At 40.2% G+C, this 72,089-nt stretch overlaps 3 protein-coding genes and 1 non-coding gene across 13 annotated transcripts in view; 2 read left to right on the top strand and 2 right to left on the bottom strand.

Moving 5' to 3' along the window:
• The window catches only part of LOC131316137 (serine/threonine-protein phosphatase 7 long form homolog), a 5,347-nt gene extending 4,349 nt beyond the window's left edge, over window positions 1–998 (bottom strand). Inside the window, exon 1 of the mRNA XM_058345413.1 lies at window positions 887–998. The gene's annotated coding sequence lies outside the window, so the exon portion shown is untranslated. The remainder of the gene's footprint in view (window positions 1–886) is intronic.
• A 23,796-nt stretch (window positions 999–24,794) lies between these two features.
• On the top strand, window positions 24,795–53,994 carry LOC131314469 (carboxyl-terminal-processing peptidase 1, chloroplastic). 10 transcript variants are annotated; one of them, XM_058343118.1, is made up of 13 exons: window positions 24,798–25,256; window positions 31,282–31,401; window positions 32,674–32,811; window positions 35,254–35,358; window positions 35,454–35,622; window positions 36,677–36,753; window positions 42,248–42,292; window positions 50,305–50,388; window positions 51,569–51,607; window positions 51,692–51,754; window positions 52,462–52,591; window positions 52,663–52,728; window positions 53,679–53,994. In XM_058343118.1, the coding sequence occupies exons 1-12, from the start codon at window positions 24,867–24,869 to the stop codon at window positions 52,716–52,718; spliced, it is 1,416 nt and encodes a 471-aa protein (XP_058199101.1). In that variant the 5' UTR covers window positions 24,798–24,866; the 3' UTR covers window positions 52,719–52,728; window positions 53,679–53,994. The 10 variants fall into 10 exon arrangements, 8 of the variants coding, with proteins under 8 accessions (XP_058199141.1, XP_058199109.1, XP_058199120.1 ...); XM_058343111.1 differs by having other exon boundaries at window positions 53,670–53,994; XM_058343158.1 differs by lacking the exon at window positions 32,674–32,811 and having other exon boundaries at window positions 24,797–25,256; window positions 53,670–53,994.
• On the bottom strand, window positions 43,262–43,369 carry LOC131318232 (small nucleolar RNA snoR100). Its single transcript, XR_009197566.1, has one exon. It is a non-coding gene; the product is annotated as a small nucleolar RNA snoR100 (small nucleolar RNA).
• A 3,043-nt stretch (window positions 53,995–57,037) lies between the features above and the next one.
• On the top strand, window positions 57,038–58,069 carry LOC131316045 (pathogenesis-related genes transcriptional activator PTI5-like). Its single transcript, XM_058345313.1, has one exon. It carries the CDS (start codon window positions 57,175–57,177, stop codon window positions 57,760–57,762), a length of 588 nt encoding a protein of 195 aa, XP_058201296.1. The 5' UTR covers window positions 57,038–57,174; the 3' UTR covers window positions 57,763–58,069.
• The last annotated feature ends 14,020 nt before the right edge of the window (window positions 58,070–72,089 follow it).

Raw genomic sequence — 72,089 nt, 5'->3', positions numbered from 1 at the left:
AAGGTGAATGTTTTGGAAACCGCAATGTGGCCAGACGTGGTAGCCCATTGTATGGTGTGTGTTTTGTGTGCCAATGGGAACCCGGAGTGGAGGAACCATTGTGAGGATACTCAGGAGACCGAAACAGTGGAACGAAGGCTGGGTGTGTGGCTTGGTTATCTGCGGAGAGGAGCCCATGCAAAGTGTGCCAATGGGAACCTGGTGCGGCGAAACCATTGTGAGGATACTCGAGAGACCGGAATGGCGGAACCGAGGTTGGGTGTGTTAAAAATGATTTTGAAAATGTTGATATGGTTATGAATGTGGAAAATGGTAACACGGTCTACGAGGAGTCGCGTAGGAGAAACTCAAAAAATCATGGACACCAACGTTAGTTGAATAGTAAATGCGGATGTGTCATTGTTAATTATTTTGCCGAATATGTATGCACTATGTGGAAATCATGGAATTTATGATCATTTGTTCGTAAGTTAAGGGTTAGTGGGTATGGGTTACTCTATTGAGCTTTTGTAGCTCACGATGTTACCTTTGGTGACCCTGACATATTATATTGGTGGCGACGCTGGTATAATGTGTCAGATTTTATAGATGAACAGAGTGAACTCTTCACCTTGGAAGCCGAGGAGCCGAGGAGCTGGCCAGGATGGAGGAACAGCCGGAGCAGTAAATAGGAACCCTAGTTCCCTCCCTTATTTGAATAAAAGTACTTTTGTAAGGTTTATGATGTAATATTGAGCCAGACTCTATTTAGTTTTCAATGAAAAATTGTTTATTTAACGTTCCCAAAATTCGGGGCATTACAAAAATAAATTGGTAATTCATAGGTTAGATTGACAAATTTACACTAAAGTTTATGAAATACGTACATTATCCAAATGTCACTTACATCAGCTTCCCAAACTTCTCGAGAGCGGTGCTACTATTGTAAACGTAGAATTAACCCATCTCTGGGCCCCGGGTCAGGACTACGAAGCTCATTAAGGTTGAGGTCCATAGTATGACCTATATTTTAGATTAATTGTCAATTTCGACATATTATTACTAAACAATATATAGGCAAATTTACAAAGACTTGAACAAGGGATTTTGCGCCTACTCAATTTAAGGTGCAAAAAACTTTTCTCAACCATTCATAAAAGGGAAAAGAGAAATGAAAACCGAAAAAGAATAACTTAGGATTGGAACATAAGAAAAAGATATGTAAATCAGCACACAGTAACAAACAAAGTTGTTTGAAAACAAATCCACTTTACGTGCAAAGAACTTGACGATAACGATTTAGGACGGAGCACGATTCAAAAAAGGAATTTTATTGCCGTGGATCCAAGTAGAGTTCTACTGTTGTTGACTGGACCTAAGTTTATTATTCAAATTGGAATTGGTTTGACTGTGTTAAAAAACAAAACCCTCCGTAGCTTTCACCAATCTATAGCACGTATTTTTTCATTTCACCAAAGCCTCACCGGCATTTTCTCCCTCCTCTTGCTCCTCCTCACTGCAGACTCCACTCTCCTACCATGTAAAAAAGCCACAAACCCACTTCACAGAAAGTCAGAAAATTGATTTACTATCCTTTATGTGAACAATTTGGGTGTATAAAGTGCTAAATTGCTATGGGCCTAATTTCAAAATTTAGATATATACAACCACGAACCCACTTCACAAATTCTCATCTTTATAGAAATTGGGTATCAAAAGTGCTCAAGTATTATGGGTCTGATTTCATAATTTGGTTGGTACCAGGTAAACAACCACAATCCCAGTTCAGAAGAATCTCCAATTATGTGGTGTCAGTCCAGAACTTGTGTCGGCTCCGGCTTTAATTGGGTTTACTAGAGGACGGTGGAATTGGTTTCCAAGAATTGTTCGAGGCGTTCATAAACTAGCTTGGAAACCTGAGTTATGGACAAACAAATACTTGCCATATTGTTGTGGGTGTGAGGCTCCGTTCCAGAACTAAAGAAAAACCCTTATTTTTTAAGAAGGCAATTTCAAGCTAAAAAAATTATGGACTTATTGAAATCTAAAAATATGCAATATGGATCTTGTTTGGAAGATCTCGATGAGATCTTTTATATGACGCAAAAAAAATTAAAAAATTATTTTTCATTTTCTTTATTTTTGAGTTTGAAAATGTGAAATAAGCTGCTTATTTTTTAAGAAGGTTTCTGGAACGGGGCCTGAGTTGCATTGCAACATTTGGGTAGTTTAGGCAGCAACATGAGAGAAATGAACCCTATGCGGGGGTGAAAATAGATAAACGACCACAAACCCATTTCAGAAAGTCACTAGATACACATACATTCATAATCTTTTGGTGCATAATGTGCATGAGGAGAGTTATGGTTTCGATTTCATGACAAGGTTCATACCAGGAAAATAGCCCCAAACCCATTTCAGATAATTCCCTAAAATCTAGAGATGTGCTTATAAAGTGGTGTATGAATTGCTAAACTTTTATGGGTTTGATATGTAGAATTTGCAGAATTAAGCAACAACGGAAGAGGGATGAACCCTATGTGGGTGTAAACCTAGGCATTGATGTGTCGAATTTCCTCTCTCCTATCGATTTGGTCGCTTTTTTACAACTGCAGAAGATCACCCATCTCACGTGTGGACTGGGGATTAATGCCCTAGGATTTTCTTCCTTACTCCTCTCCATAAATGCTTGTAAGCAAAATAGTAGAGGGTAGAGTATGCAAAGAAAGCACAGAGAGAGCCGAAGAGAGAGAGATACATACGGTGAACGGCCAGCAAGTCAGAGACGGATTGTTGTCGGTGTTTGACGGCGTTTGTTGAACTATCTCGGCTAACGCGAGGGGGGGGGGGACCTAAGAGATCGTAGAGAGGGAGGAGAGCAGAGTAGAGGAGAGAGGGAGAAGAAGCGCCATTGGAATTAGCAGTATACAAGCCTATGGGATACCCGCCCGGATTTGAAAAATTGAAAGAGTCGCCACCCGGATTTATGGTCCGCCATCCGAGAAATAATTGTTGAAATTGAAAACCAAAGATTGTTTTGGGTTCGGAAGTCATGTTACGAGAAGGGAAGGGTTTTACGGCACCCCCCTCGCCCGACACGAAGTCGATCCCTACTCAATGTCTGTGGGATTTTAACAAAAGCATTTTGTTTCATTAAACAATTAGCAGGTATCCATAGGTATACCAAGTAGAAGGTGTATGCATGTGTTAGGATACAGTGTATATTGATGAAATGATACAAGATGTAAAATGACTTAAAAATGAAGATATGTCACTAAGAACACTTCCGAGCACTCGGGATCATACTCCTGAGCGCTCAGGAGTTCTGCTACCTCATCTTGCAAATTTTGGTTAGACAAGTATATTCTGAAGCTAAAAACAGAAACATAAAGCTATTAATGCACACCAGTGCTCAGCAAAGTGTTTAAACAGTTAAGAACTTGTCTTAACCATCCAAACATTGCTTCCTTGCAACTGAAAATAAACCTAATTGGGCTCTGAAAAGACTAGTGCACACCCAGAATTTATTGAAATACAGGAAAAGCAATGTTTGGTGACAAAACATAATTTTGGTGGTAGCAGCACTCCTGAGCGCTTAGGAATTGTCCCGAGTGCTCGGGAGTGAACACAGTGCCCAGAAATGTTTTGTTTTTTTTTGCTCTTCTTGCTCATGTAGTTAAACTAAGATCAAATGAGCTCACAACCAGTATGAGGAACTGGCATGAGCCCTTGATCCCCCTCAGAAGTTTGAAAACAGTGGATTATGAAGGCGTTTATACCTTTGCTTGACTTGAACTTGGCTTCTTGGACTGATTTTGGTACTTGAGAATAGTTAGAAAACAGTTTGAAAAGAGGGGATTTAGGCCTCCATTTCTCTTAGAGATTTTCCTTGAGAATTGGTGATTTTTCTTAAAAAATGGAGGTTGTTTTAAAAGAGTTTGAGAGGCTGATTTTTGGCTGCAAAAGGGCGAGGGAGAGACTGATTTTCCGTGCCTCTTGCAAGGTAGAACATGAGGGTATTTATAGGCAAGCCAAAATTAGGTTTTTAACTTGAAAATAAAATCAAAAATGAAAAGAAAATAGTTTTGGGGGGAAAAATGGCATCATTATTCTTCTGCACTATCCGAATACTCAGGCAGGACCAAGTTGAACGTTGAATGGACTGAAAAAGGTCTGAAAAAGCCATGGTCAATGGTCAAGCTCATCACATGCTGTGATAGAGCTCCCGAGCGCTCAGAAGTGGTCCTGAGCCCTCAAGAGTGGTCCCAAGCACTCAAGAGTGGTCCCGATTGCTCAAGAGTGTCTGCCCAACTTCAGAAGGGCGCCACAGACACTCCCAAACTCGGATTTGGGTGTTTTTCAAAGTGTTGGAAAGCTCGTTAAGTCCTCTTTCTAACCTAGTTGGTTTCATTCAAGGAAATTTTATACACTGAAATGTGTGCCCATTTTATTCTCAAGGTGATGGAAAAAAATGTGTTTTAGTTTAGAAAAAGACCAAGAAGCATCGTTCAAGCTCGTCCAAGGCATGCTTTGATTCAATTTCATCATCAAGGAGCCTCGAGGGCACAAATTAAGGATAATTAATAGGTCTAAATTAGGGTGTCTACAGTTGCCCTTCTTTGGACGGTGCTCGGCATCATGTCTAGATGCGAGTGACGTCCAAAGATTAAGACAGCCCAATTCGAGCACTACTAAAACCTTAATTCAAAATCAAATGCAAGTAAAGATGTACAAGCATTCGAAACATGAGGTCGTGCTCTTCTGAGCTGCCTACGTACCCTGTTTGTAGGGATCAAACCAGCATAGTTCTTTGGGGCAAATGCAAACATGCATGCTGTAAAATGCATAAAAAATATGCAAGCAAATAATTGACAAGATAGATTGATTGTGGAGCACCCATTGATTGCTTTGTCTCAGTGGGTGAAAATGTTGTAATTGACGCCATGCTCTGGAAGAGAAAGATGTAAATCGACGAGACAAGCTAGTTTGTCTCGAAGGAATTTAAATGCGATTAAACCTCGAGGGGTGCCATCCAACGAGACAAGTTAGTTTGTCTTGAAGGGATAAAATGCGATTGAACTTCGAGACAGGTTAATTTGTCTTGAAGGGATAAGATATGATTGGAATAATTTGAATCATGCCCCATTTGGTTGAGTTCAGACACTTGACAATGATGACAATAATATTTTATTTTTATTTTTTGAAAAACAAGGGACACGCCTTGGTATCTTTTTTGCTTTACTGTCTTTGGCCAGTGGACTAGTATTTTCAGGACCTTGTGATTCAGGCTGGAGTTTGTCTTTGGATGGAAACTAGGTTTGAGCTGGAGCTAGGGCTTGAGCTAGAGTTGGTTTGAGTTTGACTTTGGTCAGGGCTTGAGTTTTGAGTATTCATGCCCCAGTCTGTATGTTTGTTACGACTAATGACATTGGTATGATGTGCCCCAGTGAGTGATGGACCTCAAATCTGATCTTCTTCCTTGATTCCACTAATAGTTTCGGTAACCAGTTTTATCATGAGCACAAGCGCGGGTTCTTCCATGTATTGGAATTTCTCTCACGAGTTAGAGCCTCAAAATATGACTTGACTAGACGAATGATCTTGTGTGAATTTGGACAAGGCCTAGATGACTTGAAAGACAAGAAAAACTCTTCAACGCTAATCTTGATTGGACGAGGAGCTTAACCACTTGAGGGTTCGAAAAAAAATGACAAGCATGCCCCACAATCAAGTTGCGATGATGCTCATTAGGATTTTCACGAGGATTTTGACCATGAACCGTGCCCCAGGGTACTGATGACAACCCATTGATTTTGAAAATACCCCAGTTTGAATTTTGCAAACCTTTTGTGTGACTGAACCTCCGGAAGAGGCTGCCTACGTATCCCTTTTGCGAAGGAATCATGTCATAACGTAGTTCAGGACTACGAAACTGACTTTCTTTTTGGTTTTTTTTCTTCTTCTTTTGACTTACAAACTTGAATTTGAAAACATACAGACACGAATGAATAAAAGACTCGAGGTACAAACTGATTCGAAATTGACTTGAGGAAGACTCGACTTGAAATCTAAAAACTTTCCGGACTCGTGAGAAATTCCATTCATGGATTGACTTTACTGCACTCAAAATTCTCCTCACGAGATGTTTCCGTTGCCGCTTAGGTCTTGGACCCTGTGACGGAGTCAGTGACAGCTTTTTTGAGAATGCCCAATTGAACAGCTTCTTCGACAGCCAGGCCTATTTCGAAGAATGTCTTGAAGTCGGAAAAGGCTTGAGCTAGGGTCATGTGCTTGGCAAGTGCGGGTTGGAGATTTCGGACAATCGTCTGAATTTGATCTTTCTCAGAGGGTTTTTCCTTCATCTGAACAGTCTTTACTCTCCAGCTTCGGACAAAGTCCACGAAAGATTCCTTCGGTTCCATTTTCATTGATTCCAATTCTCGGGAGGTGACCTCAAATTGGATGTTATAATCAAACTGGGCCACAAAAGCCTCACAGATGTCCTCCCAAGACTTCTTTTTCATGGTTATTTTCGAGGGGAGTTTCTGGGTTTTGTGGAGGTGGAAGTTGTCTGGCAACCCTGGTTATGATGAGCATCAACTGGGCCAACTGATTGTCAATCCGTTCTTCCATTTGTCGGATAGAGGTTCGGATTTGATCCCACTCATTCGGATTCTCTGCTGGCTATTGTTCCATATCTTCCCACAAATTCTGAGCTTCCATGCTTGATTCGGATTGAGATGGTTGCGCCTATGTCCAAGTCGAGTCTATGAGGGTATGGTTTTCTATTTCGGCCCAAATGCTCTTGGGCTGGCAGCAAAGCAAGAAGTTGTACTCAGATGTGTTTTCTTTTTCTTTTTTACGAAAATGTGCATAATAAAAGAACTGCACCGTTGCCAAAGTTATCGTCTATCTCGAACTAACGATTATAGCCTCTCGAAGGTTGTCTTGATCCTCTAAGTTTCTTTTAAGATCTATCCTTTATTTAGAACAACAGATTCTAAGAGATATCAAAATAAACTAAGTATTTGACTCATCCTTATTCGAAGTTTCAATTTTGAACTTGGAATAGCTTAGTATAAATGACGTGATACTATAACCAGAGTGGCGCAGTGGCATGGCGCCATTAGCCGAAGTGGTGTATGTGATGTGGCACTATAACCTGGATGGTGTTGGTGTCACGACATCTTAGTCAAGGACTTAGTAAGTTTTGATTTCCCAAAATCTCATTGTTCTAAAGACTCACGGGGTCGCGGATTTCTTTTTAACGGTGTATCCCTTGTTAAGAACTAAATAGTCGGCTTATGCTTTATCGAAACCTTAACCTTAATTTGGAATAACTTGGAGTGGACGGCGTAACACTATAACCGAAGTGGCGTCAGTGGCATGGCGCCAATAGCCGAAATGGTGTAAGTGATGTGACACTATAACCTGGATGGTGTTGGTGTCACAACGTCTGTCTCTTCGTCATTCCTCCTTTTAGTTAAGACTTTGATTAAACGTTAGTCAAAGACTTTAGTAAGATTTTAATTTCTCCGACTTTCATAGCTCAAAGGACTTATATAAGCAAAGTAACATGTAATAAGGTACGTGACTCTTCATTGGGTCTCAGCAACCTTTTATGGACTGCACGAGCGAGCCTAAGAAGACATGGCTTTAAATGAGCAGCACAACAACATGACATAGACGATATGCAAGATGCGATGCAAAAAGCAGTAACATGTAAGCAGGATATATCACATAATCCTACCCTATGGGCTCCTGTCCTAATATGGGATGTTCTATTGCTTTCTACACACGTATGAAGGCCGATTTTGGTTTAAACGGGTTCCCCGGACTAGAGTCAAAGTATGCCTCCCGATTATCGAGCGTACACCCGATAACGGTACAAACGACGGGTATGACTCATCATGGTCAAGGGTTGACGAGTATTCTGGGATTCCCTATCACCGGCAAGCCGGACAAGATTGCAAGAACACAACAGCGACGTCGAACAAGATATATATACACAAAGACAAACAATGAAACAAAATATTTTGAAAATCCCACAAACATTTTTCAAGCTTGGCTCGCCAGTTTAATTAATACTTGAAGAAAAAGACACACAAGCGAATAGTCGGAAAGCCCCAGGTCGGAACGACCGGATAGAAATCCAGTTAGAATCGCCATTTCCTTGCTTCGACGAGCATAAAGCAACGTCGTTTTTGACAGACTTTTCAAGGACAATTCACCGATGTATCAAGTTCTTTAAGCATTAATTAAACAGCTACCCGCCCGGATTTGAAAAATCGAAAGAGTCGCCACCCGGATTTATGGTCCGCCCTCCGAGAAATAATTTTTGAAATTGAAAACTAGACATTGTTTTGGGTTGGGAAGCCATGTTACGAGAGGGGAAGGGTTTTACGGCACCCCCTCACCCGACACGAAGTCGGTCCCTACTAAATGTTTGTGGGATTTTAACAAAAGCATTTTGTTTCATTAAACAATTAGCAGGTATCCACAGGTATACCAAGTAGCAGGTGTATGCATGTGTTAGTGTATAGTGTATATTGATGAAATGATACAAGATGTAAAATGACATAAAAATGAAGATCTGTCACTAAGAACACTTCCGAGCGCTCAGGATCGTACTCCTGAGCGCTCAGGAGTTCTGCTACCTCTTCCTGCAAATTTTGGTTAGACAAGTATATTCTAAAGCTAAAAACAAAAAACATAAAGCTATTAATGCACACCAGTGCTCAGCAAAGTGTTTAAACAGTTAAGAATTGGTCTTAACCATCCAAACATTGCTTCCTTGCAACTGAAAATAAACCTAATTGGGCTCTGAAAAGACTAGTGCACACCCAGAATTTATTGAAATACAGGAAAAGCAATGTTTGGTGACAAACAGAATTTTGGTGGTAGCAGCACTCCTGAGCGCTCAGGAATGGTCTCGAGTGCTCGAGAGTGAACACAGTGCCCAAAAAATGTTTTGTTTTTTTGTGCTCTTCTTGCTCTTGTAGTTAAACTAAGATTAAATGAGCTCACAACCAGTATGAGGAACTGGCATGAGCCCTTGATCCCTCTCTGAAGTTTGAAAACAGTGGATTATGAAGGCGTTTATACATTTGCTTGACTTGAACTTGGCATCTTGGACTGATTTTAGTGCTTGAGAATAGTTAGAAAACAGCTTGAAAAGAGGGGATTTAGGGCTCCATTTCTCTTAGAGATTTTCCTTGAGAATTGGTGATTTTTCTTAGAAAATGGAGGTTGTTTTGAAAGAGTTTGAGAGAGAGTTTTAGAGGCTGATTTTTGGCAACAAAAAGGGGAGGGAAAGACTGATTTTTCGTGCCTCTTGCAAGGTAGAACATGGGGGTATTTATAGGCAAGCCAAAATTAGGATTTAAACTTGAAAATCAAATAAAAAATGAAAAGAAAATAGTTTTTGGGGGAAAAATGGCATCATTATTCTTCTGCGCCATCTAAATACTCAGGCAGGACCAAGTTGAACGTTGAATGGACTAAAAAAGGTCTGAAAAGGCCATGGTCAATGGTCAAGCTCATCACATGCTGTGACAGAGCTCTCAGAAGTGGTCCTAAGCGCTCAAGAGTGGTCCCGAGCGCTTAAGAGTGTCTGCCCAACTTCAGAAGGGCACCACAGACACTCCTAAACTCGGATTTGGGTGTTTTTCGAAGCGTGGAAAGCTCGTTAAGTCCTCTTTCTAACCTAGTTGGTTTCATTCAAGGAAATTTATACACTGAAATGTGTGCCCATTATATTCTCAAGGTGTTTGGAAAAAAAACGCGTTTTAGTTTAGAAAAAGACCAAGAAGCATCGTTCAAGCTCGTCCAAGGCATGCTTTGATTCAATTTCATCATCGGGGAGCCTCGAGGGCACAAATTAAGGATAATTAATAGGTCCAAATTGGGGGGTCTACAAAGCCCTAGCCCTATTTGGGAAAACATTGTTCTAAAGCGCTAGAGCCGAATAAAAAAAATAAAATTGGCTAGAGCCAGTTCGGGTGGCTCTACTTGATAGAGTAGAGCTATTTCAAATGGCATTAGTCCACATCATACAGCCGCGTGGCACAGGGGTGTAATTCCAAACTGCCAATCGGAATAGCGCTACTTAGGTAGCGCTTGTTGAAGTGGCTCTACCGATTAGTTTTAAAAATAGTTTGAAAATGAAAGTATTCCGGCCAATAGTTCTAAAAAAAGATTAGTTTGATAAAAATCTCTCATTCTAACCAATAAAAAGGAAGATTGAAATAATATAGGTCTCACTTGCAATATATTTTTTTATAAGTTTGATATGATATCATTTTATGGTGGGATCTATACCATATCAACCAATAAAAAAGAAGCTAATGTTCACCCTCAAAAATTAAATTCATAATAGTAGTACAGAAACATATGTTCACTTCTGATCCTTCTAGAATTATGGATAAATAATTCAATTTGGAATATAAATGAAAATAGAGTTTTGATTTTGGCGCTCCACCTTAGTAACTTTATGTTAAAAGTGGAGCGCCTATGTACAAAAATGGAGCACCAAAATCAATTCTCATAAAAATATTTTGTTAAAAAAAAATAGGTTTCTTGAATATGTTATGTAGTATATTTTAGACAAAACTTATCACGAAAGATACTAGCTCTTTAAGAATCTACAAAAAAATTACAAGATCACCAGGTACATATGAGTTTGTTCGTTTTGGTAGTTGGGATTTTGAATTCTCTCTCAGCGCACGGTCCTCGATAAATTTTCATTCAATCATTACTCTCATTTTTCTCTTTATCTCTTTCCATTCATTATCCAAAATCCACTCATTTCTCTCTAAGGTCTTAAAAATGGAATTATTAGTCACATTGTTGTATTTGTTAATTTGTTTAATGCGTAGTGAATATTTTGATGAAAATCACATCACATTAGGTAGTATGACGCACCATATATTTTGAAAATTACAATATGTTTAAAATATATCCTAGATATCTAATTAGGTGAGTGTTGTGTCGAACATTTAACTTATAAAGTGAAAATATACTGACAATAACTTTTTCTCTCTCTAAACTCAGCGTAGAAAGGAAGCTAAGTTTTTTGGTCTCGATTATTGGGGGGAGGCCTCCCGTGACACCCTACCATCTCTCGGTAAAACCTCATTGTTGTTGCCACTGTACGCATGGTCTTGCCGTCACTATGTACCCAGTCGATCTTCCAGTTGCGATCGTTCTCGCATGCACAGCTTTGGGAACGATCGAACCTGGTGAGATTATGGCTCGAATCATGCTGAATTTGCAGTTTTAAGGTTCGAATTCCGTTAGGCTTTACTCAAGCTGGTCAGAAATGGTTGTTGTGATTCGTTTAGGGTTGAATACATATGCCTACGGTTTGGAATGGGTCGCTTTTAGCTGGAATAGGGCTTGCACTGGTTCGTTGGCGGGCTTCTTGATCTCATGGAGTTCGACCTGGTGCTCTTCAGGGTTCAAAACGACAGGGTCGATTTTTGGGGATCTGATTAATATTGTCATTACTTTCCATTCTTGCTGCCAGTCGTTGCCACTTCGTTGATCGATCTTTTACTCGAATCGTTACCTTGATGTTAATTTTGTCTTTTGCATGCGTTTCTTCGATTGCATGTTTGTTTGCCTGTGTGTGTGGTTCCACATGTGTCTTTAGGCTCTTCAGTATCTGGTGTAGATTTTTGCTTGTGTGTTTGATTGAGTTTGTGGTTCTTTGGGGGTGTCCGTGCACACATGTACCTATTGGTATTATGGCTACTCCTTGTTGTGTATTTTTATCTTGGTTGAGGGTTTTGACTGCCTTATCTAGAGTCGGCCGTCATTATTATGGGCGCGATCCGGCCAGCAACATAGTCACTGTACGCGCACACACATACATTTTTCACACACATGCATTGGTTGTTGATTGATTGTTCGGAGTCGACCGTTGTTATTATGGGCGCGATCCGGTCAGCGATTTATTCGCCAGGTTTATGTTCTCTAGGTAACATCTTTGGTCTTCTGGGTTTGGCGGCTTTAGGTGGTATGCAGATTGTTTGAGTTCAACAGTTCGAAATGATTAGCATATGGTTTGTTTGACGAGTTAATACCCCCGGGGGTAAGGGTTGTAAAGCATAGTTTGATGGTTTATGCTTGCGAGGCAGTGTGGACTCAATTTCTAGTGATGTTCGGCTGATAAGCACCCAACAATGCATATTCTTGGTGCTTAAGTCCTTAGTTTTATCGCTTTATGTTTAGTTAAATTAGCATTTTATTTGATATTGCACATAGGGTATGTTATTCCATTTTGTAGGAAAACCACTTAATAAAGAGGGTTTTTAAAGCTTAAAGCGAGCCGGAGGCGTCCAAGACTCAAGATGATCAAGAATGGAGCCACCTGGTGCCCAAGAATGAAGAGTTGAAGACCCGTTGAGTGGCCAAGACCTTTGGAAGCCAAGCCAGAGGCCGGAAGCTGAAAAACCTGAAATAACAAGGGCGGGATCGATACAGCGTTCTGCTGTATCGATACCCATTTGTAAGTAGAACCCAGAGGGCCAATTACTATTGGGTATCGATACAAGGTTTTCTTGTATCAATACCGAGTTGTTTTGGCGGCCAAATGGATTCTACTCAAAGATGTTCAGTATCGATACAAAAAACCCTTGTATCGACATCAAAGGCCTTCGCAGCAGGTTTTTAGGGCATTTTGTAAGATTTCGTGTGCGAAAATGGGTGAGTAAATATTCCCCATTATGTCACATTATTTAAGGTCTCATTTGATAACAGTGATAGATGGATGAGATTCGTAAGGAGATTGAATTAGGATTGAGATTGGTAATGAGAAGGGATTGGTAATGAGATTAGATTGAAAATGATTATGTTTGTTTGGGATGAGATTGTTAATATCATGTTTGTTGAACATAGGATAGAATTGGATTGATAGTATACATTTCCATTTTTGCCCTTATGCAAAATTAAAGAATAACATATGATTAAAAAATTAAGTGCTCAAATTTTCAATTTATTTGAATCAGTGCGAAGATATTGTTATTCTGATCATATTATTCTAAAGGGTCAAAATTAAATTGTCTCTAGGGCTCTCATAATTAAGTTTGTGCTCTTTATTTAGAACCCTATAACAACCTCGATTTTTAGTAAATAAAAAATCTCGATTTAATATTTGAAAATTTCTTATTCTTAAATTGCTTTATAGTTTTCCTTTTAGCTCTAATAATCCGCCATAACTAGATTTAAGACTTATAAAATTGAATCCCTTCGCACCGGGCAATCTAGTCCTTTTCCAAAGACAAGTATGCTCGTAGAAGCACTTGTATATTTTCCTAGCTAGTTAAATAAAAAATTTAAATTATATTTCTTGGCTAGAAATCCTACTTGGTAAGTAGAATTAGTTTCCAACCGATTAGTTAGAGAAACCTAAGTACCCATTCAACCTAGTTACATCCTCCTAACCCTAGATGAACCTTATGAACATTTTCAACCCTACTTGAACTTTTTGGACCAAAGGAAGTCATCATTATGCTACCAAAAGTAGTAATCATTATGCTTGCCATGCATGCAAACCTAAGGATTATAGCCTTAAACCTAATTACCCACCAAAGTTGTTTTCCTAGATCTTTCCCTTGGTATATATATGTATATATACCTCATAACCTATTATAAGCATGCCTATATATACATAGATATACCCATTGGACAATGCTTTGCACTTGAAATCTTAACTTTAATCATTACCTTTCCTTACACTTAATAAGACTACTTAGCATATATATATATATATATATATATATATATATATATATATATAAGTACATAGTCCTAGGAAGAGAGAGAGAGATAGAGATGGGCCGAGAGAGAGAGGGAGAGAGGTGTGTGTGCATGTGCATATTTTCTCCTAGAAAGCTATGCTTCCTTACACATTCTTTAGCCCTTAAACCTAATTACCACATGACAACCCATTCCTAGACTACTTCAAGCACATAATCTAGCCTTTAATCATCCTAGAACCTAGCCCTTAATTACCCTAGATTTTGACTACAACCTAGACCTAGGATGGACTAAACATGGAAGGCTAACCTCTTAGACTTGTAAGACTTGCCAACCTAGGATATAATCACCTAGGATTGCCTTAAAGCCGTAGAAAATCTCCATGATTACCTAGTCTTGCACCTAAATTGGATTGACATGGCTTGGCATGCTTGTAAGACTTGATTGGACAAGACAATAGAACAAAAAAATGAGAGAAAGAGCGGGGGGGGGGGGGGGGGGGGGGGGGGGCAGGAGAGGGAGGGGGGGGCAAGAGAGGGGAGAGGGAGTCCAAAATTTTGCTAATAATGGCACACCACTCTTACCATTCAACTCACACCTTCAAACCTTCCAACTCCTCTCTCTCGAATTCTTGTGTTTGTCTTTGTTCTTGCTTTGTTCTTGAAGTTCTTCCTTTGTTCTTGAGTTCTTCAAGAAGCTCATCCTAGGCCGCCACTAAACCACCACTCGACCACCCTTTCAATCCAAAAAGCTTAGTAGTTAGGTCAAGAACTAGTTTCGAGAGAAAGAAAGTCTTATCTTTCCTCTTTCGAAGCCACCGTAAGCTTCCCGTAGGAGGCCACCCGTTCGATAGCCGACTTACTTTTTCGTAGCCGTCCCTACCGCCAAGAAGAACGGTAGATTTTCCGTACTCACTATCTCTAAGTATAAATAAAAATGTGTATATTATTTGTATTGTTTGAAATGCATGAGAACTTGAAAGGTATTTTACTAAAGGCTTGAAAAGAAATATGACTATATTGAATAACTCGACTTATTTTTCAGAAAAATATATGTTGTTTTGAACTTCCCAAAAAGAAAGAGAGAACGGATTTTGAAACATAAACTTGAATGAAAGTATTTGTATTTTGATCTTAAGGATAGTTATGAGCATGTATATGTGATTACTTGGATTACTTGTTTGATATGTGATAAAGCATAAGTGGTTTCCACTCCAAAGGTGTCCGTCTATGTGACACTATGCTTTAAGTTGTGTGCTAAATGTTTGAGCATGATTGCGTGAACTTAGGGATAACAGGAACATGATAAGTAATATAGAGTTGGATGATATTGCTAGTTTAGTTTCAAGATTACAATGAATGATTTATGATTACTTACTTGAAAAGTCCTGCCGCGGAATCATTGCATGAAAATAAGACACAAAAATTGAGAAAGTTAGAAACATGACACCAAGGGCGTGTTTAATGAAAATAAGTGTTTTGAAACCATAATGTGGCCGGACGTGGTAGCCCATTGTGTGGTGTGTGTTGCCAATGGGACCGGACTTGGTATCTCATTAGAGGTGTGACTTGGTTTTCCACGGAGAGGAGCCAAGAAAGAAAAATATTTTGAAACCACAATGTGCCCGGACGTGGTAGCCCATTGTGTGTATGGTTTTCGAAACCGCAATGTGATCGGACTTGGTAGCCCATTGTGTGTGTTGCCAATGGTGCTGGACGTGGTAGTCTCATTGGTAACATGGCATGTTCAAAAAGTATTTTGGAAATGTTGATTTGGTGAATGAAAATGAGACACGGTCTACGATGAGTTGCGTACGAGAAACACCGATATCACAGACACCGATGTTAGTTAAATAGCGAATATGGATGTTTCATTGTTATGTGCTTCAAGGATTATGCATGTGATATTTGATATTTCTTAGTGGCATATATTTCTATGATTTATTGTTTATAATTTACGAGTTAGCGGTTATGGGGTTATTCTGCTGAGCTCCTGAAGCTCATGGTGTTACCTTTGGTGACCCTGATATATTATACCGGGGGCGACGTTGGTATGTTGGTATAATGTGTCAGACCTTGTAGATAATCAGGGTGAGCTGTACACCTTGGAGGCTTTCGGAGCCGAGGAGCTGGCTAGTGTCACGCCCTCGATTTTCAACATAAATATAAGAGATTTTCATAAATAAAACCTCATAAATATCCGTACCATAACCCAAAAGGATTTAACAAGTCAATTTCCATAAATTACACTTCAACGTCCCAATGTTTACAAAAGAAATACATCATCGGCTCAACGGCCCCGAAATTAACAAAAGTGCCAAGTATTCAAAAATTAAGGTTTACAATATCCTCATACCAAAGTAATATCAAAAGAAGTTACAATTACATCTTCCAAAAAGTGATTTACAAAGATGAATATATAACTTCTTCAAGTTAGCTTTCAAAAGAGTGTCCACGCCCAAGCACTCCAAGCATGCAACTACTGCCCAAGGTTAGTACCTGAAATATAATGTAAGGTTTGAGCTACACTAGCCCAGTAGAAAGCTCTAATGTAACAATGTATGCAGATAAAATGCAAGAACGGTCACAGGATGAAAGATGGCAACCAAAACCAACGAAAAGGGCAACAATAGTAATCTGTGTAGACACCCTATTTTGGACTGTCCAGACTAGCTTATTTACGGTCTTTTGATTCCCCAATGATGATTACGGTCAAGAACAACTCGAGGCTAATGGTGTGTTTGAGCTTTGAGCGTCCTGAACCTCACTCAAAACCTTTGTCAAGCCTTGTCCAGACCCTTCAAGCCAGAACTAAAAGGCCTCAGCAAAACCATACTTGCTTACGCCAGTACTTCCCTGGCATGTGTCGGTCAACCGCCACGTGTCAGTCATCGACCGTTGACTCAGTTCTCACCGGCGCACGCAGGTACAGTTTCGGCGTACGCCAGTCAAACCCGGTCAAATCATCACTATTCAACCACGTGCTCAAGACTTTTGTGGCCACCCTGACGTAGGCTACACACCCCTGATGATTATAATCGCGCAGCCGGCTCCCCCTCTCTTCTACACCACCTTTCAAGCCAAGTCCCTTGCATTTAATGCATGGAGACTCCTTCTCTTAACCTAACCAGCCCTTAACCCCAGCTAATCAACCTTTCTTCAGTCCATTCCTAGGCTATAAATACCCCTCTTGCATTTATATGCAAGGGGTTCACAAGGTTAAGACTCTTAAAGAGCATTCAAGTCTTCTCTCTCCCTCTTCTTGCTGTCTTTCTTCTCCCATCAGTTGAAAGAGAGAACCAACCCTCTCCCATACACTCATCACACCCCCATACCCATCATCCATCCTTTAAACTACAAGTTCAAAGCTCAAACCTTCCATCAAAGGCCAATAAAAAGGTATACCACCTTTTGTTCTGTGCCCTGTTCTGACCCCTGAGGGGTGCTAACAGGGTCAAGGCTGGTAATCAATAGCAGTCTTGGCCTTAAAACTTGCAAAGATTCAATGATCGTGTGTGATGATAAGTGCCGCGCTAGTAATTACAAGCCGTACGCCAGTTATGGTTGTGTGTGCACCACTGGCGTGGGGACCACCGATCATCCATTTTCCTGCTTTCATTTTATTTTATCACCTTTTAAGCATAATAAGAACTAGTTTATTACTTTCTGTATCTTAGAATTGTGTAGCTCCTTATCTGTATTTATATTTTAAGGCCTCTGGGATCCTTCTGGTCATGTTCCATAGCCCAGATCATGCAAAGCCAAGCACTGACCAAGTAGTGTAACTGGCGTACGGGGTCTATAGACTGGCGTACGACAAATTCAATGGATCCAGTGGCTGGCCCTTGCGTGACAGTCAAGCCTAGGCCATTGTTTATACTCCCCACACTGTTTATGGGGTGCTCTATTCACTTCATTGCTCCAAAAGTCATCTCTGCTACCTACAACTGTATTTATTCTACCATATTAACTGCGTGGTTTGTCCTGGGTGTGCACTGGTCCTTCCAGAGCCCAGAGGCTTGAGAAACAGGAGCTGTGAGTTTAGATTTACCGACCCACGCCAGTATACAGGTGGCGCACGCAAGTCGTCTCTTCATGCAGTGGCCTGGCCAGTGCATACAGCCTCTTCTTGTGTGCCTCATTCTGGGGCAGTGTATTCCAGTTTATTTAAAACGCTCACAGGTGCTTGTTCTCAATCTATTATACTTGTTTAGATCAATCATATGCCACACATTATCTCGTAAATGCAACTTGTTATAGTCTTAATTCCCCCTTAACTGCTCCCCCGCCCTAATTGGCTAAAGAAAATGATTAAAGAGAGAAAAATGCAACGTTTTATAAAATGCCCGAGTAGAGACCGATCTTCGGATTGGGCGAGAGGGGTGCCATAAAACCCTTTCCCTCTCGTAACCTGGCTCCCGAACCTTAGATATCGAAGGTGACGACGGACCAGTCTACGCCTTTTCAAAATCAAATTACGTAGCAAAACGTTTCAAGTTCGGTTCCTTGGGTATTTCACCGCTAAAATCCGAGTGGCGGCTTTAAATCGAAGCGTTTCGTAGCGCTTTTCCAAAAGGGGTGCACCCGATTTTCAAAATACAAACTCAAAATTTTCAGGGCGTGTGCCTACAATCCGATTCCAACCTTTCATTTTCAAAACCAATCATGTGTCTTACTGAACAAACTTTGAAAACACCATATGTCAAAACGTGTCTCGTACATGTGTCATGAGACGAAGCTCTTATTGGGCCAGTTAAAGGACCCCAATGTCCTCTGCCAGGCTCTTTACCCATTCGGGATGTCTAAAGTATCAAATACGAGCATATAGCTCAAACCGGGCCAATTAAAGGACCCCGATGTCCTCTGCCAGGCTCTTTACCCATTCGGGATGTCCTGAAGTGTTCTCGTCGTGTCCGTAATCTTTTTTTTTCAACACGTTCACATCTTTCAAATTCAACATTGATTTATAAAATGATTTTCGTGAAATCAAGTTCAAATGAGCATTAAGATTATGGGTACATTCAACGAAATCATTAGGTACGAGTAATTGAGTTCAGGGATCATTCGGGAAGTGTTTGGATAGGTTGGGAGTGATTAGAAATCAAAACGGTGAAAAATGAAGCAAAACAGTGAAAGTTGGAGATAAGCAACAGGTATCGATACCTAGCACAAAGGTATCGATACCATTTGGTCAAAATTGTTTCCAGATGCAAGGGTGTCGATAACATTGTCGAATGGTATTGATAGCGATTAATTTTTGGGCTTGGTAACGTAAAGGTATCGATAACAAAGACCAAGGGTATCGATAACGATTAATTTTCTGGGCCTTGGAACATAGAGGTATCGATAACGATTTCAATGGTATGGATAACAATTCACTTCGAAAACAGATTTTCTGCAGATTTCCACGGGTTCAACAACAACAACAACCACAACAACATCAACAACGATCAATGGTGAGAATCAAGCTACAAGAAACAAGTCATAAATATATATTGAAAGTTAGAACTCCCTACCTCAAGATTGAAGAATGAAAATCCAAGGATTCTCCAAGCCCTAGCCCCAAATCTTGCAATCGAATGGGATACGCCTCCACCGAGCTCTAATAGATGAGGAACAAGCTCAAAATCACAAGTAGAATGAAGAATGGTGGTTGATTGGTGTGGGTTTGAAGTGATTTTGGGTGGAATTTGTATATGAGTGGGAGAGAGAGTAAGAGCCGAGAGAGAGATGAGATGGACGGGAGAGTGAGAGAAGAGGAGATGGGGAATTTTATTCCCTACTCACGCACACATATAACACGTATATACACTAAGCACACATCACACTTTCACCCATCAAATGCAATACTTTATCACATTAACCCCAATTCTCGATGTTTGAATCAATTTCCTCCTTTTTATTCCTTATAAAACATTTAAATACATTTTATGAATTTACGGGTCTTTATAGCTAGGATGGAGGAACAAGCAGAGTTGTAGATGGACACCCTAGTTTTCCCTCTCTTTGTGTAATAAATGTACTCTTATGGGGTTTATGATGTAATAATGAGCCAGACTCTATTTAGATTTTCAATAAAAATTGTCTATTTAACGTTCCAAAAATTTGGGGCGTTATAAACCCTATGGAGCAGAAACGTAATTTTGAGAGTCCTAGAGACAAAATTTAATTGTGACCCTTTCAAATAATATGATTAGAATAATAATATCTTCGCATTGGTTCAAACGAATTGAAAATTAGAGCACTAACAATAAAAATCAAAACTTTGGCTAGATAGAACCAAAAAATTAAAAACTTTTGAAAAGGCTAAAATAACTAATGCACTATGCTAGTAATAGTTATAATAAGGATTATTTTTTATTCTAAGAAAAAACGAAATGTAGTAAAGAAAAATTTGTTGGCACAAAAATTGTTTGTTAACTGGGATATTTAGTTTGGGTATTACGTTTGAACTGAGCAAATTGGTTTTCTTGCTTCACTTCACTTGGGATTGACTTACCAATACCATGTCCATGGGGGTATTACCAATCCCCCCTATTGGCCGGATTACTAATACCTTCGGACTCGTAATCCATACTCATTTTAGGTAATCAAACAAGGTATCAGGGATCCCTTGGGATTGGTAGTCCAATCCCAAGGTCTTAGAGGGTTAACAAATGGGGCCTGAGGGAACACTTTTTCAGATCTAGAATAAGATTTCATTTCTTGTTGCTTATTTTTGCTTTGTTTTTCATTATTCTTAGTTAATTTTACAATTTTCTTCCTTAGTTAGTTGTTGTTTGTTATTTTACTCTTCATTAAAATTGTAGCTGCACTCTTGATCTATATAAATCTCTAGTTTATTTTGAGTTCCATCATGTTTTCAATATTTAGCTTTGTTGATTCAATTCCTAGCATGAGTGAGTAGTTAATTAGGCTTGGTCATGGGGTGATTAACACTCCATGGCTTGAATTCTCAATAAATCTTCATGTTTAGTTGGGAAATTAAGATAGTTCGTGTTTGTCTATCAAAACTTGGTGGTGTTAACCTCTTTTATCTTGCCTAGGCAAGAGTGAGCCTACTTGCTACGCATGATGCTTGGAGCTATGTCATCCATTGCGTTTGCTAGATGAATACTAGAACTAGCTTGGTGTTTCAACCTATTTTCTAGTAAAATGGTCTTAATGATAAATCTTCCGGGTTGGGAGATCATTGACGCATATCTCAACCCGAGCAATTAAAGAGAAAAATTGATTGATTCGAGTTATGAGTGCTAAAATCCCCTAAACCTAGTCGCTAAGTTTAAATCATTTTCAAAACACACTTTTATCGCACATTTTCTCCTGTCGCGCCCTCGATTTTCAACATAAATATTAAATACATTTGATGCACAAAAATCCTCACAAAAGTACATATAGTACCCCAAAATACAATGCAATGCGGTTTGTTATACAAAGATTATCAAGTATTCTCCGAAAATAGCTTCAATCAATAAAAATAGCATGCACTCTAAACACTCCATGACAATGACAGTGACCTACAATGTACCCAAAAATGATAGGTTGAGCTACACTAGCTCAGTAGAGAAATCTATACACAAGTTATAAGAAAATATGCCGAGTTGTGCATCTAAAGTGAATGAGTATAGACAGGTATGCCCAAGGTTTATATGGTTATCAACAAACAACTCACTATGGCCAAAGGATTCTAGACAATTCTATATGCTACAGCTATCATCTCACACGCCATACTAGTACCACTAACATTCCCACATCAATCACAAATAATCAATATTTGGGTTCTCAACCGATTTATCACATCACATATGATCTCACAATCATTCTCATTCTCATAATCATTCTCACATCCTCTTTCCCATGAATCAATCTCTTTTGTTTTCATATAGGTATAATGTAGAGAAATATGTGACCTATAATGGTCAAGCTCCATTGATTCGAGTTTGAATAGCCGGGGTCCGTTGATTCTGTGCATAAATACTGAAAACCGTTGATTAGCTCAAGAATAGCCGGAGGATTTTTAATAAAAATCCTTTTCCTTTTAAAACAAGTAACTTTGGTAAAAATTAATCTTTCTTTCCTTCCTCCATTAATCATATATCACATCAATCAAGGTTTTGGCATGTCTCGCTCATTTTCGGTCATTTCACCAATTGGAGATACCCATTCATTAGCGTGGTCCAATCATCCCACTGAGTGGTGATACCCGTTCATATCATCAACAGATCTTATCACTTCGCCGAATGTCCATGGCGATACCAACAATGTCCATTCCGGTCATCTCACCACTCCAGTCTTAGCCGAATGGTGATACTCGATGTGTCATGTTCTCGTTGTGTCCACAATCTCAAACAGTCATTCATTTCCTATATCATTATAAACAATTAACCATATCATATAAACAATCAAACATATCATATCTCAACTAATACGCAAGCTCACACCTCTTTCTCGAGTACATCACTACGTCCTACATGACGTTCCAACCCATAAGTAACTCTACAACATTCTACCCACTAGTACCAATACTTAAATCACAGATGATAAACGCCATTGAAAACTTGTAGTGCAACAAATCAAGAGGACAAAAGATCTTACTAGACATGCTCACATCTACCCATAATACTCACCACGACACTCCAAATAGCCTACGGTATTCCTGTTTAACCTTATGGTACATTTTCCATCAACAACAATACTAAAACTAGGTTCTACAAGTGTCTCTGGATTGGGAACATCAATGAGTCAATAGAGATCGAGCAATCGAGTTTAGAGATGGTTTAAAGACGTCTAAGAGGTGGTAGAAGTGATCGAGAGTCAAAACAATCGAAGTGGGATCAGCAGGAGCAAAACTGTCTCATAATGTTGTATCGATACAGCAACCAAATCAAGAATTCTGATGCTACTGGATTCAAAATAAGGATATAGTATCGATACAACAAAAACATTGTATCAATACGATGACGTTTCGAGTAGCGATTTCTGCAGATTTTTCAAGAATAAAACTCCAACAACAACCAACAATCTAAAATACAATCAATGTGCAAAATCAACACATAAACACATAATAAGTGCAAGAAATTCCTACCTCGATTATCAATTTGGAACTAAGGAGATTGAACAAGCCATAGCTTTTAAAATCGACACCGCGAGCAATGCACCTCCACCGAGCTCTAACCAACGAAGCACGAGTCCCAAAACACGCATAGATGATGGATTGGAGGTTGAAATGTGAAGGTTTGGAGGTTTGATTGGTGAGTTTTGAGCTCAAAGGAGCAAGAGAGAGAGAGAGAGGGAGAGATGGACCAGAGGGAGAGAGAGAAGGGAGGATTTTCCATCCTCTACACACACACCCTATATATACTAGGACATACACAAATCACACTTGCACTCCCTCAACTTCCAATTCCATCGTTCAAGCCCTAGATTATATAAATTCAAAAGATTTCACATTTATTCAATATTCTAACATTAATAAAAACTTTAAACAAATTCCAAAAATACGAGTCTCTACATCTCTGTTTCAAACTACTCCTAAAGTTGGCAATCTCAAGGCCGTGAATCTTAATTCTACAAATCCAATCGAGCCGTGATGATATTCCCTTAGGTAAGATACCCGGGCTTCCGGATTACCATGCTTCAAAGGACGTATTAGCCCTGCGCTTGGGGTGATCATATATTTTGAAATATCGACGACAAAGCATCGGCGATTGAAGATTTCATCGCGATGTTTGGCGATTGGGTTCTGTTAGATAACGGTGGCTTGTGGTTGGGATGAAGGGGTGGGAGTTTGATAAATCGCTCGAAACAGCGTTGTTTTCTTGGGTTGTGTGGGTTGAATAAGCGGTTTGCGGTTGGTTTATTTGCTCTTTTGTAGTTTATGTTTCAATAACCACGATTGTGGTGTGGTTCTGCTTTTTCACTATCGATTCTGCGCTATAATTAGCTTCCTAGCCATCTAGTTGCATATAGCTCTACCATGCACGCAGTGCTCCCTACCGACAATGCAAAAAAAGCCACTTTGTTGGAATTAGTCGTACAAGGTTGGCATCGGTCGGTCTTTGTGGGAAGCATCGTCAATTGTGAAACTATCGTGACAGCTGGATATCGATAAGAACCATGCGCGACTCGAACACCTGACCGTTTGATCAATTTAACGCTGAACTGGATTTCTTCATTTGATTTAAAATGTGTTAGTTGTCTCTCGATATGTAATAGGTCTTTGTACAGTTGTATTAGTTGCACCCACGGTGGGTTGTAATATTCTCTTATTTCAATGCATTTCTAACGTGTTTTTAAAAAAAAAAAAACAACTAATTTTTTATTCTTTTATTATATAATATAAGCAAATGCAGTTCAAAAGACTACATTGGCCAACATTACAAATATAGTTCAAACGTTCTCTTTATTATCTAAATTTTGCCCTTTTAATTATTTTCCTTTCCCTTTTCTTTATAACCAACGCTACATTGGCCACCGTTTAAACAAAATTACCAAAAATCTCACGGGAAAAATGGTTATGGAAAAATTACGGTTAAATAAAATTCAAAGTTAAATGTATTTTCTATATATGAGCGAAAATTATTATAGTTCCATATGGTTCATCAAGCATTTGTGTTGTATCGAATATTTTAGGTTTTGGATGGTGTGATTTCATTATACGCTTCTTCTATTGCCGCTTTTGGGACGAAATCAAAAACACTATTGTGCAGGGGTGCACTACATGGCACATCCAAGCCGCCTCAATGTGTTTTCAAAGATTTGGATTTAAAAATAAACTCTTCTAGGAAAGAAATTCTTTTCTGGAAGAGTTATCAAATATCTACTTATAGGGTTTTAAAGAGCGCATTACATGACATTTTTTATTCAAATTCTTAATTTTCGTTATCTATTGAACTAAGTAAGTAACAATATAATAGTTGAAGAGATGAAATTGTCAAATTAATAGTTCAAGACTAAGTAAAAATGTTCAGGGACTAAGTAAAAAAAAAGTGCATAATTTAGTGGAGAAAAGAAAAAAGAAAACCTCTGGCTAGATATAAGTAGAAGATGATAGATACCCGTATATCCAAATCCAAATACAACTGAGATCGGAAGCACCTGAAACGACCGAGAAGCAAGGCAGAGGAGATGATGAGGGTCCTCCTCTGCAACTGCTCTGCTTCACTACCACTCCCAACAGTTACTCCCAGCAAACCCCAAACTCTCTTCACCACTACCACTACCACTACCACTTCCACGACTCTCAATTGGCCTCAGAAAACCCTAATCAGTGCCCTAACTGGCGCTCTCTCCTTGGGCCTAGCCGTCTCTCCCCTTTCTTCTCTCGCACTCCCTTCACCCCTCAATCAACCCCAAAATCACTCAACAGAATACTGTCGACAAGAGGAGAGGGAAGACAGCTTCGACGCGGCTCCCGAATCCATTACGGACGAAGGGATTGTGGAGGAAGCTTGGGAGATCGTCAATGATAGCTTTCTCGACACTGGTCGCCACCGGTGGTCCCCCGACACCTGGCTTGTAATTCTCACTCCATTACATGACCATAGTATCTATGCGTGTGTGAATGTATATATAGAGACGTATGGTCATATTTTATTGGCTGAACTAAAACTGAAGCTATGTATAATCACATATCATGGATTACCCCACCGAAGGAGATGATGTCAAACCTTTGCATATCCGTATTCTAGAACTGATTTTGCAATTAATTACTTCATTCAAACTGTGGATTCCAGAAATGACCTCCCACGGGCCGTAAATCCAATTCATGTCTAACTCGGTCAATAAACTTGTCAAAAGGTTTGCGTGTTATCATAATCCTGCTTATATGCAATGTTGTTGATCCATTTGACAGATTACCATGCTTTATCCATAATGGAATTTTTTGAGTTTTCGGGTTCCACACCTTGCATATACTTCATCCATTTATTTACTTTGCGTGGAAACGAAACTAAATCCTACGGCCCCGGTTAATTGGCCGGCCAGGCCTAATTATGAGGGATATATAATTCTCTAGGATGAGTAATTCCACTGGACAAAGAGTTCGGAATTTCCAGTCACAAGGCATTGCATATCTAGGGTTTTTGGGGCAATGTTGGCGATGAACGTAGAGCCATTTGGTTATACTACCCGTACTAAACTATAAAGCCTAAGTGAGTCGGGTACCAGTTGCACGCCACGGTCGCCAACTAGTTGAGAAGCAAAAAAACTTTGGTCACTCCTGTGGACATCTATTGCGTTCATTGCCCTGCTTGACTTTACGTCTGTCATATCAATTAAAACACCCTCATGCAACGGTTTCCGTGGTCATCATTATACACAAACTGTAATAGTGCACTGAAAATGTACGACAAAATCCATCCAGTTGCAAACAGTATAGTAATTGTCCTACCCTAGCTGGCAAAGGGAGAAAGCCTCTTATTATCACGTATAAAGGAAATAATTGGAAGGAGTGTTTATATTATTGATATATAGTAAAAGCCATCCTTTTATGTAGTACACCTAAGTATTTGATTTGGTTTGTTGTTAATAAATTCACTTATTCCGTTTTAATAAGCACCTTTGTGGCAATGTGTGATTGGATTACTTATTTTAGTTTGTCTTTTGTGCTACACAATAGATAATCTAGTTTAAAGTTAGGCTTACGCATGAAATAGTAGATCGTCGTTGTCGGTTCTTATAGTATGTGGGATTTATTTAATAGTTTAGATGGAATTGGATGTATGACTGTTAGCACAATATTTTAGTAAGACTATTAGCAAAATATTTTAGTAAGTTTGTCTTTGTCTTGACTACGGGAAATGGCATAATTTTTTCAACTCACTGTGCAGCTACACATGGGGCCAAATAGAGGTAATTATATGTAACAAGAAAATTGACATCTTGCCTATGTTTGTAAACCCTTAATAACTAGACGTGTATATTTCTTGTTTCTCACTTTGAATTCGTCAAAGAGTGAGTTCTTTAATTTGTGTCAATAAGCCTGATGGATTAGGTAATAAGATAAAGTGTATGGTGGATATTAATATAGAGGGCCACCTCCCTGTTTAGGGAAAGATGATACTCCCTGGAGGAAACTTATAAGTTTTGGTTATATCTAATCCCGCATGTGGACATTTATATCTGACATATGAGTTAGGGGGACTATCTTAATGACATTTGAAATGTTGGAGTACTATAATTGTGGGTAATTAATTTAATCGATGGATATCTGTAATTCTAGCGTGGGGAGATGAAAGAAATTATATAACAGCATGAAGGGAAATCCTGTTGTGCCTTGGTGCAAGATTGTATGGTTCCCTCATCACGTACCCAGGTGGACCATCATTGAATGGATGGCTATTTTGGGAAGACTTTCTACCAAAGATAGATTGTTGAACTGGGGTATTGTTCCTGATGGGGTTTGTGTACTCTGTGGAATGGCTTTAGGAACCCATAACCACGTATTCTTCCTCTGTCCTTTCTCTGCCGGTATCTGGTCCCATTTTTTGCACGTAAATGAAGTCACAAGATCTGCTATGGACCTTCAAGCTGAGTTGATATGGGCTACTAATCATACTTTCTCTGCCGGTATCTGGTCCCATTTTTTGCACGTAAATGAAGTCACAAGATCTGCTATGGACCTTCAGGCTGAGTTGATATGGGCTACTAATCATAGAAGCCGCTCTTCATTCAAACACTCCATTTTTAAACTGTCTTTGGCAGCAGTTTTGTATGGCATTTGGTGTGAGAGAGACAGGAGGGTCTTTCAGAGGCAATCCCTTAGTTCTATGGATCTCATTTCCATGGTAACTTCTGACCTCAAGGCAAGCTCTATTTATTGGAGGAAGGTGAAGAAAACTGATGAAAATCGCTTGATCTGCTTGGCTTGGAGCATTCCTCCTGCTGTGTTTTTGCATACTTTGTTTCGTTGTTTTGAAGGTGAGTGTGAAAATCACTCCCTAACATGAAACTCGAAATGTGATTTTAAGGTAAGGCTGGGAGTGCAATGATAATGGTGTGGTGGTATGAATTATGATTTATGAATATAGAAGTACCATTGAGGTTGATTTACAAATTTCTGCTTCCATAATAAGCTACAAAGCATCGATATGATACAGGATATGGATACAGTGATATGAGGAAATTCAAATATGTCGGATATGGACATGGTTATGATACACTAGATAAAAACATGATTTTGTAAATCTTAGTCGTTTTATTCTAGATAATTACAAAAATGGTGAGAACCATTTTGTTTTTCTTAGCATGCATCTTTGGAAAATAGGCATAAATTTTGGATCCTTACTTTTAATTTTTAAGACCTCCTAAGAATATTTTCTCTATCAAGTATAATCTGTTCACATTAATTAGCACAATACAATATTTTTACATTCTTCCTTGTGCCTTTAATTTTTGCTCTTCAAGTCTTAGATGCACAATTTTGTATACATAGTAACTTCTTTGCTTTTTTTTTTTTTTTTTTTCCGGTGCATGCTTGTTTGCTTATTTAGTTGTTGAAGTTCAGTTTTGCAGAATACATGTATGAAACGGTAACGATGTCAATCCAGAAAACTATAAAAAAGAAGTAAACTATTAGAAACCAATACTTTTATTTATTGCTAACTATTTTACTCCAAAACTATGCTAGAAGTTCCACAATCTCTTTTTTACAGAAGTTTGGATACATGATGAAGAGTATTTGATACCTCAAAAAAATTAAATAAATACATATTGTGAAGATTTTGTATATCTATTCATGAGTAATTGAGGAGTATCGATAAAAATATGATACGAATGAGACTACCTCTTGAATTATCCGTGCTTCATAGGTAGGAAACCTAGTCCCTGTTGGATTTTGCTTGCCTTCTGTAGCATTTACATATGCTTGTACAGTTCTCTAGTTATTTACATTTTTACAAGGACTTAATATTCCAGATACTAAGAGTGATTTGTGAGAAAGCGCATAAGATCATGGCTCCATTCGGTTTATATCCTGAATCGATTTTTCAGAAAAATAAAATCAAGCTTTGTGCTTGTTGAGGTGGTTTACAGTTAAATACTGAAAATACTTTTTCTAGCGATCTTTTTTGCACAAAAGTTGAACTAAGTGGAATTTGTATTCGAAAGGTGAAATGAGCATTTTTTTAAAAACTATTTAAAAGCTTTTTGAAAAGAAAGTTTAAAAATTATGGTAGAAAGACTAATCGAGCAAAACCCATGTTTTAGAGCCCACTCTCTGTTTTTGATCAGGAGTACACGGGAATAGGATATGAGTTTGATCTGCTTGTTGCTGGTGAATCTGTTTGTGACTGTATGTGTTTAATTGGCCAGACATTCTCTTCGCACTTTGCAGTATTTGTGTTCCATCGGGTTCAAATAATTTTTTTTTTCTAGTTGTGCTGTGTGAGATGAAATTAGAGAGATGAGGTAAAAGCCTAGTTTTCGTTGTGTAGGGTTCTTACAACAGTGACTCAGTGAGAAATTTTCTGATGTCATCTATACGCACTATCACTGAGTCTTAGGACTCAGTTTCTAACAATTCCAATGGTACAGTAAATGTTTCTTGTTTTTGGCTATCTATGTATCTTTTCTGAGTGTCTTCAAAATGTTTGTTTCTAACAAATGTTTGACCTCCCTCTCCCTGCACTTCTCTGCCCTTGCAGTCCTCTGGGAATGTACGTCAAATGCTAGAATCATGATAATAAGAGGCTTCCCCCATTGTCAGTTCTTTTTCCTTATAGTTTCATATTGGTCACTGCATACCATGTGACATCTACTATGTTGAATGAGAGACACACATGCATAACATAATTGTGAACATTGCCCACACTCTTTGAAGTGGAATAAATGGTTCTGTTGACAATTAATCAAATTAAATACTTAGTTCCATGATATGAAAGCATGGTATTTAGTAGTATATATTATGGCAGAAACACTCCTACTAAAATAAGAAGTAACTAGAGAGTGAGGAGAAAGAACAGATAAGGTCCTCATGCAGTGTTATGGTTGAGAGGAGGGGCAATGAATGTGATAGCTGTCGTCAGAAGAGCCCAAATCTTTTTTCTGCTTCTCAAGGGGGAGAAGACATATGTCAGCACTCTTTTTGTATAGGATTACAGCTCGTGCCTATTCACATAGGCTTGTTTTATATGGACCAATTTTTGTAACCAGATGAATTACATTGTGGAGGAAATACAAATTCGTTGCCAACTTATGCCACAAAAACACGAGATGCGTAAGAGTGTAGAAGATCATTAGGTGCAATCAAGTGGTATCTGTTAGTGACCTGGCATTATTTTTGCAAGTTTCGTGACCATGGGTTTAGTTTTTTCTGATTGTGCCGCACAAGACCCTAGTTTCTTCCATGAAGGATTATTATAGCATTAGGAAATTTTTTGATGTCTAATCTATCTGCCCTATCACCTTGTCTTGGGATTCGGTTTCCAGGTTTCCAACAACATCATTTTACCGTCAACATTTCTTGTTTTTTGCCTCTCTATCTTTCTATTCTGAGTGTCTTCAACCACAACTGACCTTACGCCCTCTGTCTCTCCCTTCACCTCTTTGCCCTTGCAGTCCTTCAGTGATGTACGACAATTACCATAAACTACATGATAGTAGGTTTTCTCCCTAGTTTTTCCTTTCTCTGTCATATTGGTCTCATGAGAGCCATGTAACATGCGTTTCTACCTACTTTTGGATGGACTTCATCTAACGGTTGTGTTGCGCTATCGATGTTTGTCTATAGGGATGATTCCCAGAATGTTGGATGGGGGTGTTTAATTGGGATGCTAGGCGTGAAGTCAGGGAGGGCAGTGAAGCGTGATTGCTTTCTGGAGAATTGCCCAAAGCTTTTCTGCTTCTCAATTGGGTAGAGACAGTTGGTGGTCCATTCACTTGGGCTTGTTTGTTTTTGTCGATCTTGTTTATCTAGATGGGTATATCTTCTGTTGGAGTTTGTCCCACACGATCACGTCGGTTAATTATCTCCTCCAAAACTAGTATATGAGCCTGGGCGGCCTCTCCGCCCATTGCCAATTGGTTTTGAATTGGATGCTCTAACATGGTATCAGAGCTAGGGTTTCGGAGACTTTGTTCCCCCTTATTTGTGCCATAAGTACATCGTTGTTTGTTGTGATCCTTGTGTGATGGATCGTTTGCTTACCTCTCCACGTTTGAGTCATGGGTCGCACGTGCAGGGGCTCCCTACTTCTAGGGGGAGTTACCCTAAAGCTATGAGTGTTGGTGGTTGTCGGTTAATTATCTCCTCCAAAACTAGTATATGAGCCTGGGCGGCCTCTCCACTCTTGCCAAATAATTTTGAGTTGGATGCTTTAACAACTTCTATTTGTGGATGACTGCATATGTACTTATCTTATATTGCCAGCGTGCACATTAGATAACAGGACAATCTTAAAATAAGAAACTAAAATTGTCTAATAAGATATTATCGTCATATCTAGAATCTAGTGGTTACCAAACAAATAGCATCTTCCTACGGAACATTTTGGTTACCCACTATTGGACTATATGTGACGTACTTGGCCTTTTTTGGTTCCAGCGAAAGAAAGAAGATATCTTAGCCACTTCCATTCAGACGAGATCAAAAGCTCATGACATGATCCGACGGATGTTGGCTAGCTTGGGTGACCCCTATACAAGATTTCTTTCTCCCGCTGAGGTGATCGGTCCTCCATCTTCTGTTTTCTGATTATTTACATTTGGATAGCTTTTCAGTTCAGTTATTGCTTTAGTCTAGGTGCCTTGCTTATCAATGCCTCTTCTGTTGTCATTTCCGCACATTTTGGAAATATAAACAAATATTGAAAAGTTCAAGAAATTAAGATTTTGTGACAGTGAGAGAATAGCATGCACTCGTGGCAATACTATATTGTCACTCCTAATGCTGTAAGAGGTAACTGGTATATCATCGAGTGCTATGCTTCTGATTTTTTTTTTTTTGTTTACGAGTACCTTCATTGTGATTTTGGAATTGAAAAATGATAAGCACCATTTTCTTTCATTAGTACTTCTCTGTTTCTTTGTTACTTAAGTACCGTAAGTTATGGTCCTTATGGAGACTTGAATTTGAGTTCCTTTATGGGGGGAATGCGACTTAAGTTGCTTGGGTGTCTCTGTTTTTTTCAATTTTTTTCCTAATGTTAATTTGGTGTAGAGAAGCACCAGTAAAAAAAAAAACCCAGCATTTGTTTGCTCGAGGAAAATTACACCTAAAATAAAGAAGGAAAAATTTAAAAATCAAAAGTCGCATATCTTTCGTTTTTGCTCATACAAGTGCTTATATCAAACATCACCTAAATTCAGTTTTTCCTTCACAACGGAGCAAAAGTGAATGAAAGTAATGGAGTCGTTAAGGGATTTGTTTTGCGGAACCATATCATTCTGCTCAAGGAAACAAGGGAAATTACTTTTCAATTGAAGTCCTATGCGGAAACAGGTGTACACTTGTACTATCATGAGGCTTTGGGTTGAAGAAGATCTCAGCGACCTGAAAATGACTACTGAAGGATGCTTGGCACCATAACTTGTTACTAAAATCTTTTTGGAAAGGGAAATCTGATATTTTACGAGTTACATATTATGTTCATAGTGGCGAATTTTCCTAATTTCTGCATTATCCTTTCATTGGTTTGTTCGAATGACTTGTCTGCTGGTCGGGTTGCTTCTTTCGCCAATTTGTAGTCATTGCTTCATTATGCATTGTTATTCTTTGTTCGAATAACCTAATTCAGATTATTTTTGCTAATGTTTCTCCATCTTTGTATTTTATTTTATTTTTTTCCCATAAACAAGTTTATTGAGTTGGTCTTTTAATCTTTCTAGACTTTTTCTTGTGCACGTGAGGTTGACCTCATATAAACATGTGTTTTTCACTTACGAGGTTTTCAGTGTTCTAATTCCATGGCATGTGTTACTTTCATCATTATGAAAGTTCTCCAAGATGGGAAGGTATGACATGACTGGGATTGGAATAAACCTTAGGGAAGTTCCCGACGAGAATGGAGCTGTGAAACTGAAGGTATTAGGACTCATTTTGGATGGACCTGCCCATACTGCTGGTGTGAGACAGGTTTGAAGCCAGACTTGTAGGTGCAAATGCTAATATTCCTTTGTTGTATCTGTCTTTCGACAAAAAGCTGAACAGCACAATTGTTCGAATTCAATGACACTTTTTTATTTGTATGACTCTCGTGAAATGGGTAATATCTGTGTTGTTACTAAGTAAGTTTTCTTTTACCTAAATCTAGTACTTCTACAGCAGATAGCACTGATGTGATTGCAGTTGTTTCTCACATTTTTGCTTCTCTGTAATCTTTTGCGGTTCTTTTTACATTTTTGGGTTCTCTGTAATCTTTCTCCTACAGAGCTCACATTGTAGCACCAAGTACATCCTCTAGCGACTTGTGGTTACCTTGAAGTTGATTTTGGCAACAATGCTATTAATCCCCCAAAATTAATTTGCGGCAATGGTTGGAAGTTGGGCGGCTCTATTGTGGATACTTTAGTACATATAGAACTGAACTGCTTGTTACATAAAATTGGGTATGAACCCCCAAAGCAAAGCTATTTAGGGTAGAGTGGCATCACACTTGTACAGTTCTCTAGTGAAGCTTACTTCCACACCAGCGGCGTGAAACTTCGCTTCGCACATTTCCTCACAGGCATTGTGCATTATCAGCAGCACCTACTGCATGCAAGGACGCACTCACTGCCCACCTATTGTACTCTAGCTCTGACACCATATAACATCACCAATGGTTCCAAAAGCTTGAGCTATTAGGAAATGGCCAAACAATTGTTCCAAAAGAAGCTGTTTGGAAAGGGCCAAACAATTGTTTCAAAAACTTAAGCTGTTAGGAAAAAGCCAAATGGGGTATATCAAGCATCCAACAACCTCCGTCAGATGCAACTCTGTCTTGCACGTGTCCCAAACATCCATGCAAAGAGCGAAACAATATTTGAAGCTAAAAAGCATAATGCAGACAGATATAACATGCAAAGAAAGAGACTTGAACCAAAAAACTAAAGTTCTTGTCGCACTTAACTCTGTATTGGATAGTACTCAACACCAAAAGCTAGCTATTCAGGTGCGGGTGCCCTCAGACACTGGATAGTTTATATGGGACTTTGCTTCACAACCTCCCTCAATGCAGTGTGCTCACTGGCAGCATTTATTTGTTGCATTCAACCAGGAACATGCAGCCTCTACATCCTTGGCATCACCAAAAGCTTAGACTATTAGGAAATGGCCCAACAATGTATAACGGGCTTTCCATTACTACTAAGGTGCAATGCAGTGACGTATATGTGTGACTAAATCCCCTTGTGGCTCACTGAATTTTTCACTCGGCCTTCCAAAGATTTGACAACTGTGGCGAATTTAATGGATCATCCAGAAATGATACTTTAGCTGGATTTCTGAGGCCAACTACAAATATAATACACAGTGCTTATCCACTAGATTTCAGGTTGGGCATATGTGTGGTAATGAAAACGAAGGCAAGGACATGAAGAGATTCATGGCATCATCTGTTGTATAATGAACTTGTGTCAGCATTTTTGCTTCTTGTTTGGTTGATCTGATTGTCAGTGGTAGCCATGAACAGCTAAAGCTCAATATATTAAAAAGTATGTGTAATTGTCAGTGGTAGCCATGAACAGCTAAAGCTCAATATTATATATAAAAATATGTATATACATATACGCGCATATGTATACACGTGTTCGTGTAGATCTATTTTACTTGGCCCTGGATGACAAGGCTTCTCCTTTGGAAGGATCATATCTCTAAATGCAGGAGAAAACAACCTTTTACTTTATGACTCCCAGCAAACCGTACTTCAATGACATTATGACTTCAACATTCACACTAATCATGTTTACAGTTAACAGCTCTCTTGATTTGGCCATCTTCTTAGGCCCTTGTCTTCAGTTGTTTTGTGGAGTGTGGACAACCAATGACAGGACGATTACTAGAAACACTTAAAATCTAATCTTTGTAGTTTTAAATACAGGATGATGACGTGTTTATGTACATCCCCTCATTTATTGACTTCATGGAAGGAAAGTGAGTTCCCTCGTTGTTCTTCTGATCCGGCCACTTGATTCGAGTTATAGACTTCAAGCTCAAAAGCCTGACCTAGTCTGGCTAGGCCATGTCCAACAACAGCCGAAAACACCTACAAATCCACGGGGAGAGAATCAAAATGGAAACTAAAAACAGTTACTCGTAAATCTACAGTATTGTGCTGTGGTATATTGCACACAAAACAACCCACAGATGTTCCGTATGCCTGCTTTTCTTCCACAGTGTTGAACTTGATAGGCTGCTAAACCTGTGTTTGTAAGACTGTTATTCTCAAATGTGTTTCCTCAGATCTTGTTTGTGTTGATCGATGATTTTTTCTGGCTTGTTTATTCAAAATCAACATTCTGCATGTTTTTTTTTTTTTCCATTAAAGTGTTTGACTGAATAACTGAATTTTTTATGCATTGTGTCTTCTTTTGGCAGGGAGATGAAGTCTTAGCAGTTAATGGGGTGGATGTGAAGGGAAAGTCTGCTTTTGAAGTATCGTCTCTGTTACAAGGCCCTAATGAAACTTTTGTGACTGTTCAGGTTGTGGTTGAGCACCATTTACATGTTGGAGTGTTGATATTTCTATTGATTTTCATGGGACATTCTCGAAGTATTGGTGGCATTGATGTTTTTAGGTCAAGCACGGAAACTGTGGACCTGTGCAATCTATTGAAGTTCAGAGACAACTTGTTGCTCGCACCCCGGTTCTCTATCGATTAGAACAAATAGAGAATGGTGCAACTTTTGTTGGTTATGTGCGCCTAAAGGAGTTCAATGCATTAGCAAGAAAAGATTTGTTTACAGGTATGTGCTTAATTTTCTGTACAGCATGACCACTGTTTTGCATCAGAACTGCATTTTTGTATTCAGCTTTTCCTTTCTTTAGTGAAAGGAGATGCTGTTTCCCCATGCTAATAAATGAGTTCAATGCAAAATCACTTCTTTGCTGCGATTTGGTATAATTTAAGGACTCTCTTTTGCCCTACCTGCTTCTTGGTGGTGTCTCCACCATTTGACTTCTGTTTGATGAGTTCTTGCTAATTGATCCTATAATAATTAGATGATCCTAGAGGCCTAGGACTAATATAAAAATGGTGAAACATTAAGATTTTTTTCTAGTTCCGTTACGTAATCTATTTTTGTAAGCTACGTGTCAAGAAACAAATGTTCATACCATGTGACTTTGACTTAAACGTGTATCCCTTACTAAAATGAAAAAAAAAAAAGAACACTAAAAAGTTTTCAACGTGAATACGCCATTGAGACTCTTGCTTTTGGGAAAGACCTCGAATTCTAAGCCACTCAACTGTTGCCCAGCCAATGAATACCCTCTTTTTCAAATCCACAAATATTTAGAATAGAAGTGCAGACCTTCTTGCCCAAAAGGCTAAGAGAAAAATCAAAATCCTCCTTGCCCAAAGGCCTCTCCAGTAGGAAAGGCAGATAAAAAGCCTTCTTATCCATAGACCCTCAACATTACAGGAGTCAATAAAAGGAGACATAACAAGAGTCAATAGAAGGAGACTTTGAGTGTGAACCTTCTTTTTTTTGTCAGCAAAAAAGGATTTTATATTTGTATCGGAATTTGGAACTCATATTTGAACAGGAAACTTGATGGATATTTATAAGTGAATAGACTGGGCCAACTTTTGACACTTGTAGATGTGTTAGTCTCATTTAGTCTTGGCAACTTCAACCAGATGATTTAGTGCCTAAGCATGCCCTCTAACGTTGGAGAACTTGATCCAATGGGTAATGCCTGTGGCTCCCTGCCCTCTCTCTCTCTCTCTCTCTAATGCTAGTTAATGTGATCTGAGTTGCTTTTGTGATGGAATTCAAGTAACAAGTTAGTTCACAGCAATGAAGCGACTCCAGGACTTGGGTGCCTCTTCTTTTATTCTTGATCTTAGAGATAACCGTGGTGGACTAGTTCAGGTTTGTTTGATATCTTACAGTCTACATTTATGCACATGTATTAGTTGGATAATTGTATAGTTTCATCCATTACAGAGGGTTGAATTCATTATTCTTGTTAGAGTTAGAATGTGGATCTTAATTTATTGGAAACCATCAGAGGCAATAATTAGTGGGTACGAGATAGTTTCAGTATACAGAGTATCTCTTAGACTGCAGCAGTTTTCTTTCTTTGTTTCTCTTTTGCTCTGTTTTTTCGTCCTTCTGTGATTATCAAAATGAAGTTGTTTTCTTTCATTCATTTTGGTCTGTGAGGGATTCCGCTACTCTCGGAGCCTTTTATTTTCTTTGTTTCTTAAAATACTGAGTTATTTCGTCTGAGAACAAGGAAAACTGAACAATAACTGTCTCAAGTGAGCCAGCCTGCAAAATATGGATTATTTTTTGAAACTCAATTATTGGTTCTGGTGTGGGACAATACTTAAAATGGAGAGTTAGGGGCTGTGTATGAACAGATAGCAGTGGTTGCCGATCAAAAGAATGGGGATAGATATCGGTGAATAGGATTTCAGTTGCATTTAGGACTTGGAGGACTGGATATACTTGCTGCTCGACTAGGTCAAAGATAAAAGGGGATTCGAAGAATAGTTGGAAAATCTGTTATATTTAAGGTATCAACATAATTGTTGTATCGATATGTATAGAATATAGGTAAGAAAAATTAACGATATCGTAAGGTATTTGTAGCAAACTATGTGTCATTTGGCTTGTGGAATATTTTCACTTTCAAACTTTAAACAAATTCACATCAAAGTGATTAACGCTGTATTATGTTTACTTGAGCTTGACCAAATTTGATCTCTTATGTGAAATAGTAAACGTGGTCTTGTTTTTTAGCAAACAATTTTCACCTTGATTTATTTAAGTGCCACATAACTAGTTTGAGTGTGTTAGGAAACGGAATTAAAAGTATCGATTCTCGACAAAAAAAAAAAAAGATTTCCAAAATAGGAATGTTTTTGGAATTTTAAAATACCTATGGATGACAAGTATTTGAGGAGTATTGACATCTATATGGAGACAATCCAGGCACATATCACTTCTTCTTTTTTTGGGGTAAATTAGCTTGAAATAAAAAGAGGGCTAACCAAATATACAACCTACAAGGGGCATACCCCAAGAGGAAAGAAAAGAAAACAAAATTGAAAATGCCTACGCCAAGCGGCTAATTGAACTAGAGAGAAATATGACAAATGTTTCCTATCCATCTAGAAAGAGCGAAAGAAAATGGATGGAAGAATTAGTCTTTGAGCCTGATTGAGACTTAAACACCTGCTTGAGTTTAAGAAACGGCCCAAGCGCAATGGCCGTATTGAGTCCGGCCCAGACCATATAAAGGACCTGCCACAACTTCGAATAACTTAGCCAATCCACTTACTTCCTGAATGATGCAGTCCTAAGTGATGGAATGGAAAATTGCACCAAGGATAACAAAGTGAACAATCAGTCAAAGGAGTACATGGGATGAGAGGCAACACAATAGCCTCATTTACAGATGCAAAAACCGTAGAGCATGAACCCAACAATCATGGTAATTGAAGCCTTAGAAAACTGTAGAGCGGTATATCCTAAACCGAGGCAACTCTACCAGTAGACAAAAGCCTAGGTTGCTGGACATGAAACTCAACTAGGAGATAAACAGCACAAAAGAAGAAATTAAACTCCAGTGGATATCCCCCATGGGTAGGCAGACTTAGAGCCAACTGAAGCAAACACAAACAATCCAGCCAGCTCGAATGAACAAACCCAGGTAAACACATAAATTCCAAAGGACATCCCCCTTAGGATAGGATTACTCTAGCGCAGTAGAGAGATGAGATCAACCGTCTTACACATTAATGATCCAAAAGTAACAAAATTAGCCACTGTGTAGCAAGAAGGCAGTACTCAACTCCCTCACACGTAGAAAAGTTATCACATTACAGCACATACCCCTTTTAGTAGCATTTATGCTCTTTGGTTTTATTTATTTGACTCCATATTAGCAAAGTGCTAAAGTTATGTTAGAAAAACTTATTTCATGCTTTTGAAAATTCTGTTCTTGGCTATTAGAGAATTGGGCAAGTTTTTAAAGATATTTTTAAGGCAGCTTTTGAAGTCAAGTTTAGTATACATCTTGTTTGTTGCGATGTCAATTGTACATCTAATGCAATTGGACATATGGGTAATAGACTGTGTACTTACAAGTCAATTTCATTTGGGAAATCAAATATGGAGATTTGACATGGGGAGGGAATGTTTGCTCAATGTATTATGAGTTTAGGAGTATGTTATTTCTGTGGGACAGTGTTGGGGTACCAAAGTTTTGGAAATTCTATGGTGCGAATCTCTAAAAACTGCCATGATTGGGTGTGGTTTTCACTGTCACATTTTTGAAAGTGTTGGATTGTAAAGGGGGACTGAGGCAGAGCATAAACCGTGGGTGCCATTGCCACCCCCAACTTTGCTACAGACACCCTATGGATAGCATTTATGTTTTGTATTGACTACTAACCAAGCCAAGCCCAGTTCTCGCCAATTGTAGCTTTCTTCCAATCCTTGACTTTATGAGAATTGTGGCCATGGCCGAAGGAGCCTTAAGCACTTGTACAATGCTCAAGTCAAGGCCCATGAATTAGACAAACTTATTTGTCCAGAATAACAAGTGGCAGGTCAATCTTCGTAAATTTCATCCTAAATGGGAAATACTTAGGCAAATAAAAATGTGGGAGTGATGAAAAAGATGCTGGAGATAGCCCAAAATATTTTCTTTTATGATGTGGTCTTGACCAATAGAAGAATTATGGAACTGGGATTCTAGTTTGGCCTCATCTAAGAAGTGGACTTTACCCACTAAATAATCGGTCTTAAAATTAGTTGAATATAATATTTTACTTGCCGTGTGTGGGGATATATATGTATATAGTTAGATATATGCTTGGGATCAGTATCGGTTCACCAGACTGGATACCGAGCTGTCAAAAGTGTGGGGTATTTTATTTCTTAAGCATCGGCAATCCCTTAAATGAGATCCTAGCTCTGTTACGTTTCCCCGCAGTCTCAATGCGGCAATCTCTAGGAGTGTTGGTGCTTCATAGGGTATGAGTACGTATTATTGGGATCAGATCTGTCATATGTATCGACAGTCGGATTTGTCAAACCTCTAATGGAAGGTATGTGATCTTTGAAAAAAAGGGACCGTATATTCATATTTAAATTTTAATGTATTTCATGGGATAAAATGGCATTTTACAAAATGTACAGGATCACTCATGATAAACTATGTTGTGGCGTGTCAAAACTGAAACATTGCAACAACAAAATGATATATAAGGACATTGACAAATACAGTAGGATAATAAGTCTTGGATCAGAAGTATAAATAGAAGAGTATCACATTCACAGGTACTTGATTTATTCTGAAGAGTCCATGTATGACACTAGGGCCAGCTCTGAGATTTCGGAGGCCTAAGACGATCCTCAAAAAATGAGGCCCTTAATATCATATCACTTAACGTGTAATTCCTTCTTGTCAGTTCGTTGGGTTTGTTTGCAATGGGAATTATCGTTTAAGGGGAAAAGATGCATCCATGTTAATGATGCACTCACCACCATGAATAATTTTTCCAAAGATCAGCGATCTCGACGTCCCGTGATCCAACTTTATTCTCACTTTTGTTTTTTCCTCTTTTCTATTTTACTAGGCCATTGGGTCTTATGTAAAACATATCCATGAGTTAAAAAATGAGCCTTTTATACTAGGTACTAAAAACAAATAGAGGCCCTAGTTTTTTGACATTTTTGGGGGGCTCAAGGCTTAGCCCAGAGCCGGCCATGTATGAGTATGACACACACTCAGAAATACATATGTATATATATATGTTATTTTGAATGAGTTGATTTTTCACGAGACCCCTTAAATATATGTTTTAAATAAACTGAACGGCTCTGATTATTCACGTGGGGCTCCGGAGGGGGAGAGAGAGAGAGCCCTTAAATATATGTTTTAAACAAATTGAATGGCTTTAATTATTCGCGTGGGGCTCCGCGAGAGAGAGAGAGAGAGTCATGAATAGGTTTTATTTCATGTTTTTCTTGGACGTGATTTTTACTTGCTTTCGTTTTGGGATTGGGAGTTATACCCATTACCATCTATTACAATTTTTTTTTCTTGATAACCAGATGTCTAGGCTAGTTTACGCATACCTCGACTAATTCTGGGGTCCTGAAGTTAAAGACTGGGCAAACCCTCCAATGGCAAACCCTCCAATGGCCCAATGTTTGGATCTATGCTACATGGAACACGGATCGTTCCAGTCTAAGGAACGAGAACGGGAACGGGAACGTGGTACATACGTGTCCTAAGTTCCGGAACGACAAGAGTAGGCTTCTATATAGCTTACAATCAAAGAATGTTCTCATTTCATGATGTCGAACAAGTCGCGGCTGAATTCATGGATCACTTGGACCGGTCGAAGCGTCGGAAGCCCAAATGAGCTTTAATTGTGGATTACCTGATTTGGCAAAATTTGGACGAGCTCGGATCCGACCCAAACTTGGTGGGCTAAATTAAAATCGAATTGCGGTCAAAACTCATCACCCTAAGTCGTGATTGATGGTGGATTTCGGTTTAATTCCTTCGTTTAGGCCTTCAATTTAATATTTTTTCCGTTTTAGGAAAGTTTTAGAACGTTAATAACTCTTAGCGTATAATTCCATAGAAGTTGGTTTCAGTTGGGAAAGTCCTATTTTTATTTCCCGTTTTCAATTTTGGTAGCTTCCCCAATTTCCGGGAATCTTTATTTTTTAGCTTGTTTTCTAGGGTTTCTAGGGTTAGGCCTCATAAAAGGGGTTGTAACCTAATTTCGTACTTAACTTTTCATCAATAATACTCAGAGTTTATCTCTTATCTTCCTTGTGCGCAAGGTTGCTTGTGGATCCAAGTGTTAATCTCGTTTGGATTAGTACGCTAACTAATCTCTTGTTAATTTCGCTGCGTCATTTCAACATGAAAAATCCAGTGAAATGAAGTATTGTTTGTATAGTTGTTCATGTAATTCTAGAAGTATAATGACCCAACTTTTCTCATTTTTTGTCTTGATTGATTTGGATTGCTAAATTCATCGTATTGGAATGTCGGTGCACCACATTTCGGAACACTCGTTCCATCATGTAATTCGCCTGGGTATTGGTGTTTTCTTGTAACATAGGTTTGGATGGCCCGTGGGATTCGAACATGCGACCTTGTACTTATTACCTTTCTCATACCCACTTGGCCTAACCACATGAGGTTTTATCATCTATTATGGTTAGGATCCCCCACTATGTGTTTGAAATTCAGCAAAACCTAGAATCTGTTTTTATGTGTTGTAGGAACCGAAGAGTCCGAATGAATATTTGTTTGTTTCACTACTTAGCCGTTGTTTATTTCTAGTAAATGGGTCTTTAAAATTTATGATTTTTCTGCATATTTCAGGCTGGAATTGAAATTGCTAAGCTCTTTCTAAACGAGGGGGAGACGGTATGTGAATCCTATCGATGGATATCATTGAAATTTGCAATAAAACATGCATCAAAATTCTTCTTCTTCTTCTCTCTCTCTCTTCATAAGATATTTTTTGCGTTCCAACATATTGTCCACTAGCGGATGCCCGTGCCTAAAGGCACGTTTCACAGCTTAAATAAATTATCCGTTCTACCCAACCGCTCTACGTGATACTTGTAATCACCACAAAGCGTTAGTTACCACTTTGATATGATATAGATATATGGGGCGGTTCCGGGGACGCATAAAAAAACACCCCAAAGTTCCCAATCAAATTTCGATGATCCAAACCGCTCAATGTAATCAAAATGTGATTTAAAGGTACCCACGAGAAATCAACAAAAAAAAATGACCGGGAAGGGCTTCATCCGAATAGTTTTTTAATTGAACAGTTCAATAAAAAACTGCTCAAATCAAGCCCTTCCCAATCATTTTTTATGCCGATTTCTCGCGGGTACCCTTAAAATCATGTTTTGAACACATTGAGCGGCTTGGATCATCAAAATTTGATCGGGAACTATGAGATTGAGATTTGGGGTGTTTGTTTAGATTTTTTTTAGGTGTCCCCGGAACCGCCCCGATATACATGTGTGTGTGTGTCCTGTTTGACCATAAAAGGCAATATTTACATAGAGATACATTGCCTAAGAAGTGAGGGTAGAGAAGTATGGATTTATTAAAAGAATATTTTCTGTATCTTATAAAAATAAATGATCTGATGGCTATAAAGTAAACAAGAAGTGATCTAACGGCTGTAGATGTTACTTTGTTTGTATGCCTAGACATTTTTAAAGAAACCGCTCTGTTTTATACAACAGCAGAACTCATGTAGTCCCCAATCATTGTGGGCATGAGCGGGGGAAGATTGGAGACAGACCTAACCTTTGGTAATATGCAAAAAGTGGCTACTTTCAGAATACCACTGAAACAGTGGCCCCCTATATCGGTTTTGCAATGGAACCATGCCCCTAAATCAAAGCCAAATGGCATCAGAGAGGGCATGCCTAGAGACCCAATTCAATTTATGTGCACATTATCATGCTTCCTTCATTGATAGTCTAGAGCATCAGTATGCACAAACCGCTTTGTTTTATAATATAGATTTATGTTATCATCAACTTTGAACCCATTGGTTATTTTGTCATTGATTAACTGAATATCATGGCCATTGAGTTAGTTAATGAGCCTTTTATTTTTTTGCTCTAGATGATTCCATATTTTGGTGGACTCATATGCATACTTGTTGGCAGAAACATAGATGTAGTTGTTTTTGAACACCAAAATTTATGAAATTACTTCCTTTTTCCTTCAGCTTTTGAAGTTCTATATCGATTGATTATCCAGGGATAGGATGGGTAAACACAATTGAGATACTCAAGAAATACTTGTAGTATAAAGCATGAACTGTTGCCTAACCACACCTCATCAAGTGGCATAATTCAGTATACCTGGTTGAATGAGATTCTTACTTTGTTTAGGGAAGGAAAATGGGCTATGAAACCTCTGTTCAAAAGGAGCTTGGTTGCAAAGGTAGGTAGATCAAATCAGTAGTGTCACGACCCAAGTCCGTAGATTTGGCACGTCAGACCTGATTGTTCTATGAGTCCTAAGCCCCGCATAAGGCCTACCTATCGCTTAGTTATCTCTCCCTCTCTTTTTTAATTCTTTCAATCATAGTAATTCGAAATGGTTCCACATTCTAACCAAATATAAAATATCCATAACAGCTTAGTCTAGCTGTAAAATATCTGTCACCTGGTACAACAAGACGTAAACCACATACTTCAAATAAGAAAATAAAAGTTTTCACCAAAACTGTGAATCATAAGATGTTCTACATGCCAATGGCATAGCTGCAATTAGATGTGGCAAATGGGCGGGTTTGGGCAAGTTGAAACGGGTTGTGAGTTGAATATGGACGGGTCAAATACGGGTCAATAGTACCCCGGGTTGGAATGGGTCGGGTCAAATATGAGTCAAGTCAAACCCAAACCCGACCCAACCCGCATTCTCTTCTTCTTCTTTTATTTTTAAATTCTTAATAATCTTTTAGCACTATTTTTTTGGTCTCCATATAAAATTTTTATTTTTTTAACTTTGTGTTGATTTTTATTCAAAGACTGCTTTGGATTAGTTTTTTTTTTAATATAATTTTTCTAGTTTGGTTCATATTTTTTAGTATTGCTTTGTCGGGACGGATAATCCTTAAATAATTAAAGCAAAACTAACGAATAAAAGAACATAAATAAACATAAATAATATTCGACTTAATTATTGATAATTAAGTCAAAAGACTGTTGTAATCCATCTACATGGAGGTCCTTTCTGTTTCTTTATTGTGTGGTGATGTGATAAACGTAATTTTTCCAATTTCCAACTCTATACGAAACGGAATTTTTTTTTATTGCTGGGTGGGTACCACGTGGTGTTCGCTCGGCGCATCCAAGCTGTCCATTGTGTTTTTAGACGGCTCGGATTTGGAGAGAGAAAAAAGAGAGTGTTGGGGTGAGAGGAGAGAAATGGTTTCAATCTGAGCTGTTAAAAAGAGTATTGGACGGTCCGGATGTGCTGAGCAGGTACCGCGTGGGATATACCCACCCGGCACCAAAAAATTCCTCGCATGAAACGGAAAAGTCATATGGCTTGAGTTTATTCAGTTTGCCACATGTCATTTGCTGGCATCATGAAAGGTGTGAAATTGTTCGTTTGTGAGTTAATCTGTTTCTACGAAAAGCCTTTGGAATGGACGGGTTTTAGGTTCTCCCTTCTCTAGGTCTTTTAATTCCAACCCATATTGAACCCATCGAAACACATGTAAATATGAGTTTATATGGGTTGGACCCATATCAACCCATTATACAATATGGGCAGGTTGGGTTATAAGAGGACGGATTTGGGCGGGTTCAAAAATATGGGTTGGAATTGCCATCTCTAGCTGCAATCCACAACTCTAAATCTCATGTGTTAGAATATTATATTGTATAATATCGTATCATATCAAATCATATCATAATAATGCGATATTATTGGATACAATGTCATTCATTGATTTATTGTAATCATGTAATTATTCTCTTTTTCTTTTCTCTCCATTCCACCTCCTGTATAAATAGGTGGCTTGTTTATTCTTATAATATACAATTTATCGAATATAATATTTCTCTATTCTAACATGGTATCAGAGCTAGGTCATGAGTGGCCTCACCTCTCGTGGGAAAGTCTTTGTCATCTCTGTCACCGGAGTCAATTGCTCAACTCCGCTCCTGGTATGTCACCTCCACGTGCATTTGGGCTGCACGTGAGGGGGATTGTGACTTGTTCTACATTGCTTATTTAAGCCACTCAAGCTTGTTTAATATATTCTAGAGGCTATTCTACCTATTGTAATTGGTTTTAGGTTGGAACCCTCCAAGAATTTAGCATGCTATGATATGATACGATATGATATTAGGGTTTGTTCGGCTTAGTAAGCCATTTGGCTTATTTTTTTGTCCTTATTCAAATTTTTTTTGCATTTGTTAGTTTTTCGTCAATTTTTTGAGAATTATTGCTTCGTCGTGACGAGAGGAATTTAAAAAGTAAAAAATTACGATCGAAACCTTTTTTTTTTTGAATAAAGACAAAAAATTGGCTTATTGGCTTATTTTTGTCATTTAAAAAAATTGGGTTTCGATCGTAATTTTTTTACTTTTTAGATTCCTTTTGTCATGACGAAGCAATAATCCTCAAAAAATTGAAGACAAACTATCAAATGTGAATTTTTTTTTTGAATGAGGACAAAAAAATAAGCCAAATGGCTTAAATGATATGATATTCTAACATCCTGAAAAAGGTTTTAAGTTGAAAACCATTAGCACTAAGCTTCTGTGAGAACTCGGATAACTAATTTACAGGTTTCCATGGATATACATACTTATTCATATAAAAAAACTCTAGCATAGTTCATGAACACATTTAACATTCAACATAGATAACTACTCATGATTGCTCAGATATATGCCTATAATTATAACTTTTCTGTAATTTTGCTTCAATGATAAAGGTTAATGTCTTTTCTACCAGTCTAAAGAGGAGTTACCCCATAAAAGCTATGGAATGATATCAAATCCTGGACTAACTGGTTGAAGTCCTCAACCACCCCTACCTCATCGCTAGTATCTTTAGTTCCCCTAGCTGTCTGGTCCTTTCGTTAGTGCATATCTTGATCTGAGGCATATTCAAATTTTCTTTTTCAGAATTCTTCTAAGTATTCCATGGTTCCAAAATTGAGAAGTGAACATGATTTTGAAAATGGCTTAACATAGATTTCATCTTTCTAAAACAGTACATACTATATATAACTTACATTTTCTCAAATACCATGATTATCCCAACTATAGACTTAAAATTCTCGTAAGTGAAAAGCATATAAAATGGGTATGCGGCACTCACCTGATGCGAATATCTGAAATCGCGTAAATAGGATAAGGCCTTCTACTCTCGTTCCTGAACATAGTGAATCTTGATTACTAAATGATTATAAATAGTGTCTGAAGTCTTATTAAAGTTGATTGTTTGGTCTTGTGATGCAAACCAAAATACCCATAGATTAACTTAGAGAGAGAAACTCCCAAAAGGGATACAAATTTACTAGCTCTTGATAATATATTCTTCAAAATGATAAAAGCTCCCTAATGAGGACACGAGACACCTATTTATAGACTCAAAACCCTATACAAACTTGATGACACTAAAAAGACACAACTACCCTTATTTCTACAGCATCATCTTGGTTGGCCAGATGGTGAATAATTTGATTACGGACAATGGGTGGGAGCCCTCAAATCAGATTCGAGAACTCCATTATTGTGCTTCTAAAACATGGGTGGCTGTGTTAATGTGGTCTCAGTTGCTCATAGCGTGTTTTGGTTAAAAAGGGCAAAAAATGTATTTTTATCAAAATGGGCCCGAAGAGTTCTAGGTCCGAAACCAGATCTTTCAGATCAAAGCACACTTAGTTTTGCTCTAAAAATATGCATTATAGTCATTGACGTGGGCTTAACAATGATGGTTAAAACCAACGGTTGTCGGGGTCCGGTGGTGTTGTCCGATGACCTATGAAGCACCGATACTCCTAGAGGCCGGGACACGCGGGGGACATGGCAAAATACGTATTGGACATGCCACGTGGCGTGTCTAAATTTAATTAATTTTTTAGGGGGACATGCAAGTGACACATATGGGGACACGACACGGGTTAAATAGGCATTTTTTAAATTTTTTTGGGGTAATTGTGTATTACTTCAAATATTTGTTGTTAAAAGTGTAATATGATGTATATATGATGCATGTTTATATATTGAAGCTTCAAGCTTATATCTCTAACTATATTTTCACTGGTATAAAATAAATATTCTTCATTTATTTATTTATTTTTGCCGTGTCCCCTGCCTTGTCTGTGTCTCCATTTTTTAAGAATTCATGTGTCTCGTGTGTGTCTGTGTCCGTATATGTGGCCGTGCTACATAGCTGATGACGGGTATCACAGGAGCTTAGCCCATTGTATTTCCAAATTGTAAGCATCAAAATAAACTCATTTTAATTATATTCATGAGATAAAAAATAGGGGTAGGTCTTGATACTAATCACATGGACTTTACAACATAATGGAAAATTGATCATTTGTCCTATGATCATAGTTTTTATGGAGAACCAAGCCCCTTCTTATGTATTTTCATAGTAGTCGTCAATCTTTGAAGCAATTAAGCCCAAAAAAGATATGATATTCGCAAACCTTTTGAATGGTTCAATTCTCAAATTCATATTAAGTTCTAAAAATATGAGATTGGTATCAAAATATAGCTTACAGATGTGGGTGTCCAAAAATTAGAGTTTAAAATGTGAAGAAGATTAATCCCAGATTATCAAACAAGACTTATAATGCATCCGTGGTAGAACATGTCTGAGTCAGTCTGACTTTAAAAATCCCCCATAAATCGAGTTTTTACTATTTTAGACGATTCCAGTGCTGAAAGTTATAACGACAAGCCGTAATTTAAAAGCTGTGAAGAACACTTTTTCTGAGTTCCACTTCCGATTATGCTAAAAATGTGAAAAAAATATAAGGTAGAGGGTGCCATCCAAACAATCGGGGACATGCATGCATGATGTGAGCAAATGGGAGCCATGGCTGGTGATCAGTGGGGTTTGTTAGATGGTGAAGGGGCGGTGGAGTGGTGGGAATATTGATGGTGATGAATTTGCGTAGTGAGAAAAGTAGAGATGAGGGAGGAGGAAGAGAGTTGTACCAAATGTCAGCAAAGGTGGCTGGCAATGGAGGTGATACCTCCCTTTCTCTGTTCGGTTCTGTCTCTCAATTCTCTCTTCCTTTTGAAATGTAAGAATAATGCATGTGTAGGTGTAATTATTGCAAGTGCTAATTCTTGTTGCTAAATCATACTAATCATCTATTTAACCTTTGAATCTTTTTTATTTAGGGTTGGGGAGTTACTGGACACTCGTACTCTGCTAGCGCAAATTTTAGGCCTCCGTTCTGATTCTGTCGCTAATGCTCTTGCCATGATAGGGCAACCTGTCTCCGAAGTGGATCTGGTTTTCTACACTCTGATCGGTCTTGGCCCTAGGGCAAAAGGTTGCTTTACGAATAGTATAAGGCGTGTGAGCGCTTTAGTTTTCAATGAGGGCGGAGCTTTAAGAAGTTAAGCCAATGCCTTTAAATTAGAAGCTAGAGAGCGTTTCCTAGCGCTTGACTTCACTGTGTGTCCATTGCCTTCTATACGAATTGAAATGCAGTTCTTTATCTCAAGAAAGAGATGCAGAAAGTCCTAACTTTTATTTTAAGGGTTGAATGGAAAATTCTGGTTTTGAATTGCAACAAATGGTTGGATAGTTTGTTTTGAAGTGTTAATGGAGATGAAGATCAGTATGAGCGCATGCACATTCTTCACTTTGTGGTGGACCCATGGATTGGCCGAATAAATGGATTGGAGAGGGTAAAATAGTGAACATGTATCTACATGCTGCATTTACTTCAGAGCTAGGGGGAAAGGAAAATGATGAAATCATTTCTAGTAGTCTCTCCCTTGCATGGTTTCACTGCAGAAACCATTGTCTCCATGGCCATAGTAGGTACTTATTGTAGGTCACTATTCTGAACTGGAGACTATCCTTGGAAGTTTCTTGGCAGCGAGATATTGCTATTAGCCTATTACTTTAATTTCCCTAGTTTCACCTTTGCAACAATTATAGAAGAGCCAGTACCTCTGATCATAATACTTTCAGCTTCATAACCAACTTCAAATTATGTCTGGTGGATTGAGGCTTTCTGCCTTGCAGATGATGTTTTACCTGTCCCTTTGTGCTGCTTTGTGCAGCATTTGCAAGCAAATGAAAACTGTAATTTTCTTTGGATTTCTTTTGCAAATTTAAAGTTTTGAGAACATAAAGAACCTTCTGGTTGACTGAGAATCCTTGTATCAAACTTCCAGAGTCGGGATAAAAAAAAAACTTCCAGAGTCTGTCTTATGTATTTTGCCTACTCGGTGGTTTTCTTCTTTTAGGCCTATCCTCCTTTTATGCCATTTCATACTTTTCCACTTTTCCCATAAGAAGAACAATAGCACAAGGCAGTGAAGGAATATTTTTCCTCTTTTATTTTTACTTGTATTTCAATGCTTTTCTCAGCTTGAGCCTGGCCCTGTTAGCCATCATGGGTGCTTGCTTATTACCTTCCCCATTTCTTGTTTTGGCTCTGTTGTTTTCCCTTTAATACCTTGTGTTACTTTCCAACAAGGTATGCATGATGTCTGATTTCTTAACTGAATTTGTGGTCTGCATTTCAATGACTACCGTTTCTTTTCCACTTTTTGTCTCTACAACAGTTAATTGAAGAACTTTCATCTACATCGTTTAGTGTTCTATGTGTTCTAAGTTCTGAAATGCTTAACCATCTTAATTGAGTTACTTTGTTATGGTGGTCTTTTGGCTAGGTCATTCAAACTGTTGGACGGGATGCCCAGTATCAGACAAACATTATTGCCGAAACTGCACCTTTAGTTACAGCTCCTGTTATTGTATGTATCCAGTAGTTCTAATTACTTCCAGTAGTTCTTACAGATTTTTGCAAGTGAATTAATTCAAGGATTTGGGATGTAGAAATTTGTGGAACTCTCTCAGCTCAATAGCAATTAGGACCTACTTTTGACTCTATAAACAAGGATTTGGACACAAATTCTGACATAGCCCATGAACTTGCTGCATTTCTGACCTTTCCGAAAATGGATAGAGGAATGCAGTACAAGCATGTCTTCATCAATCATTGTAGAAAGAAGGAATAGGATTGCCCTAGTTCTATTGCTTATGTAGGATCTTTGGATCCAACCCAAAAATCTTAAGCTATTATGGGAGACTGGAGAGGTCCCTGATGAGGGATCATACTTAAGCAACGTGGGTTTGTATTATGTAACACATATGGCCTGTTTGTTTGCCTGGATTTCAGCATCAGATTGGACTATAAATCCAAGAGGACCACAGATCCTGGGTTTGGGTGAAACTTTTGCAGTCAAGATTAAATATCCGTTGGTATGAAATCCTCAAAACATGGGGTTAATAACTTGAGAGATGTTGTACATTCACCCATCACGATTAGTCTAATAGAATTACATATACCTTGAGATTATATATTCTTTCACTGTTTAGTGCAGTCAAATAAGGGGCACTTTTTGTTTAGTTCATTTTTTGTGCTGAAAACCTAAACTGCTTATGATCTGGTAATTTGAAGTTGGTGTCACCTGGATTGATATGGCTGAGGCTCAAGTGGCCTTTGCTGAATTATTGGGTTGGTTTAAGTTCTGACTGGTGCAGAAATGAGCATATCGAAATGAATATTGGGTGGTCCATTCCTGGTTCATCAAACTTGGATTCCATTCAAAATTGTCTCTGGTTGGTTTGCCAATTGGCTTACCATCCTCAAGCTTCAGCTGGTTCCTGTATTTCATGAATGAAGGTGGAAATGAAACCCTACAACTTGTGAAATGTCCTCACAGTAATGTGTAGCGGATATGGGCTGACCCTGGACTTGGGTAGGACTGATGCCCAATCTCTTTGACCACTCCTGAGTGCATAGATCTTTTCAACCTACCTTATAAACTAGTTTTGATTGCCAAGAAAATGAATTTGTGATTGTTTATTTCCCAAACTTCCTATTCTTACGATGGAACATGGCTAATCAATGGCTTTTAATTTCTAATGCAGGTTTTGGTGAACAAAAATACTGCTAGTGCTAGTGAAATTGTGAGCAGCTGGAAATTCTAAATTTTGTTGCATTTACTAGCAAATTTGTAGTGGCGGTGTTGTAAGCATTCGATCTTATTTCAGGTTGCTAGTGCACTCCATGACAACTGTAGAGCTGTTCTTGTGGGGGAAAGGACTTTTGGCAAGGTCTGAGACTCAAGACTCTTGAGTATATGCTTTTATGCCTTCTTCGATTTAGATGAAAAACTGGTCAGATCTCTTCACTCTTGTTAAGGTCTGAGACTTGAGACTCTTGAGTATGTGCTTTTATGCCTTCTTCGATTTAAATAAAATTTTCTGGTCAGATCTCTTCACTAAGTTCAGCATGTCATTGTTATTTACCTGAAATCATCCTAAAATCCATGCTATAATCATTTTGAGGGAATTCTTCAACCACAACATTAGGTCCAAGATGGGTAATACCAAGAGGGCGTTTGCATGTTGGGGATAGCTTCGAGTCATAGTTTTCTTTCTTTGTACGTTTTCCTACCCTCTTAAAGTTTAGTGTTGTACCCTCTTAAAGTTTAGTGGTCCTGAACTGATAGTAATTTTTATCACTCTATGTCCCTATGCCTTTTTATAATATGAATTTTATTAGGAAAGTGATTTTCGCGCTCTCCACTTTTTATTGATGGCGCTCCACTTTGTTCATGAAGTTACTAGTAACTTCACGTTAAAATTGGAGCGCCATCAGTAAAAAGTGGAGTGCGAATATCAATTTCCTTTTATTAATGATTAGACGACCCTAAATAAATTAGTGATGCTTTGGTTCCCCATGTGGAATGGGAACATTGGAGTGCTTGAAAACTTCAATTAATTATCAAGTCCTGCTGACTGTTGAATGCCTTTGATAGGGTCTGATTCAATCTGTTTTTGAACTCCATGATGGATCGGGTGTGATTGTCACTATTGGGAAGTATGTCACACCAAATCACATGGACATAAATGGCAACGGCATAGAGCCTGATTTCCAAAAGTTTCCAGGTAAGGAAATTATCTCGCTTCTTAGTAAATGGAAATATGCTCCTAATAATCGAGATGATTCCTGTTTGCAGCTTGGATTGAGGTCACTAAACATCTATCGAAATGCCATAGATTACAGGAAGGATAAAACTCAGATTGTATGCTCTCTCTCTCTCTCTCTCTCTCTCTCTCTCTCTCTCTGTGTGCGCGCGCGGCCTCGACCTTTTTGGCACTCAAAGCAAAACCCCAAGGATGGGGGCCCTTTATGCATTTTTTCTGGACATAATATGAAAAGAGAAATAGATGTTAAAAACCAAATAACAAGTCCCCAAAATGACTGATCATGTCCATATCCATAATTTAAAAGTATCACTTTTTTTTTTTATATTGGTAGAAGTATCACTTATGCATACTCTTGTTGCATTTCTAAAAGCAAAAGTACTTGTTATAATCGGCTTGCTAATTATAGAACTTGAGTAGCAATTTGATTATACAGAAATTGGGCCACCAATATGAAGAAAATTTTTGGACCAAAGCAATTGCCTCAGGGCCAGCCGGCCTGCTCTCTCTCTCTCTTTACACACACACGCACGCATTCATGCTTATTCTGGCATGGTCTCAGTCTATCGTGAGAGCATGCGCAATGGGAATAATCAAAATCAATAACCAAAATGTGCCACGTCAGTATTTGATTATCTATTTAGTTCATAATCAAACTTAACAAACTTTACCTCCACATTGGTTATTTTTGCATCCCTATAAAAAAAAATCCCCACAATACGCAATGTACCTATGTCCAATTGCAAACGAGTTTTAATCACGCACCCGACCACACCAAATTATTCGTCTCGATGAGACGATTCTAATGTGGGGTATTTTTTAGTTTTTTAGTTTTGATTTTGGTTATTAGGTTTGGTTATTGAGTTTTGGTTATTGGTAAAAGTTAAGTTTGGTTATGGAATGGATGGAATTTGATTAGTTGTTAAAAGACTTGTAACTTTGCTTATTACAATGTGAAGTATTTTTTTAGCATTGTTGTTAAGTTTGCTTATCCATACCAATTTGCTTATTACAATGTGGATGCTCTGATAATGTTTAGGTGATGCAGATACTTTCATAGCTAGCTGCCGGGATTCCAGTCTAGATTCAAGCCTTAAAATATTCGTATAATGGATATGGGCTTGCGACTTGGTCCAGCTGCAATTTTGGATCTGACATTTATAGCCCAAGATGACTGGAAGCTTGTATATCCATTCTTTCAGAATCTTCCTCATCTGAGGTCCAATCACGAGAGAATCTATTGAGGGTTTCAGGATTTCTCATCACTTCAAAATAATGTGGTTTTCAGTGTACATGTTAACTGGAATGACCTAGTCCAAGCCTGATTTTGTTTTATTTTAAATTTGCCCCCTTTGAGGTGTCAAGATCTGTTATTACCTAGCGACTAAAATTGCATTCGCGTTATCAACCTGCCCAAAGATATTGACAGTTACTATACTGGCTCTTTATTTTCACATGACAAATCCGTTTCGCTGGTCCAAACAATATCTGAGCAACATGAAAATTTGTATAACTAATTTAATAGCATAAATGGTTGGGATCATGGAGACCCCTCCAGAGGAGGCCAGCCAATCGCGCCAGCAGTACTGTAGCCTCGTTCCTTATCTGTAGGGGTGTGCACGGTCCGGATTGGTCCGATTCTCTAGAAAACCAGTAATCGAACCATTTCAAACGGTTCTAGAAAATTGAGAACCAGAACCTAACCAGTATATGCATGGAACCTAACCAGAACCAAATCGCAAGATCGGTCCGATTTTGGTCCGGTTCTGGTTCTATCCAATAAGCATCCAAACACTTATTCACAAAATATGAACTCATAAAATTAAAGAAATAACAAGATAATCTGTTGGAATAAGAAAGGAAGGAAGAAAATAAAAGTTTTCCTAATAAATGAAATTTCATCTCTAAATAAATTAAGTTTAGCAAGGAAAAGATTAACCTACCAAATTCAAATACTTATTTAATTACACACACATATGTATATCTATATTATTTTAGTTTTAAACGGTTCGGTTCGGTTCTAACCACGGTTCATTAATTGAGAACCAATAACCGAACCAAAATTAATGATTCTTATTTTTTTGGAACCATAACCTGACCATAGATCCGCAGAACCTGACCAAATAAGACGGTTCGGTCCGGATCGGATCGGTTCTACGGTTCGGGCGGTTTTCTTGAACACCCCTATTTATCTGTCGATTAATTTGGTCATATTCTTTTTTTCTTTGGTCAAAACCACGTGAATTTATCTTTTCTTCTTCTCCAAAATATGGATCTTTAATTTGGGCCCATAATCTCCCTCCCTCTTCTTTTTGAATTTTCTTTTCATTCATGAACCATACAATCTTGTAGTACAAAACAAAGTTGAAAGTCTAACATGCAAGATTTGAATTCAACGTTATGTTGATTGTTGGACCCACTTACTTACTTACCCAGGAAGTGTACACAGGTGTGATTAGGTCACACTGCATCTGTGACATCCCACCTAAAGAAAAGTTTCAATTCAATATTGTCAGTCCTTTTCTAACTGATGACCTCAAGAAACAATAACATGAGCCCAGCAGGAAAGTGACTACCGAAGCCAAGTTTGACATTGTTGGATCTATCTCGTCATACATAAAACAGATTTGCTTGCCCATTTGTTAACCTCTTTCGGCCTTGCGATTGGACTAATCCCAAGGGACCTCTCATCCTTTGCTTGTTTTCACAATGAAGGGGTGGGCTATTAGTCCCATGGGAATGTGAATCTTCTCATTAGTGGGATTAACGATACCTTGGGGGACTTGGTATTCGTAGTCCTAACCCGGGGGACTAAATTACACTTACCCAATTACCCTTTGCTAGTTGGCTATTTGTTTTTGACTCAGGCTCCGTTCCGCTAACTAAAAATAAGTACTTATTTTTTGAATTAAATGTGATGTATTGTAAGAGAATGATGTGTCATAAAGCGGGAAATGAGTACTTAAAAAGTAGTAATAAGCTTAGCGGAATGGGGTCAATGAAAATGGGACGTGTTAATGTTTGTTGATGTTACATTGGGTTGTTAGGAGTACTCCTATTTTCAATAAGAAAATGGGTTATAATAAATGTGGTGGCCTTACAAAATCATTTAGGAGCAAACAAGTAATTTTCAAATGTATGTTGGGTCCTAAATAATGTTGGGTTTCGTTTTCACAAGTTGTCAAATTTATTGACTTGTAAAAGTTTGATGCACAACAAGCAAATAGATTAAAGTGTACGTCCTCATTTTGTCTCAATAATAAATTGATTTTGGTGCGAAAGATTTTACGTTTCCATTTTCTCAAAAACAATAAGAGAAGAAAGATAGTAATTATATTAGTTTTGTACCAAACGATGCATTTGAAACAGGAAGATATGGTTGTTATGCTTTAGTTTTGCTAAAAGGTAAAATTGGAAAATTGTATTTTCAATCCAATCCTTTCTCATGCAAAACAAACATGGCAATAATACAAGAGAAATGATAATGCCAAAATCATTTTTGTTGGTGCCAAAACTCTAGTGCACAAAAGATTTGTACCATGTGTAGTGTACTTTTATGCGCTGGAGTTTTGGCACCAATCTTTTTACACCGTGTAAAACAAACGTACAAATCACAAATCGCATCCCATCTCATTACCAATCCGAATCATAATCTCATCTCCTTACAAATTTCACCAATCTATTACTGTTATCAAACAAGGCTAGAATTTATTTCAACTAATTCATCCGCAGTCCCAAATGTACCTGTACTTGGCTAGGCTTATGCCCTCAAGATAGCAAGCGTAAGGGGAGTGCTAAATGAAATAAACTAAAAGGTTCACTCTTTGATATTCGAACCTTGTATCTCTCCAAAAGAATCCCCCAAGTCATTGGGCTAGTCAAGTGTTTAAATTTGGGGATAGTCAGTCGTCTAATGATTATATTCGATTTATGTTCTCATCTTCTTTTCCGCTTCTCGTTACATAAAAATCCACTCGGTTGGTATCAATCGCGAAACATCATATTTCCAAGTAGTCATGGTTCAAACCTTAAGGAATAGATGAAAAGTTCAAAATTATCTTTCCTCACCCCGTGAATTAGCCTTGAGGTAATTTTGATATATGTGGTACAAGATACTGCATGTAGCCGAGAAATTTATAATGGGAAAGTCCCAAACCCATTATTTTTGGGACCGAGGTGCGTACAAGTTGGATTTACGTAAATTCTTTTTTTACCCCTTTCATAATACAGTATATTTTTGTGAACTCTACGTTTTGGTTACAATTTGTGTGCTCTTCACGTGGGCCAATTGACCATATAGAGAACTAGGCAACAATTTAGATATTCATGTGGTGCAGCCTAAAAAGAAGTTGGACTTCGAAACTCATCATTACAAGAAGACCACTTCTCTGGTTCCTCTCACCTTCCTTTTCCAATAGTATATGGAGTAGAATACTCTGTCCGAAAGTTTAAATAGAAGTATACTACTATACCAAATAACAAAGACTTCAAACTTCATCGCCCGCACCTAGAAAGCCTAATTAAGATAGCAGCAGCGAGCAAAAATGGACATCGTTCCGTCCTCTCAAGGTGAGTTACCTCTCAATGAGAATGACTCACAAGACATGGTCCTCTATCAACTCCTAGATGAGGCCAATGCCCTTAACACCCAATTTTACCCCTCAAGAAACCAAACTAATACTACTATCCAAAATGTCCTCGAACCCACTGGTACCAATGGGAAGAAGCACTATAGGGGTGTTAGGCGTCGCCCATGGGGAAAATTCGCTGCAGAAATCCGTGACTCTGCGCGACACGGCGCGCGGATTTGGCTCGGCACGTTTGAGACTGCAGAAGAGGCTGCCTTGGCATACGACAGAGCCGCTTTCAGGATGCGTGGCTCTAAGGCTCTACTCAATTTCCCGGCTGAAGTAGGGGCAGAATTTCCTAGCAGATGGTTTAATCGCAATTTGAGTTCAAGGAGATTAGATAATAAGCATGGTTCAAGTTCCAGTAGAAACAGTTATGAAACTTCTTCAAATGGAATGCCTCAATCAGAATCAGAGTTTAGGCCAACACAAGATTCAGCTTCAAGTAGTGTTGGAAAAGTTTTGATTTCAGGTCATGGTGATCACCATTCACTTGAGACATAATTTTGTAGCATGCCATGCCACAACAAAATGAAGGTGTGGGCAAAAGGAGATGACCAAGTTTTGAATGTGTTTCATTATTTTTCTCAATACTTTTTTTTTTTCTTTCTTTCTTTCTATCCAAGAATTTCTACAAATTCTTGATTCAAACACTGTCTAAACTTGAACAAAATTAAGTACGTATGTGGGCTTGTTTGAACTAATTAAGGACATGTTTGGAACGTGGCAATGGTTAGAGCGAGGGGAAATATGTGAGAACCGCCTTTTTGATTATTTGTATTCAGAAATTGAACATGTCAATATTAGCTAGTACTCCATAAAGTTAACCTCAGCGTTCAATTTTTATTTTTTAGTTTTTACTATCCTTTTTAGGTGGTTTCCCACCAGGGTTCATGTCGTATATTTTGTAGATGCATGTGTATATTTGTGTTCGTGCATATATCTGTTCTGGGATTGGCACAGTCGTAGTGCTCTAGCAACCACTCGTTTTTTATTCGTGCTGTCCAGCGGATGAATCAGACTACCCAATCTGTACCAAACCGTACGGATCTAAAAATACTAATTCTGATAGATCCGGTTTGGTTTCGCTTAATCTGCCCAATCCGCATATTTCTCTTTTGAAGGTTATGGATGATGTTGAATAATTTGAACAAAATTTCATAGGTAATAAAGTACTCCCTTCGTCCCCTTATTATAGTCCAGTATTTCATTTTGGGTTGTCCCTTGATAAGTGTCCATTTGGTAAAATTAGTGGGTAAAAGTTGATATATTATCTATTTTGTTCCTAAAAGTAGATTCTATTTTGAAAAGTTAGTGAGTAAAAAGTGTAATGATGATGGGTAAGTAAGGAAAGTGGAGGAAAAAGTTGATGTGAAAGGTATAATGATGATGTTTTTTTAATAAGTTGGAGTTACGAAATAGGACATTTAAAAAGGGACGGAGGGAGTAATAAACATGTATTCTATGATATTTTTATGTTTTATGTTGAAAGTGTTAATAGCCTTCAGATTTTTTTTTGGGTACATTAGAATCTGAATCAAGTTCATGTTCTAGTTCAGCTCCAAGTTCGAATGTTATTGATGAGTAATAGTTTATCGTTAGAGTTTAAGGTGGATGAATGTAAGTTAATTCTCAGTAATGTTGGTTTAGACTTGTTTGAATTTGTGGTGGACTTGAAATTTTAAGGCTTTATTTTTTAATTTTTTGGTGTATATAAAAAAATAAATTGCATGCTCGAATTCGCTGAAACCACCCAAACCGATCCGCCCAAACCGCATCTAAACCGAACCAACCAAACAACACTACAGATGGTTGACGGATGGAGAAAACGACAATCCGCTGCGAACGGATCAGATTGAAAATTGGATCGATCCGCATCAAACCGATCCGCAAGCAACCCTACTTTTTACCATGAGTTGATGTGCTGGTAAAGTCATAATGGAGCATTGTCCCGTAAGTGGATGGAAGGATTGATCAGATCAGTGACAATTGAGCCAGATATATGAGATTATAGAAGTAAAAATGAAATTCTAGTATTACCGAGACAAGCATTTGTAGCTTGGATCAAGTCACTTTCTTTCTTTTTCTTTTTCTTTTTTCGGTCAAACGGAAATTCGGATCAAGTCACTTTCAAGTCCTTTGAGAGACCCCACCACGTGTTTTTTTATAACTAAAATAACTGAGGCGTAAACAAATTGAATAGCTTTCTTAAACGGCATTTTAGTGGAAGAGGTCTTTTTGGAAATTCGAATATATGTAATGGAGACCAATTCAAAGGTGATACTGGCAGGGAAAATTTCATAGCTGTTTAGATTTTTCTTGTCAAAGTAAGAAACATTATTGATACTTTTGTATAATACTTTAAATGAAGAAAACAAGACAATGCGCATACAAACTAAATCAAGTCTGTAACGATTCTAATTTTTGACAATAAATTAAATGTTCAATTATCATTTCTTTTTACTTAATTTTATTTTTATTAAAATTATACGATAGCTAAACTTAAGTAACCTAATCTAAAGAAACCTAAACCGTAGAAACTGAGTATATACGTACATGGATAACTCTAGTATTATTAAGTATGTAAATCCACACATGCAAAAACCCTAATGATGTTACCTCTATATATCTATCTATATACAAACCTGGATACATATATACATAATTATATATAGCTACGTAAACTTGCATGCAAGTTTATGATTGTGTGCATGCAAGTTTTTTTGTTTGTTTTTTTAAAAAAAAACTTGCATGTGCACAATCATACCAAATCTAGCATGCCTACCTATATCACCACCTTATCCTCTTCCACACACCCATCAAATCACCTCATCTCTTTGTAGACACCCCAATTCGGATATTCAGATTGTCTTTAAGTTTGGTTCGGTTGGCTCCCCGATGATGAAATAGAAAAAATATACCTTCAAGACTTGGATCAGTACTGTAACGCCCCGATTTTCTAAGAATTTCGGAAGCATTAACCCTAAAATACACTAAATTTTATAAACTACTAGGCCCCTATTTGTCGTTATATAAAATGTACATTAAAAAAAATACAAAAAAGAATCTAACATTTTATTTAAACATCTTCAGAGCAACTCTAGTCTTGATATAGATCTCAAGCATACTCGGTCTCCGCTCTTGGTATTCCTCCTGTGTCAAACAGCTCCACCATTGAACCCTGCACCCTCTGGCAAATTGATCGCCGAAGCAACCGATTTACTAGGATATAAACGTATCCATGAGTGATAATTCACCCAGTAGAATAATCTCAATCCTACCAACCCTTTACTCTACAATTAGCATTAAAAAAAAAAAAACAATAATATCACAATTGATAATACACGAGAGGTATAGAATAATAGCACATCATCTTTTTCTTTACTATCCATCATCTTACGTGAAATCTAAGGATCATCTCCACGAGATCCTTTCCTCCCACATCTACTAACTACAACCGTCTCATGGGTCCACCATTCCTCTTGATTATCCTGCAACAGGGTCCTAGGTGAGCGCACCTAAGTTATGTACCGAGCATGTTCTCACTTAAGACCATAACAGGAGGATCGAGTCATCCCATGACGTATCGTACATTAGGGTCGGACATCCACTACCCCACGTGTGGGCATGCGTGCCCGTTTTCGGAATTTTCGGATTCCGAGACGCGAGGCAAGGGGCCCGGGTCGAGGGAGCGCGAGCGGGGAAAGCAAGCGCTCGCAAAATACAGAGTCGCCACTCGGGTTTTGAAGGTCCGGCACCCAAGGAACCGTATTTCGAAGCACTTGCTGCGCTGTTTGATTTGAAAGAGTTAAGGAACTAGTCCGTCATAACCATATCTGGGTTCGGGAGCCAGGTTACGAGAGGGGAAGGGTTTTATGGCACCCCTCTCGCCCAATCCGGAGATCGGTCTCTACTTAAGCATTTGCGAAAAATGTTTGTTTGCGATTCTGTTTCATTAATCAATTTTTAGCCAATTAGGGCGGGGGAACAGTTAATCGGGGATTAAAACTGTAACAGTTTGCAGGATGTGATGGATAGCATGCATGAGCGAGATGACGAGTAATAAATAGAACGAAGTTCAAAACATTGATCATACATCAAGACAGCGCTGTGTATGATTTTGGCACGAAGAAACAGCCAGCTTGCATGCGTGAGTTCATCCGCATGCAAGCAAACCGTCGCGCGACATTCCCATACACTCGCGCGAGTATTCATGTTTCACCAATGGTTTGAATTTCATTCCCTTCTGGGCTCTGGAAGGACCAGTGCTCACCCAGGTGCAAACCAAGCAGTTTATGGGTACTTGAAAGTAGACAATATTACAGCCAACAGATAGAAATATTATGAAAATGCAACCCCTAAACAGTGGGGGTGTCTAAACAGAGGCCAAGGCCAGGTTGCTCATGCAAGGGCAGTACCTGGGAAACAGAGAACCATCGCGCGACAGTATGAGACAGCCGCGCGATTGTTCTGACTGGACTTCCAGGAATTGCTTTGCATACTTAGGGCTCTGAGACATGTTCAAGAGCATCCCAAGAGCATTCCAAACCAAGAGGTGTTATAAACTAAGCCTAACAATGATTTTCAACATGCAAAACAGCAAAGCAGTGGGCTAAATCTCCTTTAGAGACTTTTAAAAGAGCTATATGCACAATAATAAACTTAAAGACCAGGGTCCCTTCCCCACGTGGTCCATTCTCACGCAGACAGAATCGTCGCGCGAGGATACGGGACCATCGCGCGAGGGTTTCCCAGCCAACAGCCCTTGAAACTCTGCCGGCTTTAGGGCCAGAACTGGTATCGATTACCAGCCTTGACCCTGCCAGCCCCCCTCAGGGGATCGAACAGTGAGCAGAAAGATTTTATACCTTTGCTTTGAGTGCCTTGGAGATGGCTTGAATGATGAGATGGTGAGATTTGGAGGGTGATTATGTGGGAATGAATGGTGTGAAGTGTTTGTGCTTGAGTTTTTCTTCTTCTTTCTTGGTGAGAGCTTTTTTTGTAACCCTTTGCAAGGGAGCATGGGGGGTGTATTTATAGGAGAAGGGAGTTAGTGGATGGCTAACCAAGCCCTTGTAACCAGCCAACAATGCTGGTTACAAATGCTTGGTGGAGGAGTGGGTGGCAAAGGTGATGGGAGAATGGGAGGTGAGGTGGTGCAAAGGGAGCCCCCCCAGAACGCTGTTCAGCTGAGAAAACGGGGTCACATGGGTCTGTAGCCCCCTGACCAACACGCAATCTGTGTGAAAATGACAGGTGTTGACCATCGCGCGATGAAGTGAGACCATCGCACGAGGTTCCAGCCAACCCCGCGAGGGTCAATGGTCAAAGCTTTGACTTTGACCACCACCTGGCAAATGAACCATCGCGCGAGGGTTCCAGTATGTCACGCGACATTAAAACCCAAGGTTCAGGTTCTGATTTAAGGTTTTAAGGCTAAGGATGGGTTCCTCACATGCCAAACTCAAGCCATTCCAAGTTCTCGGGACTGTTTCGACCTGACTCATCATCGAAGAATCAAGAAACCGAAGAACAAAGTAAAACGATCGGGAAATCAGATTGGGGTGTCTACAGTAGTCCCTCTTTGACGGCACGCGGAGCACCATTGGCTGGTACGGGTAACGTCAAAGATTTCTAGACACCCATCTAATCCACCCAAAAGCCGATTTAAACGAAAAGTGCTAGCAAGTATATACAAATACCGTGCACCAACGGATCGGTGAGCAGATTGATTGCTGATCCGAATTTGGACGGATGGATCGTCGTTGATTGATAATTGGACGGATGGATCGTCGCTGACTGATAATTGGACGGATGGATCGTCGCTGATTGATAATTGGACGGATGGATCGTCGCTGACTGATAATTGGACGGATGGATCGTCGCTGATTGATAATAGGACGGATGGATCGTCGCTGATTGAAAGTTGGACGGATGGATCGTCGCTGATTGAAAGTTGGACGGATAGATCGTCGCTAATTGAAAGTCGGACGGATGGATCGTCGCTGATTGAAAGTTGGACGGATCGATCGTCGCTGATTGAAAGTTGGACGGATAGATCGTCGCTGATTGAAAGTTGGACGGATAGATCGTCGCTGATTGAAAGTCGGACGGATGGATCGTCACTGATTGAAAGTCGGACGGATGGATCGTCGCTGATTGAATGTCGGACGGATAGATCGTCGCTGATTGAAAGTCGGACGGATGGATCGTCGCTGATTGAAAGTTGGACGGATGGATCGTCGCTGATTGATAATTGGACGGATGGATCGTCGCTGATCGATAATTGGACGGATAGATCGTCGCTGATTGAAAGTCGGACGGATAGATCGTCGCTAGGGACATATAAATGTGTTTCGGTCTTTAAAAAGACATCAACTCACAATAAACTTCAAAATTGTTGCAGCGCCTAAGTGAGAACCTATGGGCCCTTAAGGGTGAATAAGCATGATTGGGCCTATCCAGAAGTTGCATTGGGCCGGGAGGCCCAACCAAACCATCGCGCGACATATTCATACCATCGCGCGAGGGTTCCTTGTTCAGGCCCGGATCTGTTAAGAGCCCAGACCCGGCCCGGACCTGCTTTCTTCCATACAACCGACGGGGACGTTCGAAAACCGCTCACAGCAGTTTCGAACTCCCTCCAACACTATTCTCTCCCAAACTCCTCCTCTCCAACCATTGATTTCGTCCCAAAACCAAGCAAACCCACGTGCGTATCATCATCCATGGCTGATCACGACGTTACTCGGGGCAGTGGGGAAGTAGTTGATTGTCCGGAGAACGAGGGAAGACCAATGGTGGTCGAAACAGAGGATCGGCCGGCGACGGGGGTTGTTGTAGACACCAGTGCAGAGGTAGCGGGCGGCGGTGATGGCGAACGGGGTCACGAGCAGGAGGCGGTTGGCGGCGAGAATCGTCGCGCGACGCAGTCAGACCATCGCGCGACGGTTGAGATCGGGGCCGTGAGGGCTGGGGTCGTGCAATTGGACCCGAGCGAGGCCGTGAGTGGTTCGGTGGTGGTTGGTAGCAGTTCCGAGGGTGTAGGCAGTGGAGGTGCCGAGGATGGTGGTGCCGAGCCAAGCGAGACTCCGCCAAGGGATCCGGCGAAGGGTAAGGGCGTAGCGAGCGAGGAAGAGGAAGCCACGGAGGTTCCACTGGAGGAGGTACTGTTTCGGCCGGGGGCCACGTCATCGGGCCACAGGCCGATCACAAGACAGGATCTTGCGGAGTTCCTGAGTGACGAGAGGCTAGCCCGGCTGCTTGAGGAGGATCCCATGATTGGGGCCGCCGTTTTGGAGGCTCGAGAGGAGCGAGAGCGGGAGATAGCCGCTTCAGAGGCTACGGCGAGGGCCGAGAGGGCGAGAGCCGGTGAGGAGGAGGTTTTGAGGGACGCGGAGGCCGAGGAGCGGGTTGGAGCGAGGGGGGAGGGACCCAGAGTGACCGCAGTGTCAGAGGCGGAGAGCTTGACTCGTGCTCCGTTTTCAGCAGAGGGGTACAGGTCACCAGTTCCACACCTGTTTGTACCGTCAGGATTTGCGGCATACAAGCCACGGCAAGCGGAGTACGACCCCGAGCTCGTTCTGAGAGACCCCGATACCCACATTTCTAGCAGCTGGGCTGAGGTAAATTTCTAAAAATCCCTCATTTACTTTTGTGATAGTCATTTGAATACAATGCATGTGCTTGAAAACTGAGGAACATAGCGCAACCCTTTGAAGTAGATACGAATAGTGAGACTATAGTTTCACGTTGAACGCCATGCATGAAACATAATAACTTGAACCAACCATCCACTGCCAAGTTGTATTGATTACCTAGAACTTGAGAATGAAAGCCTCACATTCTGATATATTTCCTGTTGCTTGTTTCCGTGTCTAATGCAGGAGAGAGCGAGACAGAGGGACATCCGGGGTTTCGGGGGCGCCTGTAGCTCCTTGGCGTTGTACCAGGGTTTGCCGGAGAGGGTGAGGCAATTGGTGGACATGGCAGGCTTTGGGGAGTTCATACAGACCTTGACTCGGGCCAGAAATGACCACGCGGTCTTGGTTGCGCTTGCAGAGAGATGGAGAGATACCACCAATACTTTCCACCTACCGCTCGGGGAGATGACAGTGACGCCTACTGACTTTGCGGCGCTTACCGGTTTGAGGGTTGGAGGTGACCCTATCCCGTTTGACTCGGGCATTCAGGAGGACGAGGCGGCCCTGGAGTGGTTCTTGGGAGAGGTGCCCAAGGTTGAGGAGGGGATGGCGAGATATGGCCAGTTCATGAGATACCTTGCAAAGGAGGTGGCGACGAAGCAGGAGGCGGAGCAGATGGCCCGGGCGTACCTGTTGTACCTTTTTGGTGCTACCCTGTATCCGAACAGGCGTAGCAAGGTCCACCTATCGTACTTGCCTGCACTGAGGGATCTGAGGACAGCCTCACGTTTTGACTGGGGAGGAGCTGCGCTTGGCGCGGCCTATGGTTTCATGGGAGACTCGTCGAGGACCGAGATGAGCACAGCTGGATACTGGCGGATTTGGGAGGTATGATCATTATTGAGTAAAGTACATTTCCAATATGCGCTTATCTTTTTGAATACATAAACTGCTCAAAAATATTCCTGCATTGTACTAATGATTTGAACCTTGACAACTGTGCAGCTCTGGGCCTACGAAGTTCTGAACATGTGCCGTCCAGTGACAAAGAGCCTGGACCTGGGGATCCTCCCACGTGCTCACATCTGGAGCAAGAAGAATATGGGAGAGAAAAAAGGGCGAGGCGACCTGAACGGCTTCAGGGTATACCTAGACGAGCTCCGACCCTCACAGGTATGTCACGACTTCATCAAATTTAAATATGCGTCCCTTTTATTGCTTTAATGCTGTCGCTGACCGACATTTGCGTTGCTTGCTTGCACAGGTAGAGTGGGATCCTTGGAAAGTGGCAGAGTCAGAGCCTGAGTACTTGGCCAGGAGTAGGGTCGTGACGGCGAGCAGAGTGCTGCTGGAGTCAGCTTTCGGTTGGCAGTGGTACTTGGGTGACCGAGTGACACGCCAGTCGCTGGGCCACGCAGGGTTCCAGGTGCCCGGACCGCTTCCACCACGGGCCTCACACACAGGGGAGTACACGTTGGCCGAGCTAGAGGTCTTCACACGGCCCGACACTGACTTGACACGCTATCTGCGTCCCGGCATGGACTATGCGGTTTACCAGAGAGAGCGCTTGGCGGGGCCGTTGAGAGTACGAGAGTTCAGGGAGGTCCGGAGTCAAGCCCGGGGAGCTGCTGAGGAGAGGAGGGCCGTCGCTGCGAGGCAGAGCAGTGGCGAGAGTCGCGTGAGGCGGGGTCCGAGTGGACCTGTGAGAGGTGGGCCACCAGAGTTGACATGGCGTATAGCCGTGGTGGATTCTCAGGGCAATCCGGCCGAGCTACACCTAGTTCCTGCCAGAGTTGAGCCAGCGCCCGTCACTGTGTCGGTAAGGCATTGTATCCTTCATCATTGTACTTCCAATAAAGCTTTGAGATATTGCTCCATAACTTATGCTCAGGTTATTCTTGCAGGTGCCCAATGAGTGGGCGAACGAGGCCGTTCGGCGCATGCTTGCACTGGAGAACGTGATAAGGCGGGCGGCAAGTGGCCTGCCTTTGGACTTGCGCTATCCACCACCGGCAACTCAGAGATCTCAGGTATATACCCTTCAGAGAAACGATACATTCCTGCATTCGATACTTGACATATGCATGCTCTGCTCGATACATAGTGTACTTTAATTGCCGTCAACTTTGAAATAGATTGTACCTTCTTGCAAACATACAACATATAGAATGTATATTAAATGTGCAAAATTTTTACAATGCAGACACAGGGACAGGCGGCTCCTAGGAGGAAGAGTGCGAGAGAGCCTCCGCAGAAGAATCTAGCCAGCAGGACTCCTGCTCCTCCACCTACTACTAGACCACAGACGCGGGGCGTACAGCCACCCGTCGCGAGTGAGGAGGCGGCCCGAGAGGCCGTGGCGCGCGCAGAGGAGAGGTATCAATTGAAGATGCGCCAGAGGCCCTCGCAAGATGAGCCGGTCCGCAAGAAGCGGCTGATCCTGCTCGAGGATTCTGAGGAAGAAGAGGAAGAGGAGGGAGAAGAAGAAGGGGAGGGCGGGGAGGTGCCTGACAGCAGTGGTTCAGACGACTCAGCCGATGACCCTGGTTTTAGATAGGATCCTAGAGAGGGAGACGACGACGACGACGACGACGGGGATGGTGACTGGTTCGGGGAGGACTGAGGGCTACTAAGAAGCCTCACTTGTCTCTCCGCATCTTTGATTTTTGCTTTTGGGCCTGCGTGCCCGCGTAGATAGATGGAAGGCCAGAGTGCCCTAGTTGATACTTGATACATGTTTTCGGGGCCTGTGCGCCTTTTTGATTTGATGGGCGAGTGTGCCCGAGCTGACATGATGACTTTTGACCGGCCGAAGTGCCGCATGCATAGTAGTATTCCTTGCTTTGACATAGATAGATATGGATTAGCTATAAAATTTGCATTTTCAGTTTATTTTACTCTTGTAATGATCTTAGAATAAATAAACGCTTGCCACTAATACCATGCTTGCATTGATAATGTACCGAGACTGTTCACAAACGCACACATACATGCGGACAAAACTAATTTCAGAGAAAAACGAAAATGAACCCCAGGATACGGTTAGGATACGAGGATACGAAATATTGGACATTTAAAAGCCAAAACCCAAAATACCTGAACTCGTATAAAAGGGACGCTTCCGTGAGGTCATGAATACACAAAATGACTCAAGAGAGCCGACGGACTCGAGGAATACCTCCCGAAACGCAAAATTGCCCAAAAACCTTACGAAGGACACAAAAGGGACACGAGATGGGAAAACAAGACTCTATTATGTCCCAGACCGAAACCGACACCTCCGTACAGTCACAATAGGTCACCATGACCTGTACAGCCTGAGAGAAAAGGACACGACCCTCCGGAACGAGTTTCGACCTTCCGAAACACACATTTGGCCTTGAAACGAGCCACCGAGGGTTCAAAAACCTCGTTAAACGTGATAACTCGAATTCGATGCTTGGATATGGTTGCATATGCTCACATTGACTTGCCAGAACCACCAAAGTTGCAAAAGTACCCTTGGAATAGGACGCGACCAAAATTGGACAGTAGCTGGTGAGATCTGTCAAAATGCAGACTGAACCATCGCGCGAGGATTTGAAAATGTCGCGCGATGCAGTGGATGGTGATCTGTCGCGCGATGGACTGAGATCATCGCGCGATGGTTGGGCCGTGCCAGGCCACCTTTATTTGACCATCACAGGCTTTTGGACGTCCAAGCGTTGTCATCAACCTTTAACTGCTCAGAGTACTTCAGAGAGGGGGGGGCAATGTAGAGATGCCCTCACTTTGAAGAAGAAAACACCACATGGCCTGGATGTTTGTACTGGGGAGGGACGACACTCTATGCATTCTGCCTATAAAGAGGCCAATATCCTGCAAATGAAAGGCATTTCTCCCACAATTTGAAAGTCCCACGAGGAAGCAGAATGGCAAATAATCTTCCGGCCTTGATTAGCCCTTGGCTTACGGCCTTTGTTGCTGGAGATTGGCTATCATTCCGGTTTCACGGGCTGGCCGCATTCCGTTTCCTTCGCAATGTGAGGGTCCGTCCAGAGCTTCTGAGGCCAGCCCTACAATTCTGGGACCCAGAGGTTCACGTGTTCAGGTTTGGGGTTAACGAGCTGTGCCCAACCGTGGAGGAATTCCAAGCATACCTCCAAGGAGTCGCCTCGAGCGTGATTGTCGTGCCGCCTTATAGGAAGAACATGCCAAAGCTGTTACAGTCAAGTCTTGATATTACTAGAGGGGCGGCCGAAAGTTTGCTAACTGGAGGGCAAATCAACATCATGCGCCTAATGGAGTGGTATGGGCCAGAAGGGGACGTAGAGAATATAGCCGCGCAGGCTCGACGTCGACTTGCCCTGGCAATTGGCGTGCTGGCTGCTTATTTACTGGTATCTCCAAATGGGCAAGCCAACCCCATGCTGGTGAGCGTCGCCGCTCAAATGGGTGCCCGGAGAAATGTGGTACCACTGGTTCTGGCAGAGACACTCATAGGTTTGGATTTGGTTTCTTCCGGCCAAACAGACGTGTTCGGCGGTAGTCCACTACTACTGCAGGTTAGCTTAATTCTCACTCAGCTCTCCTTTTTCCGGCTTTCACACGTTCTGTTTTTACCTCATCTCTCAGCTAAGGCTGTATCAAAGCTCCTTACTTGTCTTTTCTCTCAAGCTTTATGTGGCTTCTCACTTGTTTTTCCACTCATGCAGCTCTGGCTATCTGACAAATTGGGATTGCTCACAGCACCGGAAGCAAATTGGCCTCATCTGCCCGGCCGAATGCACCAGCGGGGCATGATCTACCCGGAAATGTCTGTGAATCAATGGTGCGCATTTATGAGGGAAATGCGGCCGAATGAGATCATATGGCGGCATGAAGCTTTAAACATTCCAGACATGGCTCTGAGTTCTGCAGGATTTGAGAGAGTGGTGATAGCTGGGCTGACCGCTTTCACATTCTACATCCCCGGACGCATCCTTCGTCAACTAGGAATGAGCCAAGGACTCCACCGAGCTGGGACCGAAGATTTCCAAGTCCCCGCTTTCACTGCCCAGAATCTGAGAGGGTATGAGCACGACTGGGGCCTGCGGCAACTCGGAGGAGCTGACCCAGACTTTAGTACGGAACTTACGCACCGATATCAAACATGGCTAAGAAGGGAAATCACAAGCAGGCAAAACAACAATTGACCTCTGACGAATCCTGATGATCTAGAATAAACCGTGAGCCTGTTAAGGCCTCGAGCACTTTGTTCTGTTTTTATGCTTTAATCTTTTTAAGACTGCTCAGCCTGTGTAATAGAAGTTATAATTTGAATAAAAATGAAAGTTCGAGAGTTTTCCCTTTTTGATCCAAGCGTTGAACCGCCGTGTCAACCAAGTATCGCGCCAACCCCTGGCAATGGGAAACCGTGGATCAAGTTGATGGATTGTGACCGAATCTCACAGAGAGATTGCCTACGTATCCCCTTTCAGGGAATCAGGTCAGCACGTAGTTCAGGCCAAGGTTCACTCGAGTATTTTACCTCACCTTTTGCGCTCTAAATTTTGCCTAGTGCTGCCACTTCGGGTTTTCAGCCTAGCGAGCTTTGATTGATGCCTATTTATTTTTGCCTAAACCGCCTTCTCAGGTTTTCGGTCTAGCAGGCTTGCTCTAATTTTTGCTTGGAACCGCCCACCCTTGTGGTTTTCGGCCCAACGAGCTTCTCTCAGGGATAGTATCGTTTGAGTTGATCCAGGTTAACCAGAGAGCTGAATTCGTTGCCGTCAAGATCAATGAGCTGAGCTGCTCCCCCAGAAAGGATGGTCTTGATGATGTAAGGTCCGGAACGCTTGGGTCGAAATTTGCCACGGGGGTCAAAAACTGGTGCCCGAATCTCTTTCGTAACCATGTCCCCTTCGACCAAGTCTCTAGACTTCACTTTTTTGTTGAATGCCCGGGTGATTCTCCGCTGATACCCCTGAACATGATACAGGGCCCGAAGCCTCCTTTCATCGAAAAGCATGAGTTCAACAAATCTCCCACTGAGCCATTCAGATTCCGAGAGTTCCGATTCCACCATGATCCTCAAAGACGGCACCTCAAGCTCTATAGGGAGAACTGCTTCCATCCCGTAGACCAAGGAATAGGGGGTTGCCCCCGTTGATGTTCGAATTGACGTTCGGTAACCCCAAAGAGCTAAAGGCAGTTGCTCGTGCCAGTCCCTGGCGGACTCTGCAGACTTCTTGATGATTGTCTCGACATTTTTGTTGGTCGCTTCAACCGCACCGTTTGTTTGGGGACGATAGACCGTTGAGTGATGGACTTGGATCTTGAATTCTTCAAAGAGCTCCAGGACCCTGCCTTTGAAATGACTCCCGTTGTCTGATACGAACGCTTGCGGAACCCCATATTGGTAGATGATGTTTTTCCTGATGAAGTGAGCGACTTGAACCGCGGTTAGGGTCTTATAAGATTCGGCCTCCACCCATTTGGTAAAATAATCTATCGCCACGAGGATGAATCTATGGCCATTTGATGCAGACGGTCTAACCATGCCGATGACGTCGATACCCCACACAGAGAAAAGCCAAGGCGAAGCCATGCCAAATAGGTTAGAGGGTGGAACATGCATTAGATTAGCATGAATTTGGCATTTGTGACATCGCCGCACATAATCTACACACTGAGATTCCATAGTAGACCAGAAATAGCCTTGGCGCAAGATTTTCCTAGCCAGCATGACGCCGCTCATGTGTGGGCCACAGACCCCCTCGTGGATCTCTTCCATGATTCTGACGGCCTCGGCCCCGTTGACACAGAGCTTGTGCATTCCGCAATGAGACCTCCTATATAACTTTCCCCCACAAATGATGTACTGGGCGGCTATTCTTCGCAATGCAGTCTGATCCTTCTTAGAGGCCTCAGCCGGATACGTGCCATTCTCGACGAAATTCCATATGTCATGGTACCAGGGTAGGCCATCATCGACATCATCGATGGCGTTGACATATTGATAAGCGGGGCGGTCCCGTTGTTCAATTAAGACTGGACGGAGTTTGACTCCGAAGGGTAGTTCGACCATGGAAGCCAAAGTCGCGAGGGCATCGGCAAACTGGTTCTTCAAACGGGTGATGTGGGTGAAAGTCACTTTGTTAAAGCGAGGAATTAGCCCCTCCAAATCTTGATGATAAGGTTTCAACCCCTCTTCACGCACCTTCCAGT

This window comes from Rhododendron vialii, chromosome 2a, assembly GCF_030253575.1.
Source record: "Rhododendron vialii isolate Sample 1 chromosome 2a, ASM3025357v1".
Taxonomy (NCBI): domain Eukaryota; kingdom Viridiplantae; phylum Streptophyta; class Magnoliopsida; order Ericales; family Ericaceae; genus Rhododendron; species Rhododendron vialii.
The sequence above is the reverse complement of the archived record's forward strand: the minus strand, read 5'-3'. Positions and strand labels throughout refer to the sequence as shown.

Coding starts and splice junctions, on each gene's coding strand:
- LOC131316045 (XM_058345313.1), top strand. CDS start 57,175: ATGGACATCGTTCCGTCCTCTCAAGGTGAGTTACCTCTCAATGAGAAT.
- LOC131314469 (XM_058343118.1), top strand. CDS start 24,867: ATGATGAGGGTCCTCCTCTGCAACTGCTCTGCTTCACTACCACTCCCA. Junction 25,257..31,281: donor GGTCCCCCGACACCTGGCTT/GTAATTCTCACT, acceptor TTTTGGTTCCAG/CGAAAGAAAGAAGATATCTT. Junction 51,608..51,691: donor CTGCTAGTGCTAGTGAAATT/GTGAGCAGCTGG, acceptor ATCTTATTTCAG/GTTGCTAGTGCACTCCATGA.